We start from the raw sequence: 60,948 nt of genomic DNA, 5'->3' as shown, positions 1-60,948 counted from the left end.
TCACTTTCCTAGCACCTTTTTTTCCACATGCTCCTCCATCCTAAATACTGTTGCCCCTGTTAAAATGAAGCACCCTAGATCCTTTCCCCGATGCTGGCTAAACGATTCTACACTTGCCTTGCGACGTGTGTGATGCCGGGATGAGAGAAGATGGAAGAAAGAGACTCCAGGTTTCTTATGATATCCTGCCTGCCAGCCGGTTGCAGTTTCAACTTGCTGCTAAAATGGCCAAAGCTGCCTTCCTATCTAAAATTATTCTTACTCATGGTCACAACCCCCGATCCCTCTTTAATGTTTCCAATTCATTGGTTAACCCGTGTCCTGAAATGCCACTGGCATGCTCTCCTGCTCTCTGTGAATTTTTTTTTAACTCATTTTATTCATAAAGTTCTACATCTTAAGTTCTTTACTCCCACCCCTGGTTGTTCATCATCATTTCAACAGTTTGAGCCGGTGTCACTCCATACTCTCAAGCGACTTATTGACCAATGAAAGAACACCTCTCCTGCTTATGATATCCTTCCATCTCGTATAGTTAAGGATTGCTTCAGCGTAATTGGACCTAGCATCCTATCTCTAATGAATATATCCCTACTTGCAGGCTCTGTTCCTTTAGCCTTCAAACACGCTGTTGTCCAGCCCGTTCTTAAAAAAAGGAACCTTGATCATAACGATCTGGGGAACTATAGGCCGATCTCTAAGCTTCCATTCCTGTCCAAAATACTGGAGAGGATCGTTCTCTCACAACTCCAGCCGTATTTGGATACGAATGCCATTTATGATCAATTTCAGTCTGCTTACAAACCCTGTTATAGTACTGAAATGGCCTTGCTCCTCAAGTCCTCAATGATCTCCTTCTGATTACTGACTCTGGACGCTCTTCAGTCTTGGTCCTATTAGATCTATCCTCGGCTTTGATGTGGTAGATCATAACATCCTATTAGTGAGGCTTGAACACACAGTTGGCATTGGAGGTGCCGCCCTCAATTGGTTTAAGTCATACCTTTCTAATAGGTCCTTCTCGATCAATTTTGGCCCTTATTTCTCCTCTGCTGCACCTGTCTCCTGCGGTGTGCCTCAAGGATCTGTCCTTGGCCCCCTTCTCTTCTCACTGTATATGCTCCCCTTAGGCGCAATCTTTGAGAAGTATAACATTACACATCATTGTTATGCTGACGACATAGAGATGTATTTCGAACTAACTGATGATCCGGCTATGTCTTTGTACGGCTTTCGCGAGTGCATGCGTGAGGTCAAAAATTGTCTCGCAGGTAACTCTCTTATTCTAAATGACAGGAAAACGGAAATTATCGTGTTTGACAGTAGAGTCCCCCGTGGCCAACTCCGTGATGCCCTCGGTTCCTTTAACAGTTTCCTCACCGACACTGTTAGTGACCTGGGTGTATTCTTGGATAGCTCTTTTAAGTTCGACAAACAAGTGTCTTCTGTTGTTAAATCTTGCTTCCATCAATTGCGTCTTATTAGCAAGGCCAGACATTATGTTCAACATAGTGACCTTGGAAAGCTTATCCACGCCTTTGTGACATCTAGGTTGGATTATTGCAACTCACTTTACTTCGGTCTTAACTCTACTCTCCTCCATAGACTTCAAATTGTTCAGAATGCAGCTGCTCGTCTCCTTACTGGTAGCGGGCGCCATGTCTCTATTACCCCTCTCCTTGCTGACCTGCATTGGCTTCCTGTTAAGTATCGCATTCAATTCAAAATCCTGCTGCTTACCTTCCGAATTATTAACAATATAGTGCCAAGCTACCTCATTGAGCTACTTAGATTACCCACCCCTACTAGAGCACTAAGATCATCTTCCAAGTCACTCTTGGTACTCCCGAGATCCCGGCTGAAGGTGACCACCCGTTTGCTTATTCTTATCTTCGGCTTATTCTTAATTAATTTTAATCATTTTAATTTTTTTTTATGTTTTACACTTTACACGCTTTTATATGCAATTCTTTTGCTTTTGTGTTTAATGCCATTCAACCGGCTAGCAAGTTTTGGTACCTTGCCATAGCCCTCGTCCCTCCCTGTTACTTCATCCTACTCTCTTGCATGTTAAGCACTTTGGTACACCACTGGTTTTTAAATGTGCTATATAAATAAAGTTTGTTGTTGTTGTTGTTCCTTGAGCCTGAGACCCGCACGTTAGTTTGTGTATTTGACCGTCAAGGCAAGGCAAGGCAAGTTTATTTATATAGCACAATTCAACAACAAGGTGATTCAAAGTGCTTTACAGAGACAGTAAAAACAAAAACAAATAAAAAGCATGATTTAAAATTGATTACAAACAAAACAGTGGATAAAATCAGTAGTTAAAATGTAAGTTTTGAAATTTAAGCTTAAAAGTGTGGATTTGGTGCTTTAATTAAAAAGCAGCTGAGAACAGGTGAGTCTTCAACCTGGATTTATTTATAATAAACTGAGTGTTTCAGCTGATCTGAGGCTTTCTGAGAGTTTGTTCCAGATATAAGGAGCATAAAAGCTGAATGCGGCTTCTCCGTGTCTGGTTCTGACTCTGGGAACTGATAAAAAACTGGATCCAGATGACCTGACGGATCTGGAAGGTTCATACTGGGTCAGGAGGTCACTGATGTATTTTGGTCCTAAACCATTCAGAGCTTTATAGACCAGCATCAGAACTTTAAAGTCTATCCTCTGACTGACAGGCAGCCAGTGTAAAGACCTCAGAGCTGGACTGATGTGGTCCACTTTTTTGGTCTTAGTGAGGACTTGAGCAGCAGAGTCCTGAATAAGCTGTAGTTGTCTGACTGATTTTTTAGGTAGACCTGTAAAGATGCTGTTTCAGTAATCAAGCCTTCTAAAGATGAAACTTCAGACCTAAACTTAGAAAAACACTTTTAAGACAACAACAAAATCAGCTTACTATCACCTCAAGAATATTTCAAGGATAAAAGATCTGATGTCTCAACAGGACCTGGAAAAACTAGTCCATGCATTCGTCTTTAGAATCTTCTAAACTTCTAGTCTACGATGACCTGGATGACTGAGAACCTTCACAGACACTGAGTACTATTGCATGTCCACTTATTCAGCCATGATGGAAACATTCCATTCAGAAAGAAATCCAACATTTGGATTCATTTTAATGAGCTTGTTGAAAATGCAGAGGCGCTGGTTGTGAACTGAGCTTCAGAGAAACACAACATACTGATATTCACTGTGAAACTTTGAGTGGAAAAAGACAGAAAAACAACATGTGGATCCTGGAATAATGAGAGCTTCCATCTTTAAAGGACTGAAGAGGAAGAAGTTTACAAGGAATCATTTAGAAGAGTTTCAAACATCAACTGAATGAATCCATGAATCTCAAAAAGTGTTTCTGAATGAAAGAGACAGACATGTACAGACTGAACTATCTGTTCAACAGTCAGAGTGTTTTTCTAACAGGAGGACAATCTTTACACTCAATTCAGCAAAGACACACTGAGGAACCAGGCCAAATATTAAATCCAGGATAAAGAGTTTGAGTGAATGTGGTGTTGAAGGTGTGGAGGTGGATCAGAGAGTCAGAGGAGACTCTGTAGAAGGACAGAGTGCCAGCAGGACAGTCCACATACACTGCTGCTCTGTTAGAGAAAGAGGAGGAGGAGATAGATGTTTGTCTGTTATTGTGCCAGACAGAGTAACCTAATCCATCAGAGCAGTTCAGACTCCAGGAATGATCATTCCGTCCAAACAAACAGTCATTAGTGCGTTCTTTCCTTCTGATTCTTCTGTAAGTCACTGATATCTCAACTCTTCCTCTCCACTCAACCTCCCAGTAACAGCGACGAGTCAGACCATTTCTACACAGCAGCTGAGGATAAACATCAAATGTGTCTGGATGATCAGGATATGACTGAACCTCCTTCACATATGTCACCTTCCTGTTGTTGTCGGATAGTTTGAGGTTTCTGTGTACTGTGTTTGTGTCGATTGTGAGTTGACAGGAATCTGATGGAGAGAACAAACACACAAACACTGCTCAGAGAGATTGGAGTCAGAGGACAGGTGCAATGGCAGGCTAAATGAGAATTTACTAACACGGCTGAGAGGACCAGTAACTGGTTGTGGCTAAAGAGGGCTCACATCACTTGGGCAGCTAAGGCAGTCAGCTAACCGCGAGACACACAGCCAGGATTGATCAGCAGAGGGCGTCAAAAGGATAGAAAACCCAACAGTAGAAATTTTACTGTGATAAACCCTTGTTGACTGATACAGCTGCGTGGCGTGACGTGGTCTGTGTTGCCGCTACAAGGAAGGCGGACACACCTACACCTACACGGTATCCGCAATCATGCCCTGCCGGCTTTAAAATCTGTACTGGACTCTTCTCCCCTTTGCTCTTTTTCCCTTTTCTGGAATGCAGCGGGGATGTAGAGCGTACAGCCCGATCCGGTGGAGAGAGGTGGGATGCCAGATTGGGTGCTCCCCTTCCAGCCCTCCTCTCTCCTCTCTTGTCTCTTTTGTCTTACTTCTCGCTATCATCTTTTCTATCCCTTTAAAGAACTGAGGTTCTTTAAGTAATAAAAAGGTAAGTATTTCATCGCGTCTTGTAGTGAATTGACAGGAGGAAATGAATTGGAATACAACTAAACAGAAAAAAGTAGAAGAGAAATAACAATTTAACATAAACCAGTGACACACTCCGAGGCCTGATCAACGCTGGCAAGGTTACATCAGATCTCTAATCCCTAAACCTAACCAAGGAAGGTAAAAAAAAAAAAAGAAAAACTAATAAAAAATAGCCTTTGATGAAAGATGGAAACACCCTGGAAGTTGAGGCACACAACGGTGTGTCCTGCTGGTAAAGTTTCTGGGCTGCCTTTCCTCAAGGCAGCCATCCCTCAAGACTTTCTCCATTTGAAGCAATGTATTATCAGGGATTGTAACATCTAGTCCTTTTATTGAATAAGCTGCAGTTATTGATCCACCTGTTCATTGACTGACACTTTGATGATGATTGGATGATTGGCATCAGAGATGTGAATGAGTGATGTGACAGTTTGAAGATGGTTGAATGTGTGCTGCTTTGATTTCATGAATCAGATTAAAAACGCACTTACACTTCCTCAGACCTGGTCTCAACCATTGGACTCCAGCAGGCTCCACCCTGAAAAGAGTAGGGAGGGTCAGACCAGCACAGTCTCTTTCAGCATGCACACATGGACATTACATGGCTCTCATACACAGACTGTTAGACACTGATAAACGTACAGTCCAACATTTTCCCAAATACACTTCAATCCATACGTGGATCAAACTGCTGTTGATTTGGACTGATCCTGGATCTGTCAGTACACCACTGCATTGAATGAAAAATAACTGATTCACAGTATGGTACGAGTCAAAGAGTAGATGTGTTTCTGCACTGGTATGTTGTGCACACTGAGGAAAATGGCAAACTAAACATTAAAGTTTACCAGAAGCCCAGATCAGTTCCTACACTTTGACTCCCACCATTCTCTTCAATACAATCTTGGGGTGATCAGGACCCTGCAACACTGTTCTGATCTGGGTGACTGAGAACCTTCATGGACTTCATGGACTTAAAAAATGTAGTTATCCCGCTTGGGCTTTCATCAAATTGGCAAAAAATGTAAAATGTAGCAGGTTTATCTGCTCAGGAGAGTCTTCTCCAAAGACCACATCCCAGCACACTTCGGTCCTAATCATACATTCAAACAAAAACTTCATCCCAAGGATAAAACTCCCAAACACAAACTAAACAATGTAGTGTATGCTGTGCAGTGCAGTGAGGAGGTATTAGATCTCTACATAGGAGAAACGAAACATGCACTCCATAAACACATGGCACAACATTGAAGAGCCAACTCAACAGGAAAGACTCAGATATACATCTCCATCTAAAAGACAAACGTCAGTCTTTCGGTTTGCATTTTGATTTGAAAATGGAGTGAAAGAACCCATCTATGTCCACTGTGAATGACCATTTTTGAACGGAGGTGGTGGTTACGATACCAACTCTCTGACACCTACAATGCAATTTTAAGATATAAGATGGTCCCAAATTATAAAATATCCATTATGTAAAATATCCATTAACAATATCCATTGTAAAGCTGAACCTAAACAATAATGTATTAACATAATAATATATCAATCCGGATCCTCAATAGTGCCTAAATTTTTGTTTGATAGGTAACCCTTGATAATCAGCCAAATGCTGTGTTTAATGGTTAATTTTTATTCCTGGAGACAGTGGTATTCCACAACACTGTTAAGTGGTGTCCTGGGATCAAAAATGGTCCCTAGGTGAATGGCAAACAAGCATATGGAAATCCCAAGGACACCACAAGGGTCACTGTGCATAGTTGGAGTTATATACATATCCATATATGTATTATTATTATTATTGTAAAAATATATGTTAAACAACATATTTTCAAAACAAGTAAATCAAAAACAGATGCATTTAATAAATCAAAACTCTGCTCATGGGCACAGCTCAATGTCCTAATAGTGTGCAAACAATCTCCTCATTACCTCTAATTCTTGCTGGTCATTTTTAAAAGAAAAATAATCTTGATCTGACCTGATAATTGTCGAGTTTGGAGTGTTGAGCATCTTCAACCCTGAATCCCGCAGATTGTTGTTACTCAGGTCAAGTTCTCTCAGACTAGATGATTGGGAACTGAGGACTAAGGACAGAGCTTCACAACTTGTCTCTGAGAGGTTACAGCCACTTAGCCTATAAAATTATAAACAGAAAGAAAAATAACATTGGTCTTAAAGTGTATTCATCACTCGTGGAGGAGTTATTACTTTTGGCAATGCAATGTTATTCCTGTTCTTGCATGAATGTGACTTGATTGATTAACCAAGTGAGCCATGTTAGAAATTTAAAGTTTTTACTAATAACACAAAGATACAACAGTACATGGATAAAGTTCAGCTTCTTAGTAAGTTTTTTTCTCAATCACTGACGAAAAACTTAAATATAACTTGATCAGACCTTAGTTTCTCTAGTTTACAGTGCTGACTTGCTATTCCATCACACAGAAGCTTCACTCCTGCATCCTGTAGGTCATTGTTACTCAGGTCCAGCTCTCTCAGATTAGAGGACTGGGAGCTTATAACTGATGACAGATCTTCACAGCTTGTCTCTGTCAGGCTACAGTCAGTTAGTCTGAAAAATAATGAACAGAAAGACAAAAAACACATTTATTAAAGTGTATTCATGGTACAGTGGGGAGTTATTGTATTTGGCAATATGTATTGTTATCTGGTTTTTACAGGAATTTTGAGTTGAATATTTAACTATGTTAGCCACATTAGAAATGTTTCATATTTACTAATAACACAAAGATACAACAGCAAATGGATACATTTCAGCTTGTTGGTAATTTTTTCTCAATCACTGCAAAAGAAATATAAACATCACTTGACCAGACCTTAGTTTCTCCAGTTTACAGTGCTGACTTGCTATTCCAGCACACAAAAGCTTCACTCCTGAATCCTGTAGGTCATTGTTACTCATGTCCAGCTCTCTCAGACTAGAGGACTGGGAGCTCACAACTGTTGACAGATCTTCACAGCTAGTCTCTGTTAGGCTACAGCCAGTTAGTCTGAAAAATTTTGAAAACAAAGGCAACACATTTATTAAAGTGTATTCATGATACAGTGAGGAGGTGCTAGATTTGGCAATATGTAATGTTATCCCGTTCTTGTGTGAATTCTGGCTGGAATATTTAACCATGTTAGCCACATTAGAAATGTCAAATTTTTACTAATAACACAAAGATATAACAATACACACATAAAGATCTGCTTCTTAGTAACTTGTATTTTTCTCAATCATTGACGAAAAGTTAAAATATATCTTGAACTAGCCTTAGAGTTTCTAGTTTGCAGTGTTGACTTTCTACTCCTTCACACAGAAGTTTCGCTCCTGAATCCTGTAGGTCGTTATTACTCAAGTCCAGCTCTCTCAGACTGGAGGACGGAGAGTTCATAACAGATGACAGATGTTCACAGCTTTTCTCTCTCAGGCTACAGTCAGTTAGTCTGAAAAATTTTGAACACAAAGACAAATAACCCAGTTATTAAAGTGTATTTATGGTACAGCAAGTAGTAACTAGATTTGGCAATATGTAATGGGTTTTTTTTTTTCTGTGTTCCTTCATGAATTCTGACATGAGTGTTAAACTAAATTAGCCAAGTAAGAAATTTCACATTTTTACTAAGAACACAACAATAAAACAACAGAAAGATAAACATCAGTTTCTTTGTATTTTTTTTTGCACCATCTTTAACAACAAAAATGTAAAAATCACTTGAACTGACCTTAGAGTTTCTAGTTTGCAGTGTTGACTTCCTATCCCAACGCACAGAAGCTTCACTCCTGAATCCTGTAGGTTATTGTTACTCAGGTCCAGCTCTTTCAGACTAGAGGACTGAGAGCTAACAACTGAGGACAAGGTTTCAAGGCTTCTCTCTGAGAGGTTACAGCCACTCAGTCTGATAAGACAATAAGAGCAACCAAGAAAATGATTTGTATTATTTAATATATAATTTAGATACATTTTTATTTATTTTTCAGAGAAATATCAGACAGTTCATTTATAGAGCTCATGTTGGGAGGGGGTGGGGGGGGGGTAGCTAAATCATTCTTCATCAATCTTTTATTTGTGTGTATAGCAAGTATAGTAAGCCACACCAGGCTACACAGTGAAAACCAAATAAACACAAGAAACACAAGTTTGCATCACACACTTTGCTGTGGCATGCTGGTCAACTGACAAAACACAAAGTGCAAAGCATCAAGAAATAACTGGGCTTATTCAGCCCTCCAGTAGCAGAGGCGGGAGGGAGAACATCTGATTTAACAGGATGTACTACCATGTCTATTATTTAAATAAAAATAGGTTGGTGATATCCACAGAAACGTCACAATTTCAGTTTTGAAGCTCAGATTCTTCCAGAATCTAAACAACAAACTATTAAAAGAACAAATGACTAAAGAGCAGGTAAACTGATTTTGAATAAAGATCTAAAAACAAAAATCATGTGATTCTGTTAATTTTTTTTTCAAAAATTACTGTCTACAAAAAAACCCAACTCAATTTCTGTTATTGAATACTAAAGAAATTTCAACTTTGATAGATTATGACAAATTGCAAAATAATTTGCTGTCTCAAATCAACAGTCTGTAAAGTTCTGTTTCGCTTCAGCAGTATTGACCTTTGCACAGGTAATGTCCATTTGTTGATTCATTGTTTTCTTCATTTTTTTTATCTACTAAAGCAAAGAAAAACTTCATTTTTTATTCTTCCTATGGTCAGTTATTTGATACAGTTGCATCTGCTCTGATGTTTGCACTTCTGATGAGCTGTCACAATGTTAGCTTCATTTTGATACCAAGATGGTTTACACAGAGATCGTAATTGCAGAAAAAAAAATGTCAATTTGATTTGGCCATGTCAACTTTAAGCTGTAAACTAAAAAACCCAAAGGGCTTAACATGTTATTACCACAGGGGAACCAGGTGCCTATGGCGGTCAGTAGGTGAGTAGGCAACAGGTAGGTGGTAGTTAGTCCCCCCCATCTTTCCTCCAGATCCCTAATTGCTTCCCTCCTCCTACTCCATAACACAAAGGGTCATTGGTGCTATGTTCCCCCATTTTAAATGCACTTTACACTCATGACAACCAGACATGAGTAGGCGGAATGAGGCATGGGGTCTGTTCACACCTCCGTTCTCTGTTCACTATCGGGGGCTGGAGGCTAGAAGCAGGAGCTGGCCGTCCAGTTGGGGGTCTGGGTTGGTGGCTGCTGCTGCAAGGACTGGTGCAACCTTCTTATCTGTACCCCAGAGTAAATGCAGTTCAATTCAACTTTATTTATACAACACCAAATCACAACAACAGCTGCCTCAAGGTGGTTTATATAGTAAGGTAGACCCTACAATAACACCAGTTCTTCTGCTCCTATTTCAGCATAACTAAGGGTGGATTCAGCATCATCTAATTCATCATTAACTATATTTTCTGGCAAAAAGGAAAGCTTTTAGGCTAATCTTAAATGTTGTAAAAACTACTTTTTCTTATTTTCTTGTCCATTCTCCTTGACCGTTGTGATAGTCAGTTGAAAAAAAAAATAATTTTCTAATAAAACATAACTATCAAGTCAAATTACAGCAAAAGCCAAAAGGGTACACTTGGGGAAAAGTGGACTATTGATGGCTTCAGAGAACAATATCAATAGCTACATGGACAAACAGGACAGGAACAAAAGATAAAAAATTTAAATAAACAAAAAACGCACGATCAGACACATTAGTTCATCATTTAACAAGGCTATTAACCGCAATTAATGTGAATGCTACTGTGACATATAACTTACAGAGCTTTGTTGGAGGCTTTGACCACTGGCAGCAGCCTTAGAAGAGCCTCTTCTGAAGCAGAGTATTTCTTCAGGTCAAACACATCCAGATCTTTTTCTGATGAGAGCAATATGAAGGCCAGAGCTGACCACTGAGCAGGAGATGGTTTATCTGTGGAGAGACTTCCTGATCTCAGGGACTGTTGGATCTCCTCCACTAGAGAACGATCATTCAGTTCATTCAGACAGTGGAACAGATTGATGCTTTTCTCTGCAGACAGATTCTCACTGAGCTTCTCCTTGATGTACTGGACTGTTTCCTGATTGGTCTGTGAGCTACTTCCTGTCTGTGTCAGCAGGCCTCGTAGGAGATTCCGATTGGTCTGCAGTGAAAGACCCAGGAGGAAGCGGAGGAACAAGTCCAGGTGTCCATTTGGACTCTGCAAGGCCTTGTCCACAGCACTCTGGTATAAGTGTGTTTCTCCAGATTCTGTTGTTTCAGACTTCTGGAAGGTTGTTTTTTGTTCTTCCAGCAGATTGAGTCCAGAGCTGATGAAGGTCAGATGGACATGAAGAGCAGCCAGAAACTCCTGAAAACTTAGATGGATGAAGCAGAACACCGTGTCCTGGTACAGTCCTCTCTCCTCTTTAAAGATCTGTGTGAACACTCCTGAGTACACTGAGGCTGCTCTGATATCGATGCCACACTCTGTCAGGTCTGATTCATAGAAGATCAGGTTTCCTTTCTGCAGCTGATCAAAAGCCAGTTTTCCCAGAGACTCAATCATCTTCCTGCTCTCTGGACTCCAGTGTGGATCTGTCTCCGCTCCTCCATCATACTTGACCTTCTTCACTTTGGCCTGAACCACCAGGAAGTGGATGTACATCTCAGTCAGGGTCTTGGGCAGCTGTCCTCCCTCTCTGGTTTCCAGCACATCCTCCAGAACTGTAGCAGTGATCCAGCAGAAGACTGGGATGTGGCACATGATGTGGAGACTTCGTGATGTCTTGATGTGGGAGATGATCCTGCTGGCCTGCTCCTCATCTCTGAATCTCTTCCTGAAGTACTCCTCCTTCTGTGGGTCAGTGAACCCTCTGACCTCTGTCACCATGTCAACACAGTCAGGAGGGATCTGATTGGCTGCTGCAGGTCGTGTGGTTATCCAGAGGCGAGCAGAGGGAAGCAGTTTCCCCCTGATGAGATTTATCAGCAGCACATCCACTGAGGTGGACTTTCTAGGGTCAGTTAGGATTGTAGTTTTGTGGAAGTCCAGAGGAAGTCGACACTCATCCAGACCATCAAAGATGAACACAACCTGGAAGTCTTCAAAGCTGCAGATTCCTGCTTCTTTGGTTTCAGTAAAGAAGTGATGAACAAGTTCCACCAAAGTGAACTTTTCCTCTTTCAGCACATTCAGCTCTCTGAAAGTGAATGGAAATATGAACTGGATGTCCTGGTTGGCTTTGTCTTCAGCCCAGTCCAGGGTGTATTTCTGTGTTAAGACTGTTTTCCCAATGCCAGCCACTCCCTTTGTCAGCACTGTTCTGATTGGTTCATCTCTTCCAGGTGAGGCTTTAAAGATGTCTTCTTGTCTGATTGTTGTTTCTGGTCTGTCTGGTTTCCTGGATGCTGTTTCAATCTGTCTGACCTCATGTTCATCATTGACCTCTGCAGTCCCTCCCTCTGTGATGTAGAGCTCTGTGTAGATGTGATTCAGAAGGGTTGGGCTTCCTGCTTTAGCGATGCCCTCAAACACACACTGGAACTTCTTCTTCAGAGCAGATTTAAGGTTACGATGACAAACTGCAGCTGGAAGTTCTGAATAATAATAATAAAATAAAAATAAAATATTTTACACAATATTTTACAAAACGCTGATGACAATTTCTGACCCACTGAGAATTGACTGAACACACTGGTGTCATGAGTGTCTCATTTATGTAGCAGCTTAAATCTTTAGATAAATCCTCTTACTGCTGTGCAGACGCTCAACCAGCTCCTCCTGCTTCATTCTCCTCAGGAAGTCCACTGCGATCTTCACAAATGCCTCTCTGCTGCTCCTCTGCTCATCATCCTCCCTCTGCAACTCCAAGCACTGGGGCTTATTTGGACTCAGAACCTTCTGGATCTTCTTCAGCTCGTTCTTCACAAAAGTGAGGATGTTGTCCTCCAGCAGCTGGAACAGAATATTTATGAATGAGCCACCACTCTGAACTTCAGTCTACACAACATGCACTTCTGTACGATCAAGGGGCAGATCATCCACGATCTCTTCACCAATTGTAAGTTTGACTTTATCGGATTAACTGAGACATTCTCCACAACTCCATGATCCCAAAACATTGATTCTGTTCATATGAATGCAGCGATTTCAGTGGGAGAAACATTTCACTGGTGTTCAGAGGTGAACTACCAACGGGTTGATGACCGAAGCCAGAAACTTGGAGATGTTATAATGACTGAGTTGATTGTACAGACAACTGGTCTTAAAGGTTCACTCTGTTTACACATACAGATCAGTATTTAAGGTTTGACTCTCATCATCCACTGGAGCACAAACTGGGCTTCATCAGGACGCTACAACACAGAGCAAACACCATCCCCACAGACACAGCAGCCAGGGAAGCAGAAGAACATCACATCAAGAAGGTCCTGAGTAAATGTGAACGCTGGTTTGAGGGCGGAGTCAAGGAGGCCATTTATGTGAAAAGGGAAAGACCATCTCTGAATGGAGGAGGGGCCTAAGGGTACATCTGTCACCATCTTACAATGCTGTGATTGCAGCCATTCCCCAACTCTCTGTGAATCGGACTCATGGCCATTGATCAATGGTTGTTGATCAATGGTCCTGACAATATGCATACCAATGATCAATGATCTGACCTCACAGCCCATTGTTCCTTCAGCGCTGCTGGTTTCACTCATTGTGCAAATGTATTGTTTATAAGATGGGAAACCTGCAGTCAGCTGAGACTGAAGAAGTCACCTGATGATGATGAAACGTTTCTCCCACTGAAAACATCCAGATGAACAGAATCAACCTTTTTGGGATTCACGTACCTGGATGATTGAGCATCGAGACACAACTCTGTGACTTTTCTCAGTTGAATAAATCCTCTCCTCCACGTTTGTTTACATCTACCAGCCCTGTGGCTCTGCCCAGGGACAATAATCTATGTGAGAGGTGGAAAGTCATACAGGTGTCTGCTCCTGCCTTCAGTTATTTTTAATGTACTGTGGGTCAACTGGCTGAACCTACTCCAGCTGTCTACCATCCCCCTAAACTCAACACTGACTTAGTTAACATCCTGCAGCAGGATTTGTTTGGTCAGAGAATGGATAGATCACATAGCAGCCAATGATGATCCCACTCACTGTGAACAACACATTTGGACCTGATGAAAATAAAACTGAGGTTGTCATTTTTGTCAACTTTAATCATATCGACAGCACTCTGGGCGCCCTTTCCTCCTATTGTAAAACACATGTATAAAACCTTGGTGTCTACATTGATGGTTCTTTTAAATTGAATAAGCAGGTGACTGCTCTGGTTTACACGGGAACTTCAACTACTGCTGTCACCAACTTGAGAGGCTCTACAGAAAAACTGGACTTGTCCATAAAAAGATCTATAAAAATCATAAACTACATTACAAGGACAGCATTGCTCAATCAACTCTAATTACTATGGCCATGTTATCTCTTCTAATTAAGGTACAGACACTCAAACTTGCTGCTTTTAGTGAGAAGTCAAGGTCAAATGTATTTATATAGCACATTTCAAACAGCCGATGCTGCACAAAGTGCTTAACAATGTAAAAATGGCATTAAAAAGCAACAATATAATACAATAATAACAATATAAAACAATAATAGGACAATAAAAGAATTAAAACAATAACTAAAACTATTTCAAATAAGACCAAAATGCTTGGGTCATAGTGTGTTAAGAGCCAGGGCATAAAAATGTGTCATTAGTAATGATTTAAATTGCTCAAGTGTTTGTGCAGATCTAATATTTAAGGGGAGACTATTCCAATGTCTGGGACCTGCCACAGAGAAGGATCTATCACCACGAGATTTGAGATAAGTCCGTGAGATGGACAGCATTAATTTTGAGCTAGACCTCATGGTTTTTCCTGGAGCATAAGCAGAGAGGAGCTCAGACAGGTAAGGAGGGGCTCGAGCATTAAGTGACTTAAAAACAAAAAGTAATGGTTTAAATTGGATCCTGTAGGAGACAAGAAGCCAGTGTAAAGAAGCTAAAACTGGGGTTATATGCTCTCTCCATTTGGTACCAGTTAGCAGGCGAGCAGCTGCATTTTGAACCATCTGAAGACGATGGATGGTGGCCTGATCTAGACCATAATACAATGAATTGCAGTACTCTAATCTGCAAGTAAGGAAAAGGTGAATAACACGCTCAAAGACATTAGCCGGGAGGTATGGCTTTACCTTGGCCAGCTGTCTTAGCTGAAAGAACCAGGACTGAACTACTGCACTCACCTGCTTATTCAATTTAAAAGAACGATCAATGTAGACACCAAGGTTTTTTTTACATGTGTTTTACAATAGGAGGAAAGGGGGCCCAGAGTGCTACCAATATGATTAAAGTTGACAAAAATGACAACCTCAGTTTTATTTTCATTTAGCTTTAAAAAAATTTAATGACAACCACTGTTTGACATCGTCAAGGCAGCATAATAAGAGCTGGGGATGGTCTGACCCTGCTTTTAAAGGTAGATAAATCTGCAAATCATCAGCAAAACAGTGAAATGAAATGCTGTACCGCGAGAAGATGGAGCCCAATGGCAACAAATAGAGTGTGAACAGGGCAGGGCCCAAAATAGAGCCTTGAGGTACACCGTATTTAAGAGGGGCTATTTTGGAGTTATGGGGGCCCATATTGACATGAAAAGACCTTTCTAACAAGTAGGACCGAAACCACTGTAGGGCAGATCCTTTTAGGCAAGCATGAAATTCTAGCCGTGATAACAGGATGTCATGGTCGACCGTGTCAAAAGCTGCTGACAAGTCCAACAATAAAAGGGCAGCAGGGTTGCCAGAGTCCAGAGTTAAAAGAATATCGTTAAAAATCCTTAAAAGTGCCGTCTCAGTGCTGTGCAGTGATTTAAAACCAGATTGAAATTTTTCAGAGATCATATTAAAATCAAGGTGGGCCTGCAACTGTAGGTAGACCACTTTCTCCAAAACTTTAGATAGAAAAGGAAGCTTTGAGATAGGCCTGTAGTTGGACAGAACAGTTGGGTCGAGGTTATTTTTTTTTAAGAAGAGGCTGAACTATAGCTTGTTTAAAGCATGATGGGACGCAGCCTGTAGCAAGGGACGTATTAATTAATCTTGGGATAAAAGGCCCAACAGTATTAATAGTGCTTTTAAGCAAGCTTGGGGGGAGACAATCAGAGGGGCAGTGTGATGATCTTAGGTTACTAACTACCGCAGTCAAGTCATTAAGGGAGATGGGATCAAACTGCTCAAAGGCTACGTTCACACTGCAGGTCTTAATGCTCAATTCTGTTTTTTTGTTAAAATCCGATTTTTTTGTCTGCTTGTTCACACTACAAATAAAATGCGACAGCAAATGCTCTCCAGTGTGAACGCTCAAAGCGGCCCGCATGCGCAAAAGAAGACGTCACACACAACACGCTCTGTTTAGACCCAGAGCAAACAATATTGTTTGACTGATGGCCCTTAATATAAAGACTTCGGACTTTATGTTTCCCAATTTTTGCTTTAAGTTATTTGACCCTATAATGACCCTAATTGCTTTTGTAGAGAGGAGCAGTCCTTCAAAGGATAGTTGAAGATTTCTGTCAGAATCTGCAGATTATACAGTACAAATAAAATGTAATAAAATAAAATGTAAAATGTAAATAATTGGCGTCTGTCTTGTGTCAGTGACGTAAAAGACAGATTTAATGCAACATGACCGTTCAAACAGCAGTCGTTTTCTAGAACATCGGATAAGTATCAGATTCAGTACCACATACAAAAGTGACCCAGATCGGATTTGAAAATATCAAATTTGTGCAGTTCACCTTGTCATACCATGATCGGATATGGGTCGCATAGGGTCAAAAAAGTCTGATATGATGCGCTTTGCCTGCAGTGTGAACGTAGCCTAAGACAGCTGAGCACATAGGAGAAAGACTCTGATCTGAAGCAGCAGATGACGAGACAAGAGCCCTAATCGATAGAATCTTGTCATTGAAAAATGCTAAGAAATCATTGCAAATACTTGGTGAAACTCCAGCATTATCACATGAACTAAGAAAACAATTAAGGAGATTAAAAAGTACCTGAGGCCTGTGACTGTTTACTGACACTAAGTTTGAGACAAACTGTGTATTTGCAGTTTTTACAGCTTCTTGGTAAGCAGAAAGACGAGTCCTTAAAATCTGTAGGGAAACGTGCAATCTGTCCTTTTTCCATCTCCTTTCAGCGCGTCTATAGTCACGTCTAAGGGAGCGCGTATGTTCATTCAACCATGGCTCTGATAAATGCTTAGCGCGCACAGTCCTGAGCGGAGCAATAGAGTCCAAGATATCAGTGCAGGTAGAATGAAGAATGTCCAAAAGGTCCTCAACACTTTTACAGTTGGAGTTCATTATTCCAGAATCCATAAAGGCAGCAGAAAAACAACACAGGAAGATGATTGGAGATGCGCAACTTGGATATTTCCATGGTGCACACATCCAGCCCGTGGGAGAGCACAAAGTCCAGTGTGTGACCTTTTTCATGCGTGGGACCGGTAACCCACTGGGTCAAGTTAAAAGAGTCAATAATATTTAAAAATACCTTGACCAGAAGTTTAGAGTCACAGCAGACATGGATGTTAAAATCACCAAGGATTAAAAAACTGTGAAATTAAGAACAATTCCAGCCATAAAACCTGAAAACTCTTTGATAAAATCCTTATTAAACTTAGGAGGACGGTATATGAGGGCACACGACAAAGGCGCAGCAGAGTGCAGGTGTAACTCAAACAGCTGGAGTTCAAAGCTAGAAAATGAATCGTGCTGTAATGTTTGATGGCAATGAAATCGAGCTACCAGAGGGCCGAGGGAGGCTGAAGAATGAGAAATAAGGAGGAACCAGTTGCGAAAAAGCTACAGACTCACCGGGCTGAAGTCATGTTTCTGTCAGAAACAGAAAGTCCAACTGTTGTGACTTTATGAAAGCGTTTAATACAAACGTCTTGTTTGCTAAAGATCTTACATTTAGTAGAGCCATTTGAAGTGTGTAGATCCTAACATCAGATGTTCCAGCTCGGTTACGTGTTCGAAGATTTCTGTGGTCCACACCACATCCACGGGTCCGAGGCCGCTTAGGGAAATAGAATGCTGAGAGCGGGGGATCAAGTGACATGGGAGCTCCAGGGACAACAGGCAGGATCCATCTAAAGATGCACTCTGCTGGTCCAGTAGTTCCACGAGAAGCATGGAGAAGAGCTCGGACTTTGGTGAGTCTACCAGCCCGCTTTCCTTGGGCACTTCTTCCAGGAAGTGGTGTAGGAGTGTTGGCACAGATAAGCCAGAATACAGGGCTCAAAAAGTGGTGGAGGAGGCCCATAATCATCTCCTGTCTCTGTATTCAAGTCATATGTCTGAATATGAGCTGGAAGTGGCTGAGAGTCCTCCTCCTTCCCATGGGGTTTACTTTCTCTACTGCTTTCACAAATTTTTTTGAATAACTTTCAGTCCTCTACAGGAACATTCTTCAAGCTAAATCCAAGCATGTTAGACCAGAGTTAACTTGATAGATATGTGTGGGTGTGTAACTCTTAGAAGCTGATTGGCTGCTTTTTATGGGGGCTGGGTCTTTGGAAAGTGAGCAAACCACAGTTTTAGTAACACACCCTGAACTGCACACAAACAAACAACATGAGATTTTAACAGTAATGTAAAAATCCCGTGATTCATTGTTATTAAGCACAAACACATCTATGGCCCTGTTTCCATTAGTAGCTGCTCAGATCGACTCACCACAGGTCGCCACAACTGGACTGGATCCACTGGTTTCCATTACAGTTGAGGACCACCTAATGTGGTCGTCTCAATACAGCCGAGTGTCGACTCACATCATCAGTAAGTGCTAATGCTGCTAATTTACATCATATCTGTCATTGACAAAGTTACTGTAGAAACAGTTATTCAGCTTCATTCCCACTGATCTCAACTACAAACTGTTTCACTTTGGTTTTTGTTTAAAGCCTCGATGTTTAAAACGTTTCCCTGTGATCACATTTGCACCGTCTGATTTCAAAGTTTGTTTTCTTTTGCTCATTTAGTCCACAGAGTCCTTGGTGTTCTGAAAGGGACCTATAAATAAATGTATTATTATTTATATTAATAATAAAAGTAGTTGTTGTTCATGTACAGACCATAAATATGGAGTCCAGCTGTGTTTGATGCTGCTGGGCAGACTGACCACTGGGAACCTCTGAGCTCTGCTGGTCCACTCTGTGGAGGAACCATGGACACACACACACACACACACACACACACACACACACACACACACACACTTAGATGAGGCCACTTTGATTGTTGAAAGTTTGAATTTAGCCTCTAAAAGCTGTGTTCAGTCACTTTTGCTGCTTCCCTTGTTGCATCTGTATTTGTAGTTTCTCTGTCAGAGGTCACAATGATCAATAATACAAATGATACTCCAGAGTCCTTCCACTGTTATCCTGATCACTGACACTTCTTTGTTGGGTTTTAAACTCTGTAAAAACACAAAGATCATAATTCCCTGAATGACTTTGTTTCTAAAGTTAAAGCCGTTTCTCAGTAAATGTACTTGTGATACATCATCATTCACAGATCAAGTACCTTTAAACTCAAAGTATGTATAAAGCCAAGTGTGTAAGTTCATCTCTGAATGTTTGTGATTCCTACGTTAAGCTTAACAACCGATATATGAAGCTCGGACATCTGTGCGTTGCTGAGTCTGTTTGTTTGTTAATTCCAACCACCAAACTGTTTCCCTGCAGTTTGTTTGTTTGTTTGTTTCAAAGTAAAACTGTGAAACACACTTTTTTCATACTTGTGTTCAGTTTTGTATAGAAATGATGCAAAATTCAGTCTCAGTGTGACAGAAACAGCTCACACTGACATCCATCCTGATAAAAGATGAGTGCAGGAAAACCGTGTTTGCATTTATTTGCACTGCTTTCCATGTGTGAATGAGGTGAGTATCAAAGAGCACAGAGGAGAAAAGCTCCATATAAGAACCATTGTTCCCAGTATTATTCCAAACTGTTCCAGCCTATGAAGCTGAACTCTGTGTGAACAGCTGACCTGTGTCATGTGACCAAGAACACAAACATGATCTACTGTCAGATCAGGACACGTCACAGTTACTGTGTTACTGTTTAACAGCACACTGCAACATTCACACGTTCATCTAACAAACTGGATCATTAACACTTTGATTCACTACAGATTCAGCAGACAGAAAGAAGTTGATGAGGAAACAACAGTTCAGTTCATTTCTGTCCTGGTTGATGAAAACAGCAGCACTGCTGTGGAGCAGGAAGTGGGGATCAGACTGAGTGAAGAGTTTCAGGACAGAGAGTTTGAGAACATCTCCCCTTCCTAAAAATAATCTCTGAGTATCTGCTGTGTTTGTGGAAACACTCCAACACACACCGCTGCACATATGAACATAGAAATGTGTGTGAAACAGAGCTGACCTTAAACATGATGGAGGATTTATTCACAAACACACAACAACATTTACACACACATTACCTCTCTGCAGGACGACACACGCCTGATTTAAAGTAAATACCAGCATGTTTAGAACCGTCACTCTGTAAGGACACAGAGCTGGGTGGAGGTCCAGGTTTGAGTCTCTGATGGATCCTGAAAAAAGTGATAAATCTTCAGTAAAATTCTCATGACATATCAGCTGATATTATTGATGTTAGCTTACTTTTTCTCAGCTGACTGTTTTTGCTCAAATTTCTTAATGACATCTTTGACTGAGTTACTTTCATTGGACACAGAGCTGGGTGGAGGTCCAGGCTGGTTCCTGTGAATAATGATGGAGCAGTGATGTGAGTGCTGAGCTGTGACATGGAGAAGAGTCATGGACAGTTAGAGATGGTCATCTCACCTCTGAGCTTTGGTCTGGCTCTCATGTTCCCCACACAGAGTGCTTTTAGAGGGAGGGACTCCCTCCTCTCTGTCCTCACACTGATCCATGCTGCTCAATTCAGCTCACACACACTTTCTACCTTCACCTGCAGAGGAAACACAAATCATTCATGTGCACATCAACTGAAATCCTCCTTTCCATCATGTGTGCTGTCCAAATATCAGCTGCTTCTTTCCTGCTTCATCTCAGTTTCAGCTGAATGCAGTCAGACAGCAGTGTGAGGCAGAGGAAGCTGCCATCAGCTGCTCTACTATCAGTCCACTAGATGGAGCCGTGAAGCACACACGATGCATTCACTGACACACACTGATTCACTGTGACTGGAAGCTTCAGTCAGTCCAACACGTGTGAACAACATTTTAAACATTTCAGCTGATCCATGATTCAAAGAGGATCAGCAGAGTTAAAAGCTTCACACTAATTATTCCTGCTGAGTTTGCAGAGAACTGCACACACACTGATTTACTGTTTGGAAAACTAGAAAAACATGTTCTTGTCATTAACTGGCTGTGTAATGCAGGCAAGATACAACCCGAATGCAGACTTATAAGCAGGATGTTAACTCAAAAACACTGCTTTATTTGCTGAACAAAAAATTTAATACAAAACTAAACTGGGAATGTTCAGGAAACGTAAACTTACAGAGAAACACACAAAGAAGAGCACAGGCATGAGGAACAAGGGAGAACACAACACGAATCACAGAGAACAGAGGACTTAAATACACAAGACAATGATGAGGGGACAGAAAACACACAGCTGAGACCAATTAGACAACGAGACCAGGGAAACAAACTGAAACACACTGAACAAGAATGCAAGACTTTCACAATAAAACAGTAAAACAATGAAACGCAATACTAACAAGTGAGCTTGACAGGGGAGTGGAGGAAAGACAAATAAGAGGGAGTGAGGGCAAAGACACGGGGGGATCTAATAATCAAGAAACTAAACAGGAAATATAAATATAAGAAACTGAAAACATCATAACTGAGACTATTAATGAACCAGAACATAAACCATAATTCAAAATATCACCAAAACACAAGAAACTCACAGTGCTGGATCAAAAGGACCCAGAACCATCACAGTACTTTTCTTCACTGTTTGAGTGCAGACAGACTCCACATTAATCTATGACAGCATCGTCCCTGCTGCTGCCTGACCTGACAAAGTGTTCACACAGTTTGCTAGCTTCTTTCAGCTGCTAGCTATTCTAACAAGTCTACTGCCTACACACACTCGACTCGGTCACATGACAGCCAGCAGAGGTAGCGGCCACTCTGCTAGCTGCTGTTAAAGGTCAGAGTAAAGAAATGAGGTGATGCTGCTGGGAGTGATGTCACTGACTAGCAGCATTTAGTTACTCAGCATATATTTAATCCTTATCATCTGCTCCTGTCACCTCTGTTTACCTCTGACAAGAACATTTAGCCAACAGTTTATTAGCGTTGGTGAAATTATGAACAGGCATCAGCGCGGTCACCTGTCCTTTAATGCTGCAGCAGCAGGAACACCAGTTAATGTGAAATCTCTTTTTCTCTCTAAAACAAAGTGACAGCAGACTGAGTCAAAGACAGAAACCCTATTTAAACACCAAATATTCACCAGCTTTACTTCCTGATCCAGGATCCAAAGAGGACGTTGCACTTACTCACCTTCTTCCCATGAACGTCTTCACTCTGCAGCTCTCTGCTGTCTGGACCAGGTCTGTGTAGAAACAGAGAAAATCCTCTGCTTGTCCTCCATCCTCAGTCCTCTGTGTCTGCAGGCTGCGTCACATTGAACACTTCACACCAGCACCATGTCTGAAGCTCACAGGTCAAAGGTCAGCTGCTGCACTGTATATAATAATTCACTTTTCCACTGTAGCTAGCCTGACTGTGGGCGTCTCTGCAGCCATAAACAGTTTAAACATTAAACACTAAACCATAAAAGAGTCTCAAACTGCAGGTCACAGGTCAAAGCTCAGCTGCTTCCCCCAGTTATGAGTTTAAATAAATCATTAATCATCATCTTCTCCTTCTCAGCACTTTCACTTGGCCTTGGGGTGTTTTGACTGAGCTACACTGTATGTGTCAAATGTTGTAAATAACCAAAGTCTTGATCTTGGAGTGATTTGGTTGTATTATTGGTTTGTTTGTTGGTTATATATTTCCATGTAGATGATTGAAGACAGATTCCTTCTTACATTTTCAAAATGACTGTATGGTCCACCATGTCTATGCTTTTCTGCCTCTTCTTGAGATCACCCCAGTGATTTTCCTGTGGTCTGAAATCTCACCTGATCTTGTGATATTGCGAGTCATCTGCCTTTGAGGCAGCTAACCACTCTGACTAGATTGTATCACATCATCTCAACAAGAACTGAGACGTGTTAAGCTGTTAAATTTCATGCAGATCGTATATGATTTAATTATGTTCACGTTAGAAACATTTGTTGTTCAAACTCTTATAAATGTAATAAGCATCCAGTTTCTCTTTTTTGAGTGAAGAAGGACAAACAGAGTGTTTCTATATGGAAATAGTTTCTGATTCATCCATCGTCTGATTAACCTGACATTCATATTTCTGAGTGGAACTAAATGATTCCTCCATCATTTCTGTTCTCTCTGTATTCAAGTGAAACATTTGAGCTTCTGCTGTGTTTACACTTCATAACTGTGTTTTAAGTATTAACAAACAAACCCAGTTTACACCTGATCCCACTGATATTTCATTCATTTCTGATGAAGTCCAATAGTGTTCATTTTTCTGTGCTTAGAGAATTAAAGGCAAACAGCTTCATCAGGAGCTGTTCTCTAAACTCCATTTATAACTCAAATATATTTCAGATTTCTGAGCTCTGCTTTGAATCCATGCCTGAATCCTTAATATGACTTTAATTTGATCAACCTGCAGCAGGTTTCTGCTCCGACTCTGCCACACCGAACATGTGCCACACACACATGTTCTGACCCTGCTGATTTCTGCAGGTCATTCAAAGGAGAACAGCCTGTGAAACATCAGGTTTGAGTTTAAAGAAACAGGAACATTTCGGGTCAGATTTACTGATGGCTGCAGCAGCACAAAGACTTCTTAAAAAAAAAGCTTCTTAAAAAGCTGCTGGATTTACTGACGAGGCTCAGAGTCAGTTTGTGACTGAAAGCTGTGGACAGGAGGATTTTTGTGGCCTGATGTGTTTGTAAGAGTTTCACTTTCAGGAGGAGAAGATTTAAATGAGTCACATAAATGTGAACTACAACGTCTGTGACGCACAATTTACTGCAAACTGCATGAAATCTGACCTGAAGAAATCCAGTCTTCTGCTTGTTGTGGTTGTGACAGCTGCTAGTAGGAGAGTTTGGAGTTTTTTAGGAGGTGGAGATGTTCTCAGAACGAGTGTGTAATCGTCTCTTTGTGTCGACGCTAAAAGCTGTGAGGCAAAACTCTCTGCTCTGAAACTCTTCACTCAGTCCTCACGCTGAGAGTTTAGAAGCAGAAATACTTGTTCCTCCATAACACTGTTTTCATAATTAATGTAGTCATCATAAGCAGTTCATAGCAGTCACAGCTCTTTATTACGCAGCTTTGCAGGAATTAAAGTGAGTGAAGTGTCAGAGTTTGTGTGAGAAGCTGCTTTATGGACAGCTGTAGACACGTCTTTATTATTTCTTCATAAATCAAACACACAGGTTTGTCTGTAGATGGTTTAAAGTGTGTCGTTGTGCAGTTAAAGCTGTTTGTCTGACACCCTGACCTCCTGTGAATGAAACAGCCAATCAGATCCATCAGAGAGAGAGCAGGAAGTGCTGTGTGTTTGTGACAGAACAAGGAAACAGTGATAATGATGAACATAAAGATCCTCTGATGACGTGTGTGTGTTTCCTGTTACAGTAACGCTTGTTCATCTGTTGCTCTCCTACACTTTCCTATAAATAAAGGAGAAAAACTTTCATTTAGTTTCATTTCAACAGCAAATATCTTCAAATCTTCGAATTGACATAGTTTGGCCTAAACTGTTATAGCCAAAATATTTTCTACATAATATACGTAATCATCTGTAAATGGTTTGAGGCACACTGAGACCACCTACAGGGCAGGTGGGGAACAGCAGGGATCTGAAATCATATGAGATGTTAGTGAGAAGTTAGAACAAATGGACTTCAGATGGCTCTAAGTGATCAAAGTTGATAAAAACAGAAGATAAATCCACTGATTCTTTGTAAAGTTCATCTGGTGCTCACATGAATCCTGTGACCTTTATTTCACTGAATGTTTCTTCAACGTTCATTTCACCTGTTGAAGTCATGAATGAAAGTGCAGACTGAGAGTGGATCACATGATGTTTAAGGTGTGTCATGTGACATGTTCAGTATTGTCACACATGTCTAGATTGTCCCTGATATCCTAACTGCTCAAACACTGATGATTATATTTGAAGAATTATTACTGATGGCAGCAAAGTTTGAATGGAGCTCTCTGTCTGTGCTGATTTGTCGCCCTCTGGAGGTCAAAACACAAACTGCATGATGTCACTGTAACCACCACAGTGACAGGAAGTGTTTGTAAATGATGAAACATGTCAGTGATGCTGATAGTGTGTTCATCACAGACGTTCAGGCTTCATGTTGACATGAATCAAAGTGAAAGCAGAGAAACTGGAATGAATCAGGTGTTGTAGAAGATGGAGAGACAGGTTGGAGAGAGGATGCTGCTCCTTCTTTGAGATCAAACATGTCGTGTTGTTCACGTGCTGTCAGCGTGACGCAAAGAAACCATGGAAACAAAGTGTGAGTGAAATCAGTCCAAAGTAACAGAGTGAAGAGCAGCAGATGAAGCACAGAGGACACAAAAAGGAAGGAAAGAAGGAAACAAGGTCCATCTGTGTCCTTTCAAACAAACAAGCATCAACGTCCAGAAACATGAATCCACATATTTATACACATATTTATTTAATGAGAACAAAACAAGAATATTTATAATCCATCAGCAATAATCAGGGCTGGGATCCTCCTGGTTACAAACAGGGTCCAGGACTGGGACACTCAGGTGGATCCTGCAGGGTCTGGTTCAGGAAAAGGTGGAGACCAACAGAAACAGTTTTAGTAGAAAGGTATGATTTCATTTATTTGAAGAGATCAGAGCATTATTCTGATTATTAAGCTTCAGTCAAATATACTAATGCGCACGGCGCCGTGACACTTAATGATCTGTTATTGTACATTTGTCACATGTGTGTATTTGTTGTTGTATTGTTGCTGCCATGATGCATCATATGGGACCATCACACTACCACCACCATATGTGACTGTTGCTATGAGGCTCCTTTTCATTGATGCTGTGTTAGTTTCAGATGTAACAGGACTCAAAGCTGTCAGAAAGCTTTTGTCTCATCAGTCCACAGAGTCTTTCCCAAACGGGATCATCAACATGTTGTTGGACAATGTGAGACCATCCTTTGTGTTCTTCTTGGTCTGCAGTGGTTTTCTCCTTGGACTCCATGGATTCTCTTTCTTATTGTTCAATGATGACCTTAACTGAGGCCTGCAGGTCTTTCATGTTGTTCTGGGCTCTTTGTGAGCTCCTGGATGTCGATGTGGAGTCATTTTGGTGCCACTGGCTCCTGGGAAGGTTCCCACTGTTCCCCAGTTTCAGCATTTGTGTCTAATGGCTCTCACCGTGGTTCCACAGAGTCCCAAAGCCTTAGAAATGGCTTTGAACCCTGTGCAGACTGACAGCTGTGACTCTGTCAGCTGATTGTGTAGATGGTGGCATTATGTGTTGCTGTTTGACATCTTTCAGCCTGTTCACTTTCTCACACGGGTTCTGTAGAAGTTGATGAGTCTGTTGATCCAACAGGTCTTCTAGTAATCAGGCTGAGTGTGTTTGTCAAACTCAGCTTTAGAAACAAATGTGCTTCATCACAGTTCATTCATGACTGAAGCAGAGGGGCAGTTATTGTTGCACACAGCTCAGGTAGGTTGGGATCACCTTTGTGCCTTAATCAATGACATCATCATTTATTTACTTGTGTTATCTTTGTCTAACAGGAACATTTGTGTGATAAAAACAGGAAGAAATGACTGAGTGAAAAGACTTTTTCACACCACTGTGTGTGATCGTTGCCCCTGGGAGAGTTCACTTATCTGCAATGAGAGGTGTGATCAACACGAGTGCACGAGTGTCACATGACTCACAGCTGTGCATGCAGTGGCAAAAGGCTGAGTGTGTGCCATCAGTCTGTACTCAGTCCTCACTCTGAGCCTCACAGCTTCCTGCTGCTTCATGAGAGCAGAGCTGAACTTCCTGCTGTGGGAGAGACGAGGAGGATCCTGGTGCAAGAAGCACAAATGATGCAGTTTGTTTCCTGTTTACACTCAAAGTGACTAAAACCAGATTTATGAAAGTGTCATTTCTCTGAGTCCCACTGATGGAAACATCAGCTTGTATGAACTGTTCAGTCTGATGGATCCTCTGAAGTGTGTCAGTGAGCTGTTGGAGTAAAGCTTAGTCAGACTTGGACCTGGTTGGTAGTCGTCATAGATCTGGACCACAGCTGGCTTCAGGTCGTCCACTGGGAGCTCCTGGATGATCTCTGTGGTTGATGGTGTGTCCTTTGATAACTGGACGAGACAGAAACAATCGCAGACACAGTTTGTACCAAAGATCATCATCTGGTGTCCCCACTGTGGACGTCTCTGACCTCCTCTAAGGACACCAGAACAGGATCTTCCTTTGGTTCAACACGACTCACCAGGAGGCCACGTTTGAGCTGTGAGGAGATGACACCATCACAGTGATCACATGACGTGTTGGTAGAGTCTAATTACTCACACTCTGGGAAACATCCAGGACCACCATGTTTGTAGTTTTCTCCTTCCCACTGTAGCTGTGTTTGAACAGTGTGTGCACACATGCTCTTCATCACCCACAGTGACTCCACGCTGGTACAGACTCTCCTCTAACCTGTCACATACTTACAGGGATGTATTTCCACAGTCAGTCTGGCTCTGGCAGATTCACCTGTGGGCTCCACCTCTGTGTGGACTTTCACACTGAGAGTGGGGACATCAGCAGGTGTTGGGATGTTGTAGGTCAACACGTTCTCACTCCCAACTCGTCAAATGTGTGACGCATGGTCAGGCTCCCTCTGCTTCACTTATCGACGCGCAGGGTACCCCCCTGGCGTCGAGAACTGACGTGCAGGGTCCTCCTATTGAATACTATAGAGCTCCTTAAACGTTGTTGAGATTTCCGCGGAAGAGCCTGTTGTCCGTATATTTATATATTTCCGAAATCACAATGTAGTGACGTGAACTGAACACAATATATTATATAATGTAAACAACTACCTGAGAAACAGCAGATACAGCAGATACATTAATTATAGGCCATTACTTTTGTATCGTTTATTGCATTTATGGAGGGAGAGGTGTATGCTGGGTAATGGCACAGCTAGCGACACGGTGACTTTATTCACCCGCTTCGGCTGTTATCAGTCCATCAGGCTTTATTAGCAGAAATCAGTCCCATAGATATGGACCATCTCCACCTGCTAGATTGTTCAGAAGGTTGTTATCATCCATCCAGATGGAGGATCAGTAACAGGAGCGTGGAAGACTCCAGAATCCACTCTGGCTGGAATCCGGTGGATACAGCAGTGTTACAGGTAAGACCATTTAAACGGACAGCATTTATAGAATGACTATTAAAAGTCAGCGAGTGTCAATAATGTTAATGTGGTTATGTTAGTAATACACCGAGTGCTAATATAACAGCTTTAAGATGTATTTGTAGATATTATTACGTGTTTTACCGTCTTTATGGTGCTAGCTTAAAGTTACGGTGTAAACGTTAGCTTATATTGTAGTAAAGCTGTTACTGTTTAAACGATGTTATATTAGCTTCTGTCATGACTGATGAAGTTACTAGTTAATAAAGTTTCCAGTAAAGTGATTAATCGCAGCCACAGATTGACAGTAAATATCTCGATTAGCTTCAATGCATCTGTAATAAATATGTGCAAGTTTCAGTGCTTCGTTTAAACTGTATGATACTTATACTGACCCAGGGTCAGTGTAAATACAATCCTAGCTGTGTGAACAAAGCCTGGCTCCTTTAATCCTGCAGGACAAACCTCAGGATGCAGGTTATTATTACTCTTTCCTGCTGGCACACCTGTCACACCTGAGAGTCAGCTAGAAACTTACAGTGACGTGGACATCATGCAAAGACTGCCAGACTCTGTAATACTGTAAGTGATCAGTGACTCAGGTTAACACTAAACTTTAAACAGTCCCTCTGTGTCTCTGTGTGTGCTGAACATTTAGGATTGAGTCAGGCTGCATTGACTGTGGGACTTTTCTCTGTTAAAAACAGGTTGAAGACGGCTCAGAAACATTTGAAGATTAAAATTTAGCATTATGGCTGCTGGTGGTGTGTAAAGCTTCTACTCAGCTGTATTTTTGTTACTAATTTATGTTTGTTGTTATTTAACACAGATTTCAGAAGAGCAAAGATGAGCACTGTTGCTTAATCCTTAATAGTTTAACTGGATTGGAAATAAAAGAAATTCCAGATTTTTCTTCCACAGAAGTTTCATTCGTCAGTGTGAAGAGGGAGCTGCAGTGAGGACACAGCCTGGTCACTGAGGTCAGAGGTCAGAATCTGAAACAGCTGAGGTTTATATTCTAGGGGTTATAAAAATAATCGAAATGTATTTATAAAGAAACCTTTAAATAATATTTTAATTAATAGTCATAATATGATTATTATTAGAAATATCAAACATTTAAGTGGATTTTCTGTTACACGTATTGTCTTTGCCCTGCGATAACTGGCAGCCTGTCTTTGTCCTGTATCAGCTGGGATAGGCTTCATCCTCCCACGACCTTGAATTGGATACATGAATTGTATTGAATTGTATTCCAATTATGTAATCTGATCATTTATAAACTCAAGGTATCCAATCAAAATGTAAGTAATAATGTTAAAAATGGGAAAGCAGAAATAAGTGTGACATGAATGTAAATGTGTGAGCTGACATAGAGGACAGCTACATGTAGTCTGAAAAACCTTTGTTGTCAAGTTTGCAGGTCTATCACGAGACATTCTTACATAGAAGAGACTGTTAAAGTCTCTAACTCAGTGAAGCATTATTGGTCCAGTCTGTTTGGATAAATATAGTAAGTTGATGTTTGTCCATTTATTGACACACTTTCTCAAGTGCTTATCCAGTTCAGGATCACAGTGGAGCTGCAGCTGGATATGTTCAGTAAAGAAACCTTACAAAAGTTAACATAAACCTGCATCTCTGTACGTTGTTGTCCACAGGATGAGAAAATCAAACTGGAAGACTGTGGAACATGTTAATAAATGTTTGTGTTTATGCCTGTGTCTTTCACAGGAGGCGCTGAAAGGTTTCCCTAATAGTTCCTGGTGAATCAAAGCAGGACCATAAAGGTTGCTGGACTGCATGATGGCCTTACCCCTGAGCAGTCATCCTGTTAAAGGACCAACCAGTTAGAAGCTGTTTTCAAAGTAGCTGAGCAGATTTCATCTCAAGTAAGCGATTAACTGTTTGTTTGTTTGTTCTGCCACTTAAAGAGCATTTAAGGACGTCTTTTGAGTGTCCAGTTGAATTAATTCTACTGGCTCTCATGGTCATTTGTGATTATGGACATATTTTTCATGTTTTCAACCATTTAGTAAATTCTATCTATTTAGTAATATCTGTCAGCTATAAAATGTAATATAAATATAAAAATATCTAAATATCTCCTGCCCGTTATATTTTAATGATGTAAGACCAGACGTCTGTTATCCTGTTACATTAGCATTCCTCACATATCAATGAGATGCTGTACAGTACAATCCTACTGACACAGCAGAGGGATAACGACGGCTATTCAACATCGTTACACGACACATTCGAGCTGCATGATGCAGACAAAGTGACTAAATCATCTTTTTGTGGTTTATTGTCTTCAAACCAGCAGACAAAGCTGATGGCAGAAGATGTTTGGAGAAGAACTTCAGGCCGTGGACTGAAAAGGTATTTTTTTCTTGTTGTAGAAGCCGTCACTCCAAATGTCTTTTGATAACAGTGCTGATGTAAAGCTTACAGTCTAAGAAGTCACAGTGTTGATATTCAGCACAAAGAGAAAAGCTCACTAGTTTGAATTTATTTACAATCATAGTTTTTATAAATTCTGACTGTAAACAGCTTTTACAGCTTTGACATTGTTTGACACTTGATGTCAGGTGATGGTATTTAATTTAAAGGTTTCTTTGTCCCAATGAGCCATTTACACTGACCAGTGTCAGTTTAACTGTAACACATTCATTATTTAGATCCAAAATTTCTCAGAGAAATAACTGAATGTAAAAAATGGCAGCCCTCAGGCCAGGTTTAATTGATAGAGATGTCTGCATGCATTATGAAATTTATGTATCCCAGATAATTGTTATTCATCTAGTCCTGGCAGACCCACCCCTTCCTCCCAAGTAAACTGCAACCCAAAAGAACTAGTGGGGGTATTTACACACTCACAACCAGTGTGGGGTAAAAAGAGCCACCAAAAACCTGTCAGCCTGCACAGCTACAGATGTGCTAAAAGCTATAAGAGTTAGAAGCTCTGTTTATGGAGAAACTTTCTAAGCCTAACAGAGGACAGGTACTCCTGCCCAAATAACATGATATCACCCCACATACAGCCCAGCCATAAAGTGAACCAAGTCATTTAGTTAAAGACAGCATGGGACCAAATGCCAGCCTGCACCAACCTGACATTTCTTCCTCCTGAATTAAATGAATGAATGGATGAAAGTTAAATGACTACAAACCTAAAGCCACTAGTTCCCACACTGGAGTTCCCCGACACTGTGTTTTAACTATATTTAGCTTGTATCAACAGTTGTAGCAGGCTAAGCTACGTGAGACACTGCATTGAACGATTGTTTCTGTCTTAATGGTTTCAGCTCAGATGTTCTGCTTTTTCCTTTCAGTAGATCAAAGCAGCTCGTGCTCTGTCTGCTTCCATTCTGATGGCAAGAAGAAGAAGGAGAAGAATGCTTCAGCGAAGTGGCGTTCATGGTCTCAGTGGACAGTCATGGTCACACACTGCATGTGGTTTTAAAAGCAACATGTCTGTTCACCACAACAATGGAGATGTGTAATATTAGTGCAGCTACGGTTTGTTCTTGAACATCAGTTCTGTTTTCTACTTTGACCACTTAGACCAAAAAAGTGTTGTTTTCAGATTCTTTCTTATAAATCTATAAAGCACCTGTTCATTTTTTATTACAACTAGTTTCACATAAATGTTAGTGTTTCCTTTATGATCTTTTAATGCTTACACTACACTGTACACGTCTACATTAGAGACATTTCTGTTACCTATGTATGAGACTGGGCTGCTTGACTACGATTTGGAAATGGATGCAAAATCACACAGATCGTGCTATTGTTTGTTTTTTAATATGATGGACTGAACACAGGAGGTATCTGACTAAGCAAAGATGAATCTGAGCCCATTTCTACCTGTCTCTACTGTTTCAACTGTAACTGTCAGGATATATATTTATTCCAGCTCTCATAGGGCAAAGGAATGACTCAGACTTGTCAAATGTTCTTTGACTTGATAAACAATATGAAGTTCACAATTTTCTTACAAATAAAACTATAATGACAAACATGAACAGCTGTGGTTATTTCTGAAACATGATTTTTTTTGAACGTGTTCACATTTAGACAGTGTGCATTTGTATGCTGAAACTGTAATGGTGAACCTGAGGTGATGGTCAGCAGAAGGCAAATATATATAAATATAAAACAATATTGAAGTAATGTCTTTACCCTGTGCAGCGTGTGGACGCTGTGCACACAATCACCTTATTCACTGTAGTAAACGTGCACCGCTAGCTCACGTGACTGACTGTCTCCATGGTTACATCGTATATTATTAGCTATGTAAACAGCTTCCAAAGATGCCGCCATAGCTCTCTGCAGCTGTAACACTTTCACACTTTACAAATCATTTCACATTTTTGATAGTTATGAATAAAGAATGTGTTTTAAGGTCATGCTAGGCTGTTGCTATGGTGGTTGCTGTGGAATAGGATGGACCGCGCGTCCGATTCCTGTTATTAGCTGTCCGCCGTAGGAAGGCTGCGTTCCATTTAGAAATAGCACCAGTCTGCCGTAACTCGAACTCAAACCCCGTTTTGTTCTTTAATTAAAGGGCTTTTATAGCCGTTCATGACACGCACACACACATAAAACACTTTGCCTCACCATGAGAATGCAACTTTACTAAAACCTTTAAAGTATCTGAGTTAGGATAGAAAAGTGAACCAACCAGAGATTTAATGATGAAGACTCTGGGTTCTGTAGTTCACGTTTTACAGACCTGAATGACTCACTGCACATCCATATAATTTATTGAAGAGGAGTTTAGAATGCACTTTACATTTAGACTGTTGCTGTTTAATTTTTTACATTGTTACCATGTCATGAATAAGGTTCACCTGCTGGGGGTTTGATGGATCAGCTGGACAATACAGTGAAAGACAGACTTCATCCATCATATGCAAGAATCCTAGTTGGATTTTTGTTTTCACTCATATTTTAGAACCAAATATTGAAAACAACTCTGACAGACTGGATACCTGGTCAGGGTGTACATTACCTTTCACTCAAGCATCCCAGGACAGAGCCCTGCCCCACCATGAGCCTGGGTGGATACATGGTTATAATATAAAATGACTGATACTGAATATGAATATTTCATGAAAATCAAATTATAATATGAATTCCTAGGTGTTTGTTATATCCAGCAAGAGATTGATTACATATGTCTGAATTGCTAACCCTAACCCTAGCTCAACAGACCACAATGCCCTGGACTGTCACTATTATTACATGCTGTGAACATAAGTAGCTTTGATCACAGTTTATGTTGTAAAAGAGAAGGAATATTAAAAAAAGATCAACATTGTGATATTATTTCTTCCAAACTGACCAGAAACATGCTTGTCAGACTCTCACAGCACAGGATCAGACTCACTGTGCATGACGGCTCAGGCCAATAATGTTTGTTAGATTGTCAGTTGTTTAGTGCTTCTGTACAGTTAGGGTCACCATCTCTATTTCAGTATAATTAATATGCAGAAAACACTAAAAGTTGATGGTCTTCCAATATTCTAGCATAATAAAAAAACTTTGACTTTGTTAGTACATATTGTTACAGTCCTAATGCCAGTATGATTCTTCATAACGCCTGCTTTGAAATACTGAGCTTTAAAATTGACCTGATGAAAGATAATTTACAGTGGCAGTCTGTCAGGATAATTCTGACTATAAGATCACTGTATCAATCTGAATCCTTCTGAAATGTGCTGTGAATGAATGCTGATGCAACTCACTGTGGGAAAGCTGTTAATAAATGAATCTGTGACACATGCAACACATTCACAGAGGAAGAGGACACAAAGGGAGGACACGCAGAGGCTGTGTTAAAGTCAGAAATCCAAATCTTTAGTCAAAAACAGGCGGCGGTTACAAACAGGAAGACAAGCAGTCCATTAAACAGTCTACAGGGTCAAACATTCAGAGAATTCAAACAGCAGTAAAAAATAACTGGACACTGAAAAACTTAAAGCAATGTGAGATGAAACAAAAGGAAGCAGCGCAGTATATTCACTGAATTATCATCAATTACAAAAGAGAAAAACGACGATTTCTAAGGATTATTTTCTTAATTGCAGTTAGAGTGTGGCTGGTAAAGATGGAAACATACAGAATGTAAACTGAGTTTGGTGAACTTTGTTAGTAACAAATGAGGTAAAAAAACCCAAAACAGACAAAACACAGAAAGAGGCTCTCAGTATTCATGAATAATTAGAAAGCATCTAAACATTCTGGTCGTGGATTTTTACAGTCTTAGTTCCGCTCGCTGTCATTATTATAATCATCATGATCAATGGCGAGGTCCTGAGGTGGGCGGGGCCGTCTCTGGTGATGTCACCATGAAGGAACAGCATCTGGCACGTGTTGGTGAAACATCCCAGTACACTGGTGTAGTTTCCTCTCCAGCTGTTTGACATTTGACATTTCAACATTAAGGGGAAGAAGAAGAAACAGTGTTAGGTCAGGTGACCACATGGTTTCTAAAAAAAACTGACAGGAAGTAACCAGGCCGTTAGAAATGGATATCATGTGTTTAGGTAACTCTACTTACCAAAAGCAAAGCTGCTGAATGTTGCAGGAACATGCTCATGTGTGGTGGTTATTCAGTGCTGCTCCGGCAGGTTAGACAGTCCAAGATTGATATCCTGCCCATCTGAGAGTTTGAAAACACACATGCAAAGATTTAATTGTATTACAGTCAAAGTGGGATGTTCGTTTTTGTCCTTTTAAAATGTTTGTGTATTTGAAAGCACTAACATTTAAGGATGACTCAGATCGTCTCTCTCTAAGAGTGTCTCCTTTAAAGGGGAGACAAGTGTATCCACTGATCCACGTCACTTTACCTGGATGATGACTCCTCTCTCCCTCACCCAGAAACACTCCTAAAATAACCAAGCAAATAAATAATACCGAAGATTTACTCACATTACAAAAACATCAAAAACTTCTCCCTTTGATTCCATTCCTCCATTCCTGCTGAACATCAGGCAACAAATATCCCAGTAAATCACAGTAAAATGTAAAGCACATATTTTCTCTGCTTTGTCTAACCTCTGCAGAGCCTCTGTCAAGAAAAACAAATCTGTAAGCATAAAACAAATATACATTTCATAACACGTCACTGGACAAACCTCGGTCAGTTTATTTCCTCTGTGCAGTGCAGATGAGCATCAGTCAGCAAGTCAAGGTGGTGAGATGGACTCGTGCCCTTTGTGACTCTGCTAGTTCTTCTGAGGAAACACCACCGTCTCTCCACACCGTCACCATCTGTGAGCACAAACTGCTGCTCTGCTCTGTCAGCATGTAGGAAATCAGATATCACACACACAGGGGTGAAGAAACATTAGAGCTCAACTTTGGATACATTAGATCTAAACAGATCAAAGTAGCTCTTAGTCTCAGCAATCAGACAAACAATGATACCAAACTGATTCTGTATGAATACAATATGGTATTTTCAATACAGGTGTCAAATTAATGTATTAAAACTAATACAGATATATGTATATATATTTTTGATAAATTAGTTTGCTAAATTAGAATATATTTTTATTTATTTTTGATTTAACAATTGCAACTGAAAGACATTAAATCTTGAACAAAAATATATTGTCACATTCTTCATTCTCAAATACAAATTTCACAAAGTAAATTTTTGATTAACAGAAAAAATATGAATTACAAAAAATAATTGTATATTACTAAAATATTATGCAACCGTGACCAAAGTCAGCATCATCATTACAGTATTGTGGACTTACTGCTTGCCTAATAGTGATAAACTTCAGGGGAGATCATGATGACAGAAAACTGTAAACAACACTCTGAAGTCTGAAGCTGCTTTTCTTGTTTCTGTGACCTCAGCACGCTGACAGACCTGAAGCTGCTACAGATTTTAAAAAGTGATAATTATAGGGAAGAAACTTCTCTTTTTCATCCGTTTAATCAAACATTTGATGCCTCAGCTGTCTCAGTCCTATAGCATTCTGCAACTACAACTAACCTGAGGAGGCTTGGATTTGGCTGCAGGTGCCCCTGTACATCCTTCTCAGCAGCACACATGTGGGTACCATTTAATCACACTTCTTCCTGAGCTTTGCTTCATCACAAGACTAAAGGTGGCATCCCGTGTCACAGTCTTATCATCATCCAATTGGAGAAGAAACATTTACGGTCATCCTGGTTTTGTTTTCTGATCCTGCAAAAAGACTGAGGACAACAAAGCCCAGAGAACACGAGATGCACAACATCCAACATTCAGACTCAACAGCCTCCATAAATGAAGAGCACCAGGTTGGTCCAGTTATACTAGATATGAGCATGCTTCACATTACTGTGTATGAATAATAATCAAGAGACAAACTTTGAAGATGCAGAGCATGATGTCCCATCATCAGACTGTAAACAAATATCCACCAGGCTTCTTTGTTGGCAGAGGTGCTGATTCTCCCATCAGGGATCAGTAGAGTGTATTAACCTGTGGTATAAGCAGCAGTCACTGAAATATTACAGTTTCAGATATGAAATCTGCCACATAAAAGCCAGGGTGGGAGGGATCTCTACAAACTGACTTACCTCTGCAAGTGCAAGGCTGTTCCTCCAGCTTCAACAAAAATCGGACTCTCCAGTCACAAACAAAAAAACTCCAGCTGGGAGATAGAAAACGCTGTCTGGGTCTTGCTGGATGTTGCTGGATGTTGCTGGTCAGAGTCCCACATTAGCAGAGTGCTGCTTGGTCCCACTTCGGTGGCCTCAGAATCTCATCTCTGCTTTTTGCGGATGATGTGGTTCTGATGGCTTCATCGGGTGGGGGCCTCCAGCTCGCACTGGAACGGTTCGCAGCCGAGTGTGAAGCAGCGGGAATGAGGATCAGCACCTCCAAATCTGAGGCCATGGTTCTCAGCCGGAAAAGGGTGGAGTGCCCACTCCGGGTCGGGGATGAGTTCCTGCCCCAAGTAAAGGAGTTTAAGTATCTCGGGGTCTTGTTCGCGAGTGATGGGAGAAGGGAGCCGGAGATCGACAGACGGATTGGTGCTGCGGCTGCAGTGATGCGGACGCTGCACCGGTCCGTCGTGGTGAAGAGGGAGCTGAGTGTAAAAGCGAAGCTCTCAATTTACCGGTCGATCTACGTCCCGACCCTCACCTATGGCCACGAGCTGTGGGTAGTGACCGAAAGAACGAGATCGCGGATACAAGCGGCAGAAATGAGCTTCCTCCGAAGGGTGGCTGGCCTCTCCCTTAGAGATAGGGTGAGAAGTTCGGCCATCCGGGAGGGGCTCAGAGTAGAGCCGCTGCTCCTCCACATCGAAAGGAGCCAGTTGAGGTGGTTCGGGCATCTGACAAGGATGCCCCTGGGCGCCTCCTGGGTGAGGTGTTCCGGGCATGTCCCACCGGGAGGAGGCCCCGGGGCAGACCCAGGACGCGCTGGAGAGATTATATCTCTCGGCTGGCCTGGGAACGCCTTGGTGTTCCCCCGGATGAGCTGGAGGAGGTGGCTGGGGAGAGGGAGGTCTGGGCTTCTCTGCTTAGGCTGCTGCCCCCGCGACCCGACCTCGGATAAAGCGGATGAGGATGGATGGATGCTTGGTCCCACTGACCCATGTGGACAGTGACTGTGGAGAACTGTTCTGGCAAACAGAAAAGAGAATTAAAATGACAAAAAGCCAAATTTCCACAAAGACTCTCTTGGAATCAGCAATCAGAAAATCATTGGTTCATATTACAATTAAATATGACCAGGCTCCTTAAATGTAAGCAGTTACATCCTTCACACAGCACATTTCTCCAGGCTGTCAGGTAAACATAGAATTAATCTCAGGTAACATGACTCACAGTAGAGATTCAGTAAGAAAGATTGCCAGCTCTAATATTATTACCACACAATCCAAGGACACAACAGCTCAGATTTCTAGAAGTATTTAAACAAATGTCTTCTGAATATTCAATTCATGTTCACAGTGGGAGGGTGGGGGGGGGCTGTTGTGGAATTTTGTAAATAAAATCTGCTGTGATCAAGCTATTTATTACTGCGCGCAGGAGAGCCAACACACATCAAACATCACAGTTCACAGTCATGTCAGCTCTGCCACAGAAGTCGTGCTCCTACTCCTTTATGCATTCCAAGAAAGAGGAAGTTACAAACTGATCATACCACACTTCACGTGCCTGGCTATGAAACCTAACAGATCAATGGTTAAGCTGTTTTGTGCCCTTGGCCTTATCAGCACCTGTAAAGGGAGTTGTTTTCTCAAACTGCTGATGCTGAAGCAAGTTCATCTAGTTTTAGAAACTTTCACTGAACAGTCTATAACAGTGTCACAACTAAGCATATGCATAAGCACTTAAGTACTTTAAATGAGAATAATAGAACATTTCTATTACAGGAGCCAGAGCCTGTCCCAGTACTCACAGGTAGAGCACACCTGGACAGGTCACCAGTCTGTCAGAGGACTAACAGAGAGACAGACGTCAGAGTAACAAATCGATTTAAAATTAATGTAAGTTTGCTGCAGCTGTATGTATGAACATGTGTTTCTGTGCTCACAGTCCACCTCTCAGGAACCTGCAGTTCATTTTAAGTCTACTTTAAACAGACCTCACAAAAGGCTGATGTGGCTGGATCAGTAGTCTGATTTAAGTACGATGCCTTTGGCCAGGGATTAATCTGGTACATCTCTTCACTGCAGTCTTACATATTATCCCCACACCTGAACAAAAAATATTGATATTTACAAATAACAAATTCAGCTGATGCAGCCTGACTCAATCCTAGATGTTCAGCACACACAGAGACACAGAGGGACTGTTTAAAGTTTAGTGTTAACCTGAGTCACTGATCATTTACAGTATTACAGAGTCTGGCAGTCTTTGCATGATGTCCACGTCACTGTAAGTTTCTAGCTGACTCTCAGGTGTGACAGGTGTGCCAGCAGGAAAGAGTCATAATAACCTGCATCCTGAGGTTTGTCATGCAGGATTAAAGGAGCCAGGCTTTGTTCACACAGCTAGGATTGTATTTACACTGACCCTGGGTCAGTATAAGTATCATACAGTTTAAACGAAGCACTGAAACTTGCACATATTTATTACAGATGCATTGAAGCTAATCGGCATATTTACTGTCAATCTGTGGCTGCGATTAATCACTTTACTGGAAACTTTATTAACTAGTAACTTCATCAGTCATGACAGAAGCTAATATTTCTGTCCCAACATCGTTTAAACAGTAACAGCTTTACTACAATATAAGCTAACGTTTACACCGTAACTTTAAGCTAGCACCATAAAGACGGTAAAACACGTAATAATATCTACAAATGCATCTTAAAGCTGTTATATTAGCACTCGCTGTATTACTAACATAACCACATTAACATTATTGACACTCGCTGACTTTTAATAGTCATTCTATAAATGCTGTCCGTTTAAATGGTCTTACCTGTAACACTGCTGTATCCACCGGATTCCAGCCAGAGTGGATTCTGGAGTCTTCCCACGCTCCTGTTACTGATCCTCCATCTGGATGGATGATAACAACCTTCTGAACAATCTAGCAGGTGGAGATGGCCCATATCTATGGGACTGATTTCTGCTAATAACGCCCATTGTATGGACTGATAACAGCCGAAGCGGGTGAATAAAGTCACCCGGTCTAGCTGTGCCATTACCCAGCATACACCTCTCCCTCCATAAATGCAATAAACGATACAAAAGTAATGGCCTATAATTTATGGAACTCCAAAGTGTTCAAAATTAAATAAATAAATAGGTCATGATGAAATAAATAACTATGTGAATAAATAAGACACAGGTATGTAATGTGAGAATGATATTGTGAAATAATGGAACACATTTTGAAAAAAATGCTCATTATTGTGAAATATATTACATTCTGCTATATAAATTTAATTATTATTGTGAAATATTATTTCATGGTCATTATTTTTCACAATAACAGAGATTATTCCTGAGCCATTTTATTTATTTCCAGCCGTTTTTATTCCAAAATGACCTTTTTTCAAAGTCAGTCTTTATTTCAAAATCCCGTTTTTCCCAATGGCCTATTTATTTAATAATGCGACTTTTCAGCAGAATGACTTTGTCTGTCAATCAAGAGAGACAGGGCGGAGCCAGTTGTGTGATTGGTTGCTCCTTTACTCAGACATAAGTAATAGCACATGAAGTGTCGATTTAGGTTTAACGGTGCAATGCGTCTCCTATGCAGCCAGCGGCAGTATGCAGCTCAAAATAAAGTTAAGGCACCGACAAATGCAAAACACTGGGCGCGAATAACGTTACAGGTGTATCAATTCTTGTGAAGGATATGGCTGCAGGAGACTAGTCCGTTTCTGAGTTACTCAGAGAACTTGCTAACCGCTTAGATTGTACGTCTTCACCTCAGTTTGAGAGAGTATTGCAGCAGCGTACTGGAGATGAAGCGGTCTCTGGTCCAAGTTCTCATCACAACCGCACAGTGTTAACGTTATCACAGCTAGCTCCACTCCATGAAACGCTGTTCAGGGTAAGTAACAATATGTTATTACTGCTCAGTTAGTCTGTCTGTCTGCCAAAAATGAGCTTTTTAATCAGTTCAGTCACAGATTTTTTTAATACTGTTTTTATCATAGCAAAGAACTCAATAAATTAGGTAAGAGAAAATAATTGTCTTCTGGGTTAATGTCTGTATTACTATTTACATTGTTGTAGGTAATAGTTATTCATGACTGTTTTAAAGTGGCTTATCTTCTCTGCTAATATGGAAGACAAGTAATCTATGTGAAAGAAAAGAAAGCAATTTTAGTTCAACGTAGTGATTTTGTAAGTGGGTATAATTTGAAAATGCTTTTACTAGTACAGTGGATGTTCTTTAAATATTTAACATTTAAAGTGTGTGTCACTTTACGGAAGCCAACTTCAGTTTTGGTTTGGTCTCACTGTTGTAGGTCATAACACAAACAAGTCAAGTCAAGCAGCTGAGGAAAGGGCTTAAGGAGACCATGGTATGGCCGCTTCTGACAGAAAGATCAGACATCATTCCTCTTTTCTTACCAAGGGAATCAGAGACTGCTCCCTGTTGTGAGGTAAGGTCAGGTCACATCTTTTAACATCTGAATAGTAAAGGTATTTGGTTAATTTATGAAGGATGCACATTAATTGTTGACACAAAACATCAATATACTATTTTGTATGCTTGGGTTAGTTGAACAGCTGGGTTACATTTAATAAAAATACACCTAATGTTGCAGATGCTCTTAAGACTACAAGTAAAGCTATAAAATGACTGTGGCCTGCCACAGAAGATGAAGATGAGGAAGAAGAGGAATGCTCTCGAGGATAAATGCAGAGTGGCAGGTTACCTTCGGTCCTTCATTGAAAATGGTAAGTCTGCTGCTATCGGTATTTTGCCATTGGTTTTCTCTGATTATACTTTGGTAAATTACATACAGTCCAGTGATCTCGGGTCATTAACAAAGTACACTATAGTATAATTTTGTTTTGTTATTTGCTCCATACTGCCTCCATGCAATACATAAAAAAACAGAGTGGTGGCATTATCAGTTGCACTATAATTGTATGTAGACTACTTTTAGCTTTGTTAACATAAAAATATCTATAACAGCTACAACAGCAATTTGAGTGGGGCAAAAATCTCTGGTGCTCTGTATGCAAGTGTTCATCTTTTATGGTATTTCTCCATAAAAGATTCAAAATAATGAATATGTCATTATAGTTTAAAACAATCTTCTGTTGCAGCATCTTGTGCACAATGAAAAGCCCTCATCAAGTTTTGGACAGGATGGGAAGTCTTGCCGAGAGAAATGACTGTGGAAGTGGTCAACAGCAGTCTTCCAAAGACTTCCACCTGTTTTCACGTACTACGTCTTCCTGCACACTACTGTACCTATTACTCATTTCTAATGGACATTCAGGTGTGTCTCAACTCTACTGACTCAGGTTTTGGTCTGGTTTATGATTGATTCCATAACCACATGGTAAGATTAGACCATTTCTTCTTTCTTGCATCACATTACTGTATTCAGTGTTCAAAGAAACGGACAATCTAGTGAGTTCTAGTTCCTTTTAATACACTTGACAGTGAAAAATGCACAGTACAGATGAGCATTTATGGGTTTTTTTAATATAAACTGACAAAGAGTTCAGATATCAAAATCAGTTGTTCACTGTACATTATAAATTACACAGTATGTTTTGTTTATACTCGCTACTGGTACAAAAAAATTATGTGAATTAAGATGTTACACTACTGTACTGTGTTCTTTGTATTAAATCTGCTCAGAGTTGACATGTACTGTACATCCAACCAAGAAATGAATATCATTAAAGTGACAGCTGTGTAAAACAAATCCTGTTTTATAGCCACTCACTGTTTTGTTGAAAATGAAATTGGTTATGCTGTTTTGAGTCAGTATTAGCTATAAAGCCATAGATGTAGAAATTTAAAAAAAAATCCTCCTGACATAGAAACTGATTAAATGTGATAGTGTCTTTCTACAAGTGATTTTGAAGTATGGTTATGCAAGAAATAGGGTGTGAACATATTGCACCTGCTTACTTTGAAGAGTTAAGGTGTGTTATCAAACATAAGTTTGAGTGACTGAACAGTTTCACAGTAGGCATCCAAAGCTTGACTGAGTGAAACGTTGTTGTTTGGTAGCACAGCAGGGTCTCGTTCATTCAGTGCACGTGGGAGCTGAATCTCAGGAATGGTGATCTCATTTGATGGGCGGTGATTATGTGGTCCTGTCCAGTCCACACCATAATCCTCATCAACCTGAAAGAGCATGCACATGTTTTAAATCTAAACTGAAGAGGTGTTTCCTGCAGCTGTTCCTAGATGGACTTATTGAGTCTGTCTATGTGAGTTGCTTAGGCATTGGCTACCAACTAATTATTCATTCACCCATTCTAGGTCAGGATTGGTTCCCTTCAGGTATAACAAATTTAACTTTGTTTAAAGTATTGCCATCTATACCTGACAGATGGGATAAAAGGAGAGAATGGCTTGGGAGACATTTCCACTTACAGGAAAAAAAATGTTGGTACACCAACTTGCACAGTAGAAATAAACTCATCTCAACTACAGATAGCAGAGTAGGCCTGCACAATAAATCGAAAATTTATTGTCATCGCGATATCAGCCTGTGTGATGGGCCCATCGCAAAACACGGCGTAAACTGCGATAATTGGGTACCTTAAAATGTTTACACACGTGCTTTAAAGACTTTACCAATCAAAGAAACCCCTTGACACATTTGACCAGTCGAATAGAGCCCTTCACAGCATTAACCAATCAAATGGATTAGTGGCCCGCCTCATACGTAGGGGGGGATGAGCGAACAATGCTGCAGCAACGAGCTACTATGAACTCGTGGTTAAAAAAAAAAGAAAAAAGAAAAAAGATAGTACCTCGATTATTTGGGGGTACTTTGGATTTGATAAAGACGACGTTCTCCAAACACAGGTACTCTGCAAAACTTGCCGAACACTCGTGGCAACCACCAGAGGAAACATGACTAATCTCCACCATCATCTTCAATACAACCACAGAGAACTGTTTGAAGAGTTCCAGAAAGTTAGCGCTAGCCAAACAAAGGTTGCTAATGTTAAGACAAAGAGCGCAGCAGTCCAACAGCCGTCTCTGTATCAGAGTTTTTCAAGTGGAACTCCTTATGAGAAAACGTCGAAGCGGTACAAAGAAATAACAGAGGCCATTACACATTTTTTGGCTAAAGACATGATGCCTATAAATACAGTTAGCAGAGAGGGCTTCACCAGTCTGATACATAAAGTGGACCGGAGATACCGCATCCCCTCACGAAACTACTTTTCCCATGTCGCCATTCCACAAATGTACGAAACATGCCGCAAGACCGTCATGTTTGAACTGAGCCAAGCTGAAAACTACACAAGCACTACAGTAAAGTTTCCTCTCCAGTTTTGACTTACATCATAACTACTTGGTGAGTGGTAAAATAATGAACAACTGCATTGAGATAATTTGCAGTATAATTTAAGTTATGTTTAGGATGGAAGTTATGTTTATGGAAGGATGTCTTTCAGAATTCAAGCCTCAGATAATTTTTTATGGGGGCAATGTTTCAATGTTAAAGTGCACTTTGTTGTTACACTGCTAATACAGCAGCTTTCTTTAAATAAAACTGTTGCAGTAAAACGGAAATTATGTATTCGGTTTTTTGTTGTTTTGCTATTTATTTTATCGCAAGTCATATCGTTATCGCAATATTGATCACAGTTATCGCACATCGCAGGTTTTCCTAATATCGTGCAGCCCTATAGCAGAGTTTTACATACAAGAACAAATACGGATCAAATAGTCATGTACCTGTGACAAATCTTGTCCGTCCTTTCTGTGCAGCAACCAGAGGTGCAGGGATGAATGGTTGTTTGCTTTTCTGAGTCCGTGCTGATTCCATGCTTCCTGGAATGACTGAAGATGATGTTGAATGTGATGCAAAAAGCATCTGTGCAGTGCAAACAAGTGAATTTTTTCACCGGGGTTGAGCAGTCCTTGAATCTCCAGCTGGGTGAAGATGTTTTCATATACATCCCTCCACAGGCGCTCAATGCTGATTTCCATCTATATGCCAAAGGTGATTTGCTGCTGGTACACTGTACTGAGAACGCCTTGCAGTCTTAATAGATAACCGTCGCATCTTGACCCCTTCTGGATTGACTCGTCTCATTGAATCCATCAGTCGAAATCCTGATTAACAAACAGATCATGTCTTAGTACTAACAACTACAAAAAGACTGTATTGTAAACACTGTAATGCATATGGGACAGATCATCATTGTGTCAGGTAAGTATCCAGGTGCTGTACAGATTTAGTGAGGAGAGAGAATCGTTTACACACTGGTTCAAACAGGAACATAACTGCATAACAGTGATGAGAACATGCTAGTCGTTTTTGATCGATACATTAAAATATCACATCATGGCCACACTGACACATGCTTTCCAGGCCGGAAACTGGTGTTTGGATATTTTAACAATATCAGCTTACTTTGAATGTGTATGCCTCTGGATCGTAGATGTCCCATCATCATTCTGCAGTCGACATTTGGGTGATGACGCTGAATGTCCAGCACTTTTGAATCCAAATCCACATCTCCAACAGAAGAATTCCTATCAGATTTTCTGCACATAAAACATTTTTTTCATATAACAGCAAATCTCAACAAAGTTTTCCAATTAATACTGAAAGAACCAAGGATGTAAATGTATTCTTGTTTTAGCTTTACTGAAGACACCAGAGAAAGTATGATATTTACAATGCTGCTGAAATAGACAAAACCATTTAAATAAACTCGCTGTTTAACATCAACTTTGTAATGTGTTCTCAGAGAACAATCAACTGCAAACAGCAATGAAACATTCAACGATGTACTATTTAAAGCACTGTTGTCTAACAAGATGTGATAAGTAAGTAGACTGTGGAAAGCTGGTGGGTCTACTCTCCGTATAAAAGGTTCCTACAGGTTCCACTGCCCCCAGTCTCTGAGTTAACACACTAACAGCTAACACTGCGCCGGCTAAACGTGTCTCAACACCGAGATGGCGCCGATAGCTTTAGCCGTAGCTGCCCCACTTAGACAGTAACAAAAAAAAAGCGATAATATTTCATTGTCAAACGTCATAATTAAGGTCAACATCTAAACAATGCTGTGTACAGAATCACACAGGTGTTCAATTACAGCATAAACTTACCTTAGACCTTCCTCCGTCATTTTCCTCCTAATTGTGCTCGGAGACACGGAAAACATATCGGCAATTACCCCGATGGTTATCCCGGACAGCACTAAAGTCCCGAGTGCTGCAGCCGGGATTTCAAGACGTGGACGACCAATATTTGAAGACTGTTCTTCCTCAGCGTATTCCAAACGAACACGGTGCTGAATTGATCTTAAACCTTCGACAATGTTGTCATCGATGCTAACATCTTGAAGAGCAATTATCATCCCAAGCATTTAAGAAACATCATCTAAACGACTCAGAACAGTATCTACTGGTAAATGATCCCTCTCTATCTGATCTGCTAAAATGAGCAGAATTAACTGAAGTTCACACCAGTCCGCCATTCTCCGTGACTTTTGACCTAGCACGCTGTCGCTAGCTGTAGCAGCCGTCCGCCGAGCAGGTATCCAGGAAAACTAGTCGATGGTAAACGATAAGCCAATAGGTGCAAAGGTCCAACCCACTTACATTGATTGACAGACAAAGTCATTCTGCTGAAAAGTCGCATTATGAAATAAATAGGCCATCGGGAAAAACGGGATTTTGAAATAAAGACTGACTTTGAAAAAAGGTCATTTTGGAATAAAAACGGCTGGAAATAAATAAAATGGCTCAGGAATAATCTCTGTTATTGTGAAAAATAATGACCATGAAATAATATTTCACAATAATAATTAAATTTATATAGCAGAATGTAATATATTTCACAATAATGAGCATTTTTTTCAAAATGTGTTCCATTATTTCACAATATCATTCTCACATTACATACCTGTGTCTTATTTATTCACATAGTTATTTATTTCATCATGACCTATTTATTTATTTAATTTTGAACACTTTGGAGTTCCATAATAATTAATGTATCTGCTGTATTTGCTGTTTCTCAGGTAGTTGTTTACATTATATAATATATTGTGTTCAGTACATGTCACTACAATGTGATTTCGGAAATATATAAATATACGAACAACAGGCTCTTCCGCGGCAATCTCTTGTCGTCAATAAACAACGTTTAGGGAGCAGCATAGTTTTCAATAGGAGAACCCTGCACGTCAATTATCGACGCGAGGGGGGTACCCTGCGCGTCGATAAGTGAAGCAGAGGGAGCCTGACCATGCGTCACACATTTGACGAGTTGGGAGTGAGAACGTGTTGCAGGACCATCTCTGAATTGTGGCCACCGCCCTTACATCTTATATACGCAGACACACAGGCAAAGAACATTCCACAAACTCTTACATGTTGGCCCACATTCCACAGCAGATCAATTATTAGCAGATTCTTAACTGTTCATTCTAAGAAAAGCTCCAACCAACCATCACCTCTTGGGCCCCACTTGTGATCACATTCCACATACATACAAACTGGTGACAGGAGTGCTCTTACTATACTAAAGTGATATGGTTAAAATATGTGATTAATACATGAGAAAAAAAATCTGCCACCACACTTAACATGAAAAACAATAACACAAAACAAAATGAAGCAAAATATTAACATACAAATAAAACTTGTAAATAACCCAAAAATATAAACAAACCAAAAACAAATCACAAAAATAAAGAATAACAACAAATGCGTTAAAATCCTTTGCCCCTTTATGGTCAGAAAATTCTATATTTCATTTGTTGGTGTCATAGCCTTTTCCAAAACAGAAAAACAGTCCAAGAAATGCTATGGGTGGCAACAGGTGGATTGTTGGGTTGATTTTTGGTTTATATTTTACCACGAAATAAATACCATATATTTTCAAAGAATCCAGTCGGAAGTGCGTTCTGAAAAAATCTTTTATAACTTAAACATAAATGAAAGTTAACTTAATATGATTACACAAATCATTTTAACCCCTCCCTTTGTCCCAGCTGACATTTGACCAAAAAAACCCCCCATTTCCTCCACACCCCTCTAGTGTGCTCTTAATCCCTTAATTAATGGGAGGATCCAAAAGTTACCAGACAAATCCCTTTTCTAAAAGTATAATTAACTACAGATTTACGTAGCAAAACTAGCTAAGTCTATTCTTACTGTTTTAAAGAAAAAACAAAAATGAATAGAAATTTTGATTCCTAAAAAGTCAATAAAAATGCCCACAGAACTGCTCATACATAGGCAAACTGAGACAAAATAATACTAGACTAAATAGCAGCATGAGCTGTGACTTTAAGTGATGATTTGAGGGAAAAGGTGAAAAACCATTCTCCAAGCTTGAGAATAAACATTCAAAGCCAATAAACTCTGAAAAATCATCAGAAATATTGTGACAGAGGGGAAAAACACTTACTTCAGTTAAACAAATTATATCATTTTGTATTTACATAATCTATGTTTTATCTAAAGGAAATATGAGAGCATCATCTGCAAGAGTGATCAGAGATCTGATGGACCTCCTGCTGTCTACCAGCTGAGACCAAAGAAACAGAAGTCTGGAACTCTGACAAGAATGACTGTTGGAGAAAAAAATCCATACAAGACAAACAGAACCATCATACTGGTGGGAGAAACAGGAGCAGGAAAATCTACTCTGATCAACGCTCTGCTCAACTACACCATGGGAGTGAAGTGGGAGGATAGAGTCTGGTTTCAGATCGTAGAGGAGAAGAAGAAGAAGAAAGATCACACAGAAGGTCAGACAAAAGGTCAGACAGAAAGTCAGACATCAGATGTGATCGTGTACGAGATCTTTGGTTTTGAAGATAAAACTCTGCCCTACTCTCTGACCATCATTGATACTCCTGGATATGGAGACACCAGAGGAATTGAAAAAGATGACATCATCAGTCACAGATTGTTGGACTTGTTTCGATCAGATGATGGAGTTCATGAAGTTCATGCAGTGGGTTTGGTCATGAAGGCGAGTGATAATCGACTGAGTGAGCGACTGATGTACGTCTTTGATTCAGTGACGTCTCTGTTTGGAAAAAACATGGAGAAAAACATTGTAGCTCTGATCACACACTCAGATGGAAGCAGATCTGAAAATGTTCTTGAAGCTCTTGAAGTTGCAGCAATTAAATGTGCCAAAAATGAAAAGACTGAGCCTGTTCCCTTCCTGTTTAATAACTCACAGTATGAAGACTGAACAGAAGAAAATACGTCTTCAAAGCATTCATGGGAACTTACACAGGAAAACATCAATCAGTTGACAGACTTCTTGGGAAAATCTAATCCTCAAAAACTGATGACAACAGTTGAAGTGTTAAATGAACGAATCAGACTGAAAGCCTGCATCCAAAACCTGAAAGAGAGAATCAAGCTGGCTGAAGTGAAACAGAGAGAAATCAGAAACATGAAAGAAGCCCTGAAACAAACAGGAAATAAAATAGAAATTAAGAAAATATTGAGTCTTTCAGAAAATCTTGAAAATGAAATGAAACAGCTGACAGCAGAGTATTCCCAGTTCCTGGATGAGTCCTACCAACATGTTGTCAGCAGATCGCTCTGAAAGCTGATTCAGCATCCACTATTGTCCACTTGGACTTCCTGATTGAGAAGATGAAGCAGAAAGGAGACACAGAGAAGGTCCAGAAACTGGAGGAGATGAAAAGGTGAGTGGACGAAGGAGCCAAAGCACATGTTGATACGAGCTTCAACAAATCAGATCAGCTATCAGAAACATTGGGAGATCCTTCCCCTCCTGTCAAACAAGAAGCATCAGGCAGCTTTTCCCCGATACTCTCTATACTACATGTTCAGATGTACACCACATGTTTGTTTGTTTTTGCTAACAGATGGCACATTACTATTAAAAAAAACACTAATTACTTATTCATTACTGACATCTTTACTCAGAGAGAAGTCAGTTTCACAATGTTTTCATGCTCAGGAGAAGTTCCAGTGCCTCAGTGTTTGTGTCAGGAAGAGCAGTTTTATGCAGCAGTTTTATGCATCTGACATCAAATCTGTACCAAATACAACATGTGGCTCCAGCTGTTTGTCACGGTCCTGGGTCATGTGAACCAGGATTTTGAGTTTATTGTTGTATTTGTGATTTCTTAGCTATTTTTAAAGGATGTTAGGTTTGTCACGGCTGGGGCTGCAGTCGTGTGGAGGTGAGGAAGGAGGATCCAAAAGCAGACAGTGGCGGAGGTGCAAGTGGGTTTTATTTACAGTGCACAATAACCAAGGTGTGGGCAGAACTGAACATAAAACTAAACTGGAAAAAACTAATACAAAAGGAGGACATGGAGCGAGGAGCAGAGAGACACGGAGAAACATGGAATAACCTTAAATACACGGCAGATACACAGAGAAACACAGACGACGCGACAAGGAGCACAGGCAGACACAAACTATAAATACACACACCAGGTAATCAGGAAATGGCACACAGGAGGGAACTGTTAAGGTTCAAAAATATTGAGAGAGGGATCTAAAAATAACACAGATCCAGCCTGGTGTACTTAGACGGCATTTTAATAAACACATGTGTGAGCCCGACCGCTGTGCAGATTTCAGCGTCGAACTGAACTTACAATCATTAGACAACGGTCTTATAGGATAGGACAACAAAGCATACGTCACTCCAAAACCACAAATGTTCTGTCAACAACTTTTAACATAGTTTTAAAAGGAACATTGTCTTCGGGTCGGTGCTTCCCCTCAGCTCGTCTTCGCTGTCGCTCGCCCCCTTATCTTCCCTCATCAGGTGCACTTCCCGTAAGCATCTAACAATATGCCGACAGAACTTGCACTTACAGCAAAAATACATCTTAACTTTTCACCTACTCAAGTCAATCTACTATGGTGTGTACGTGTGTGCGTGAGTGTGTGTGTGCCTGCTGTGTAGGCTATGTCTGTGTCATGACCTCTCCTGCACCCCCACTTCACCTCACACCTCTGTCATAGCCAGACCAAAAGGCCTGAGCTCATACAGCTACACTATGAGTGACATTTGGGGCTAAATGTCACACTCAAATGATACTCAAACCATGAAGGAAACTTACTTAAACTGAAGATAAATGAACCTTAAAACTTACTTAAAAGGATATAAGTGATAAATGACACAAACTTAACTCTTATAAGGATATAAGGATATAACTAAGCAGGTGTGTTGCAATTCCTTTCAGAGCTCCTGTTCCCCCTCAGCTTGTATTGGCTGATCCGCCAAGAGTTTCTGACCTTCACTTGACCAGGAGCCACAACTCTTTAATATGCTCAAATGCAATCATGTATAAAAGATTAAAATCATTTTCATAACACGGGTTTTTCCTTCTCAGATCTGCTAATATGTTTGCTCATCTCTATTACAATTTGATCATTGAAAATTACACTGATCAGCATACTATGTGGAAGTTACAGATTACATAATGGCAAAAGCATTTTATCTGACCCCTCAGAACACAGCTGGAACTAATGGGCATAACGAGACACAAACCTACAAAGTAAAACAGGGAACACACAGACTGTTTTACAACACAAAACTCGGGGACCCGAACAGAGCACAGAGGGAGACACAGGTAGGGAAAATTAACACAACAACCAACCCAAAGAACTAATACAAAATCAGAATAAACTAGAAAATAATAATCATAAACTCAAAGCGCTGGGTCACCAACCCAGGACCATGACAAGGTTTTAGTATTATTAACAGGTTGCCTTTAAGTCTAGTTTAGGTTATTCTATGTATTCTTAGTTATGAGTCTGTTCTAGTGTATTACATGGTCTGTCTTGTCCTCAGTGTCTCAGTATGTCTGTGTCTAAAGCTCCTTTTCAAGAAATTATTTTCAATGAAATTCTGCCTGGTCTTGTGTCTCTGTGTTTCTGTAAGATAATTCAGAACTTAATAAGAAGCTGACATTTTCTTCCTGACACCAACGATCAGCTCAACAGACCCTCATTTTACCTGCATACATTCTGCTCACCTGTCAGCTGGTTAACACCTGCTGCTGATTGGGGAAACACACAGGTTACCTGGTGATAATCACAGTTTAATTTGGGCAGCTGCTGTTCAATATAACATCATCACAATATTGTGCACAAAATAAGTAAATGTAGTTTGTTTCCTGAGCTTAGAGCTGCTGGAACTTGTGTTTCCCTCAGAGTGACTGACCCGAGTCGAAGATGATAAACAGGATTTAAAATGAGGCGCAATTTGGGGAGCAAACAATAAACTTGTATTGTATCTGAATCATCTAATGCTAAGTGCTTTATTAATCAGTGTGAGATGTACTAGTACGTTTCTTTGAGACAATCATTGTACTAAAATGAAGGTAAAGATGAGAAGTATATTTATTGTTTGAGGTCTCTGTAGTGAATTGTTAAATGACTCATTCTCAGAAATAAATTCCCAGCACCCTGAACTCATTTATTATTTTAAGGTATAATAAAACATTACAAATACACAGTGGAGACGTTTGATATTGCCCAGAACACCTGAGATTGATCATTTAAGATGATTTTTCACAATATCCATTAACTGTCTGCGACCATCACCACTTACTCTGAGTTAATTAAAATAATTGTTGTGTGAAGAACATAATGATATGTAACTGCATTTGCACTGGCACAAACTGGAAAGCTTATTTGCCAAGGTCTTTAATCAAATATCAGATACACTGACAAACGGAGACAAACGTTCAATAAAAATGAGCAATCTGCAGAGCCAACATCTGGAACACAGAGAGTGAAAAACATGAACAAATGTAACCAGTTCACATAAAAACCAGTTAACATGGAACACTGGTTTGTCTGGTGCGGCAGCTTTTTACTAGTTGATAATTCACTGACAACCAAAACAAAATGAATACTGGCAAAAGCTGACTCTGAGGCTGTTTCTCAATATGTGGACTTGTGTTGTCGTGGACTTGTGATACATCATCAGTTACAGACTGTGGAATTAAAGAGATTATTTTACAGCTACAATATATTCTGCAGCATTGATATTGCATTAAGATGGCTATTAAACATGCTGGCCTCACATTAACCTTTGATTAAAGGTGCAGCCATAATCATTGTATACACATATTGCATTTCTGTGCTTATTAAAGAGTTGAAGCTCAGTCAATTAATTAAAGGTCGTAAGCTTTGTTTGGCGCGATGTCCAGACAAGCTATTGTGTAAGTGACTTGGAGCTATAGAAGGTTAAAACTGCATAAACGCTTACAAAACACATATACCACATATAATCTAGAATCAGGCCTGAGCAAAGGCCTGAATGCATTCAGCAACCTGCTGTGTTTGAGTTGCTTAGTAACAGGTGACAGAAGATGTGCTAAAGATGAGGACAAGTCCATGGGGACCTCAAAGGCCTGAGACCATCGCCTTATTTGGAAGAAGATGCTAGAAAGGGGAACTTCTGTGTCTGCATTTAGCTCTTAAAATTGCTCATTGTCTGTAAAAGAGGCAAATAATGTTCTTAAGATGCAAATTATGTTCTTGTAAACGCAAGAGGGGGCGTTAAACCCTTATGTTATAAAAGCAATCTGAAGTGTATTTTTGGGCGGAGATCTATGCTGATTGTGTGCAGTATCCATCTCCCCACGCGTGTGTTCAATAAAATCGTTGTTTGACCAAAGTCTTCTGGACCATCGTTGTTTTGTTCTCATCCTTAGTATTCTGAACCCGTGACAAGACCAAGTACTGTTCCAAGTACCCATCAAGCCAAGTACGCTCAAAACTCCCGGATGTGGTCTCGCTCCTCCTTTTTTAACGAGCATGCATCGGTGGCTTATGTGGACTTGGTACAGCTAAATATCCCAGAATACATTTTGTCCAAAACTCAGACGCGTCAATGGCAGAGGACCGCGGCTAAAGACTTTTAAATATTACTCTTTCTGGGCCACAAAATAAACTTTTAACATATTTTCAGGCGAGAATGTAGCTGTGTAAACTTCAAATATCTGCTCGGTTTATCAAGACATCACATATTTGCAAAAGTTCTCCAACATTTTCGGAGACGTCTGTTACCCACCAGCTCGATAGTTAGCCGGGGTTCAAGCCTCACTAGAGCCTGTGAGAACAGCGAACTCCCGGCACATCGTTTTCAGTCTTTGGCTAGGTTAAACATGACATATAAGTCACTAAGATAACTTAAAATGTTACTGTTTGGTTTATTTCAGTGTTTGATTTGTTCCTGAGTAAATCGGTTTGTTCAGCTTCATAACTGGACCGTTTTATTTAGTACTGACATCTTACTTGGAGAGCTGTCATGATATTTTGAGTTTCACCCATCATATCCCCTGATGGAAAATGATCCTATCTTTTTTAAACAGCTGACTCTTGTTGAGATGAAATTATCTGAAGTGCCTCAATTCTATGCTTTATATGAACTAAAATGCCACATAACCATATATTGTATTAAGTGAACACGGCCCTCAAAATAAAGGCATTAGACTACATGTCCTTGGGGGGTAGAAGGCTGTAGACTCACGCCACGCATGCCTGGGAGAAAGTAGATAACAGGTGACCATCTTCTAGTTGAAAGTTACTGAGACACTGTTGTTTAGACTAGAATGAGAGAGCTGATAATATCTCCCTTAAGTGTGAAATGATCTACTGAGCAGTGTTTTGTCTTCCATCGGATGAAGAATCAAAAGAACTCGGTGAAATGTTGATATTTAACACTCTAAATTAAATCTAACAATAAAATATTTGCATTTAAGAGGAAAAATTTTCAGCTGGAGCAGAAACAGTGGGCTGCAGAAATTACTGTCAGTCTGCTGAAGCTACACCAGAGTGTGCTATGTGCGGAGTGGAGAAGCCATTTGTACTGACCCCACACTGTTATATTTCCACTCAGGAAATAAATCTGCACAGATTCCTTGTGTTCTTTAAAAATACAACACAACGCAGAGCTGAGGAGTTTATTTGGGCTGGCCTGTTACAGTCGGGTGAAGCACAAACTGCTCACACATGTAGACCATTTTTTGTGTGAACTTATGAAGTAGAGACTGGTGTAACTGAATATTGAGAAAGAGCCGCGTCAGTAAATCCAGAAGCTTTTTACCATCTAAAGAAGTCTTTGTGCTGCTGCAGACGTCAGTAAATCTGACACGAAATGTTTCTTTCAAACTCAAAGCTGATGTTCCACAGGATGCTCTCCTTTGAATGACCTGCAGAAATCAGCAGGGTTACAACATGTGCTGAATTAAGATTCAATGAAGAGGTTACTGAGAGAAGACACGAGGTTCAAATGCAGCCTGTGTTTGAAGCACAAAGGAGACGCCTGCTGGAGCAGCTGGAGTCCTACAGACACTCTTCACTACACAAACACCTCCTACAACATCCACTCTTTCCACTCTGACTGCTGTGTTTGTAGAAACACTCCAACTCACACAGCTTCAAATACGAACATGTGTGTGAAACAGAGCTGAGCTGGCATTAAACATGATGGAGGATTTATTCGCAAACACACAACAACATTTACACACACATTACCTCTGCAGGACGACACACGCCTGATTTAATGATTTTCATTTACTGCTGTTTGTGTACAAAGCAACACTTTGTTTCTATTCTGAGTTGGTTACTTGGTTACTTCTTTTTTGCTAAAGTAGATTTTCAGCTGTTTCCAAACCAAAGGCTTGTTTTAAAGAGACAGTTTAAATGGGATTGTGGGAATGACGTGTTTGCAGTTTCTATCCAACAACATCAAGCAGTTAAAGAGTTCATGTTACTAACAGCTCAGTGCTCGCTGCCAGCTCCAACTTGCCATCTGGAGCACCATCCGCATATCACGGATTTCTGTCATGGCCTTAGCTAGCTGCTGTGCTCGAGTGGCTTAGTAGGCTGTGCTCCCCTTGCGTATTGCCCATGCCAGTCGGACTTTTTTTCTTTTTCAAGTTCAATCTTGTTGCTCATTTGCTTGCGGACAGCACATAGTGACGGTGCTGGGGGTGGACCTTCGGGTCATCGCCATGCTCAGCCCTCCACTTTAGCAAGCTAGGCTGCCGGTCCCTGTCTGATGACAGCACAGTGCGGCTTTGAGCCCTGGGGATGGACCGGTCACATCCCTAGCTTGGCATGCTACTGCAGGCTGTGTTCCCCTGGTGTGTTGCCCGCGGCTCACCGGTTCACGTGCCAGTCGGACCTCGCTGTGACAAGTGAGAGTTCTCGAGCCTGTAGCGCCAACTCTGTCTGGCGTATTGCCCACATGTCGTAGGCTTACGCGACCAGTAGGATCCTAATTGGTAGCTTGGTGTTCTGTGTATCCCGGCAGTCTGCTTGGCCTTCGCTTTTAGTGAAGCCCTTACTGGGTTGGTGTGTATATATGTACATTTGTCAGTGGTTCATTGGCACCTTTACTCTCTGTGGTTCGATTGCACTTTCTCCTCGTGGGGTGTCTTACAGAATTAACCCCGTACATATGGAATATGTAATGGAGTGGAGAGATAGTCTCAATATGCTAGCGACCATATGGTTACTGTGTTCTTCGAGTGACACTATCTCTTGTCGGGAGTGCTGGAATGTTATGCTGCTATTGTTTGTTGCTATTTTTTTATGATCATTATTACTATTCCATTAATTATTAATATTGATATTGCATTTAGATGTTTAAACATATTGGCACCCAATTAAGCTTTTATTACAGGTCCAGCAAGAACCACTTTAAGCTGTTGAGTCGAATCTATAATTCGAAATGTTTTTCAATGCTCCTATAATCTTAAATGTTTCTGTGTAGACTGCAGGGACAGGAAATATACTCTGTGTTGAAGGAGACAGGAAACGCCATGCTTTGCAAAAGTGAAACTGAAAGCAGAGTCTGAGTGCAAGCTAAGAGCAGGTTATTTTATTATGCATTTATATCTTTGGATTAAGCTTTTAGTGGAGGCTCTTGATTAAAACATTTATTCAACATATTATATATATAGTTCCAGTTAGGTTATTACATGTAAGGATGAGCCTCTGTTCTGGTGAAAGGTCAGAAGTGCAACGGGTGAGATGAGAGCATTTAAAGACGAGACACACATACACACACATAGTTTTAGTTGTGTACGTGCTGGCCTTCTGTCTGGTGGCTGATGAAGTGAAGGGTGAAATAAAGGGCAGCAGAGGCTGACACACACACACACATTTGTAGACTCCTTTATATAGGTAAGAGTTTAATCATGTTTTGCTTGCGACTGCAAAATTGTGCCTGCATGAGTGACAGTTTGTGCAGAACGTGGACCTGATGTTCCAGACAGATAAGCCTGGGCAGGATGGTGACAGGAAGCACCTGGGTTCGAGCCGAAGACGATGTTCTTTAAACTGTGTTAAAAGTTAACTGAACAGTTGTGGTTTTGAATTGGCGTATGCTGTATTGTGTCTGAGGGGGGGGGGGGGGGGGGGAGTATCACCCCAACCCTATAAAGTCTTTGTTCTGACTGAATCTGCATGGTGTTGGACTCCACATGTGTATTCATTAAAATGTCGTCTAATTGCACCCGGCAGGATCAGTGGTCATTATTTTTGGTCTTCCTCCTCAATTTCTGAAGCCTTAACACTCTCCACCTCCGAGACGCTTTCCAATCAAACTATCACCGGTGTCACGTCTGCACAGCTGTTCTATAGGTGAGCTGTGGAGTTTGGCCGGTCAATCTGGAGTGTCTTAAAGGAATATCCACACGCCACGACCAAGGGGGGTGATACACCGTACATATGGAATACGTAACGGAGTGGAGAGCTAGTCTCTCACTCAGAGAACCAAGGTTACACAGTAACCGTACGTTGTTTAAAAGTCTCTTTAAAGGGGAAACGTTCCTCTGTGTACAAATAAACACCTGTCTTCACTTCCTCTTTGTTTTGATTCAGCATTTTCAGAGCTGAAATCATAACAGTGGAACGGCTTCTAAAAGATCTACATCAAAACAAATCTAATGTCCAAATTCCAGCAGATTCTTAACCAGGATCTGTTGTGATAGTTTTCATGGTTCATACGAACTAAGCAGGTACACAACATGTGTAATGTCATACACACATATTTACATATTTATAAAAAGACAAGACTAGCTTCAAATGTTTATTGCACTCTTTGCTGTTTATCACATAAGTCAAATGCATTATGATACAACAGTACAAATATAATATTATGGTTATACGAACTGAGCTTCAGAAAAATACAACATACTGATATTCACTGTGAAGCTTTCAGTGGAAAAAGACAGGAAAACAATATGTGGATCCTGGAATAATGGGAGCTTCCATCTTTAAAGGACTGAAGAGGAAGAAGTTCACAAGGAATCATTTAGAAGAGTTTCAAACATCAACTGATTGAATCCATGAATCTGAAAACGTGTTTCTGAGTGAAAGAGACAGACATGTACAGACTGAACTATGTTCAACAGTCAGAGTGTTTGACTAACAGGAGACACTATTTACACTCAACTCAGCTCAGACACACTGATGAACCAGACCAGAGTCCAAATCCAGGATAAAGTGTTTCAGTGAATGTTGTGTCAAAGGTGTGGAGGTGGATCAGAGTGTCAGAGGAGACTCTGTAGAAGGACAGAGTGCCAGCAGGACAGTCCACATACACTGCTACTCTGTTAGAGACAGAGGAGGAGGAGGAGGATATTGTTTCTTTTTTATTGTGTCTGGCAGAAACAGAATCACCACAACACATCAGACTCCAGGACTGATCATTTTCTCCAAACAAACAGTCATCACTGTCTCCTTTCCTTCTGATTCTTCTGTAACTCACTGATATATCAACCCTTCCTCTCCACTCGACCTCCCAGTAACAGCGACCAGTGAGATCATTTCTACACAGCAGCTGGTGGCAACCATCAAATCTGTCTGGATGATCAGGATATGACTGAACCTCCTTCACATGTGTCACCTTCCTGTTGTTGTCAGCCAGTTTTAACTTTGTGTGTACTGTGTTTGTGTCGATTGTGAGTTGACAGGAATCTGATGGAGAGAACAAACACAAGCCAGCTGCAGTTATTGACCCATCATCTGTTCATTGATCGACACTTTGATGATGATTCCTGACATCAGACATATAAGTGATGTGTAGGGACAGGAATTTTTAATAATTTAGTCATTCTGATATAAGACATTATATTTGCACATAGTAACTGTATGCTGTGTGGTCAAATGTTTGTGCCTGTATGAGGTATTTCCCATCTTTGTTGAGATCAGTGTTGGGGTCATTACTTAGAATTATTAATGCATTACACATAGTGGACAAAACACTTTCCTTAAAAGTAAAACAGTATGGTATTTAATTAGTCCCAGGATAAAGTATTAATTGTACTACATGTTACATTTGTTTCATTTTAATTTGTAAAGTGTCGAGAAGCACACCATCATTATAACCAGTACTGGCAGCTTTCTTTTCTTGTTTTAATCACATATTTTTATGTGATTACAGTAGTACTTGTAATATCACTTTCTCACTTTAGTATAGCAAGATCACTCCTGTCACCAGTTGTTATCACATACGGGCTCAGAGTTCTATGGCATCTCTACAGTGGACGCAGTGTAAAGTTGAAGACATCCAGGCATCCTGCTCAAAGGAGATTACTGTAACTTTTTTTTTAGAGTGGGAGAGGGCAAGGATGAGTTGGACTGTAGATATAGGTATATATGATGTGCTGTGCAATGTTCTTTGTTTGAGAGTGTTTGGAAAGGTATAGAAGAGTTCGAGGTGGTGTCCTTCCTCACAAAATCATTTTTGTGTTTGACCTGAATGTTTTCTCCACTGCAGTGTTTTTCTTTCTTTTAATAAACCTCATTTCTAAAGAAATGCTTACCTGGAGGGTGCTGTTTTATTTAAGACTGTCCACAACACCATAATATTAATACCATAAACCTTAGGCTTATGTCTGTGAAGGTTCTCAGTCATCCAGGTCATTGTAGTCTAATGAGCTTGGAAAGACAAGTATTTGGACTTCTTTAAAGTGCTTAAAGCCTTACAGTCCAATATTATAGTCCCACACAACAACAACAACATTCAAACAAATTCCCCTTGCGTGGGACTAATAAAGGTTATCTTATCCTAACGGACACACATATGATTTATGTACTAAGACAAAGGTGAAAACACAAACCAGATGTGAAAGTCAGCACAAAGAGACTTTAGGTTGATCTCCTCAGTGATTCTACTGTGTGGACATGGATGTTGAAGTTTAGCAATGGCTGGTATCACTGTGGCTGACAAATGACTGCAGTGTTGGGTTGGAGACAGCAATCACTCAGCTTTAACATCCCTCTTGTTCTTGGCTAGCTTAGCATTAGCATGCTGTCAGTGCATATGATTGCAAATGGTCTAAGTTGTGTTAGCTGCATAATGCAGCAGTTTCTGTCCTGGATGAAGTTTGACATTTACCATCAAGTTCTTGTCCCTTTGTGTAGTACAAATAAAAGTAACTTCTATATCTATTCTGTAGTCTGTGCCACTATCTTCCTGCTCAAATGAACTGAAATCAGCTGATTATATTACAAGTGGAACCCATAAGTGGGATTAATTGAACTATTCCAAGAATATGGACCATTGGGAGCTGGTTCTTTACAAGAACCATTTCTCAGTTTCCATTCCTAGTGATGTGACAGTTTGAAGATGGTTGAATGTGTGCTGCTTTGTTTTCATGAATCACATTAAAAACACACTTACACTTCCTCAGACCTGGTCTCAACCATCGGACTCCAGCAGGCTCCACCCTGAAAGGAGGAGGGGTCAGAGCAGTCAGCATGCACACATGGACATTACATGGCTCTCATACACATACTGTTAGACACTGATAAAGGAACAGTCTAACATTTTCACAAATACACGTCAATCTATATGTGGATCAAACTGCTAATGACCTGGGCTGACCTTCTATCTTTCTGTTCGTGGTAGAAGTTTTTGGATTGGTTTGAACACCAATAAATCTACACAGTCAAAGCATGACTCCACTATTTTAATGCTTTAGTGTATTAAAAATGAGAAGAGCATTTTAAATTCACAACTCTAGGGGGGAATTTTGGTCTATTGGTCTAATTTTTGGTCTTTACAGTGCTACTGTCATTGAAATTGTGCTGCATTCA

At 40.5% G+C, this 60,948-nt stretch overlaps 2 protein-coding genes and 4 long non-coding RNA genes across 7 annotated transcripts; 3 read left to right on the top strand and 3 right to left on the bottom strand.

Moving 5' to 3' along the window:
* Window positions 1-3,257: 3,257 nt before the first annotated feature.
* Window positions 3,258-20,559, bottom strand: LOC109199168 (NLR family CARD domain-containing protein 3-like; the record flags this gene model as incomplete). Its single annotated transcript, XM_025904500.1, has 10 exons — window positions 3,258-3,969; window positions 5,082-5,128; window positions 6,572-6,727; window positions 8,323-8,496; window positions 10,381-12,178; window positions 12,335-12,536; window positions 18,765-18,843; window positions 20,137-20,250; window positions 20,321-20,419; window positions 20,504-20,559. Coding segments are annotated over 10 exons (3,249 nt in total), but the record flags the coding sequence as incomplete, so codon positions are not given.
* Window positions 20,560-28,777: 8,218 nt separating this feature from the next.
* On the top strand, window positions 28,778-32,220 carry LOC102077623 (uncharacterized). The gene is made up of 4 exons (XR_002059641.2): window positions 28,778-29,186; window positions 29,934-30,091; window positions 30,523-30,581; window positions 31,538-32,220. It is a non-coding gene; the product is annotated as an uncharacterized LOC102077623 (long non-coding RNA).
* A 1,923-nt stretch (window positions 32,221-34,143) lies between these two features.
* Window positions 34,144-36,388, bottom strand: LOC109199171 (uncharacterized). Its single transcript, XR_002059638.2, has 6 exons — window positions 36,220-36,388; window positions 35,978-36,102; window positions 35,348-35,509; window positions 34,974-35,098; window positions 34,768-34,869; window positions 34,144-34,622 (listed from the first exon to the last, which is right to left on the bottom strand). It is a non-coding gene; the product is annotated as an uncharacterized LOC109199171 (long non-coding RNA).
* Window positions 36,389-39,952: 3,564 nt separating this feature from the next.
* LOC109199173 (uncharacterized) lies at window positions 39,953-42,112 on the top strand. 2 transcript variants are annotated; one of them, XR_003217653.1, is made up of 4 exons: window positions 39,953-40,737; window positions 41,159-41,296; window positions 41,462-41,594; window positions 41,970-42,112. It is a non-coding gene; the product is annotated as an uncharacterized LOC109199173 (long non-coding RNA). The 2 variants fall into 2 exon arrangements; XR_002059643.2 differs by having other exon boundaries at window positions 39,953-41,296.
* A 771-nt stretch (window positions 42,113-42,883) lies between these two features.
* On the bottom strand, window positions 42,884-46,839 carry LOC109199172 (uncharacterized). The gene is made up of 4 exons (XR_002059642.2): window positions 45,967-46,839; window positions 45,263-45,396; window positions 44,581-44,961; window positions 42,884-43,008 (listed from the first exon to the last, which is right to left on the bottom strand). It is a non-coding gene; the product is annotated as an uncharacterized LOC109199172 (long non-coding RNA).
* A 1,532-nt stretch (window positions 46,840-48,371) lies between these two features.
* On the top strand, window positions 48,372-49,273 carry LOC102081654 (uncharacterized). Its single transcript, XM_025904503.1, has one exon. The coding sequence runs from the start codon at window positions 48,437-48,439 to the stop codon at window positions 49,073-49,075; it is 639 nt and encodes a 212-aa protein (XP_025760288.1). The 5' UTR covers window positions 48,372-48,436; the 3' UTR covers window positions 49,076-49,273.
* The last annotated feature ends 11,675 nt before the right edge of the window (window positions 49,274-60,948 follow it).

The sequence above is a fragment of the Oreochromis niloticus genome, unplaced genomic scaffold (assembly GCF_001858045.2).
Source record: "Oreochromis niloticus isolate F11D_XX unplaced genomic scaffold, O_niloticus_UMD_NMBU tig00002015_pilon, whole genome shotgun sequence".
In the NCBI taxonomy this organism is placed as follows: domain Eukaryota; kingdom Metazoa; phylum Chordata; class Actinopteri; order Cichliformes; family Cichlidae; genus Oreochromis; species Oreochromis niloticus.
This window is presented reverse-complemented; position numbering and strand designations above follow the sequence as displayed.

Excerpts from the sequence above, each read along its gene's own strand:
- LOC102081654 (XM_025904503.1), top strand. The coding sequence starts at position 48,437 with ATGACTGTTGGAGAAAAAAATCCATACAAGACAAACAGAACCATCATA.